General features: G+C 33.5%; 4 protein-coding genes across 5 annotated transcripts; 1 reads left to right on the plus strand and 3 right to left on the minus strand.

Annotated features, from left to right (window-relative positions):
- Positions 1-869: 869 nt before the first annotated feature.
- On the minus strand, positions 870-10,123 carry LOC133194170 (programmed cell death protein 10-like). 2 transcript variants are annotated; one of them, XM_061330181.1, is made up of 8 exons: positions 10,079-10,123; positions 8,690-8,833; positions 8,487-8,540; positions 8,105-8,231; positions 7,541-7,667; positions 6,879-6,966; positions 2,257-2,342; positions 870-2,051 (listed from the first exon to the last, which is right to left on the minus strand). In XM_061330181.1, the coding sequence occupies exons 2-8, from the start codon at positions 8,765-8,767 to the stop codon at positions 1,967-1,969; spliced, it is 645 nt and encodes a 214-aa protein (XP_061186165.1). In that variant the 5' UTR covers positions 8,768-8,833; positions 10,079-10,123; the 3' UTR covers positions 870-1,966. The 2 variants fall into 2 exon arrangements, with proteins under 2 accessions (XP_061186165.1, XP_061186157.1); XM_061330173.1 differs by lacking the exon at positions 10,079-10,123 and adding an exon at positions 9,712-9,735.
- Positions 10,124-12,910: 2,787 nt separating this feature from the next.
- On the minus strand, positions 12,911-23,010 carry LOC133194184 (von Willebrand factor A domain-containing protein 8-like). The gene is made up of 5 exons (XM_061330189.1): positions 22,866-23,010; positions 19,094-19,346; positions 14,361-18,619; positions 14,144-14,270; positions 12,911-14,060 (listed from the first exon to the last, which is right to left on the minus strand). The coding sequence occupies exons 1-5, from the start codon at positions 22,914-22,916 to the stop codon at positions 13,081-13,083; spliced, it is 5,670 nt and encodes a 1,889-aa protein (XP_061186173.1). The 5' UTR covers positions 22,917-23,010; the 3' UTR covers positions 12,911-13,080.
- Positions 23,011-28,038: 5,028 nt separating this feature from the next.
- Positions 28,039-38,526, plus strand: LOC133194193 (monocarboxylate transporter 12-like). Its single transcript, XM_061330203.1, has 7 exons — positions 28,039-28,380; positions 28,797-28,991; positions 29,843-29,986; positions 35,476-35,622; positions 35,707-36,165; positions 36,235-36,756; positions 37,522-38,526. The coding sequence occupies exons 2-7, from the start codon at positions 28,835-28,837 to the stop codon at positions 37,629-37,631; spliced, it is 1,539 nt and encodes a 512-aa protein (XP_061186187.1). The 5' UTR covers positions 28,039-28,380; positions 28,797-28,834; the 3' UTR covers positions 37,632-38,526.
- Positions 38,527-55,392: 16,866 nt separating this feature from the next.
- Positions 55,393-57,674, minus strand: LOC133198336 (homeobox protein aristaless-like). The gene is made up of 3 exons (XM_061334444.1): positions 57,274-57,674; positions 57,031-57,076; positions 55,393-55,960 (listed from the first exon to the last, which is right to left on the minus strand). The coding sequence occupies exons 1-3, from the start codon at positions 57,672-57,674 to the stop codon at positions 55,448-55,450; spliced, it is 960 nt and encodes a 319-aa protein (XP_061190428.1). The 3' UTR covers positions 55,393-55,447.
- Between the last annotated feature and the right edge of the window lie 14,415 nt (positions 57,675-72,089).

The raw sequence follows: 72,089 nt of genomic DNA on the forward strand, positions 1-72,089 counted from the left end.
TGCAAATTGTAAACCTTTATATCAAACTCATTTCAAAAATAAAAGGCTGGTTTTAGTAACTATGTATTTTGACAGACATAAATTACAATTAAGAGACTTAGACAACAGAGATCTTTATTTCTTTCTGCCCAATTCCTCTGAGATATAGATAAGACCTGCTTGATCAGAGATGCCCTAACAGCTTCCCACACTGAACTCATTAATTAATCTTTAACTGGATGCATGTCCACTCATTACCCCCAAGGGACAAATGGATTTACACTATCTGCTGTGTAATGTAAAAACTGTTTTTAATACTTTGTGGTTTTTTTTAGTTCTATTAAATGAGTAGTTTTAAGCTGTAGTTCACATTTTTGTACAGATGTTCTAGATTCTATGTCTCATACCTTAGACATGAACCCGAAATGACTAAGTCAATAAATGAAATTAAAAAAAACACCTGTAAAATGCAGAAAAATTATCAAATAATGTTGAAAATACCAGGTGCACATCTTCACATGGTAAATAATAAGTGTACAAATTTTCATACAAATCTATGCAATAGTCTCTGGGAACAGATCCAGACAAAACCACATAATAAAAATGAAAAAAACACCTGTAAAATGCAAAATAATTATCCAATCATAATGAAAATACCAGGTGCACACCTTCATATGGTGAATAATAAGTGTACAAATTTTCAGACAAATCCTTCCAACCGTTTCCAAGAAATGGTCCGGACAAAATCTCGTCTACAGACAGACGGACATGCTGATTCCAATATACCCCCCCTAAACTTCGTTTGCGGGGGGTATAAAAAACATATTTTTAAAAATGTGACATTTTGTAGCAAATGACTGACAGTTGGCTGTTGATATTGAGTAAATCAGTAAAAACCTGAATAAAATATTTTTATTTGCTCCATGTATTTCCTACATGAATTAACCTTACAACATCTCCTTTCTCAAGATAATACAGGATTGGAATTAAGTACATGAATACTACAGGGTTACAAGAATAAACACAAAGAAAATCAGCAATTTAGAATCTCACAGCACGGGAACCAAGTATGATTGGAACAAATTTGGTTTAAGATTCCATCAATACACAATGTGAATAATTTTGCTACGTATTACATAATATATAGTGCATTTTTATATTACACAGTTTCATGAAAATCTTACAGTGTAGGATTTCACAATTCACAATCCAGAAACTGTTTTAACAACCTGTTCACTTAATCCTACTTCACTGCTGATTTTGTTGGGTAAAACTAAAGTACAGAGTAACAACAAACTGATTATAACTAAAGGAGAAAAGGCAAACAATGTCAAAGCTATTGGAATGTTCATAGTATATCGGAACTTAATGATATGTTCTGAGAGTTTGGATACAAATAATTATCAATAATAGACATTTTAAAAATATTTCATACCAGGTTAATGGCATTTCAATGAAATCACTGTAGCACCAAAAACACATTATTCATATTAATCACACCAAACCAAAATGTTAATTATCTATATGTATTTCTTTATAAAATCCTATATGAATTGTATTGAATATTCTTTGTGTTAGTTTTTGCAAATTTATAGTGTTAGTTTCTGCTCTGCAGAAATAAAACTTCATACATGATAACAACCTCAGTGTATGAAACTCTCAAATACTGTGAGACACGCAAAAACATAATTTCTTATAACAACATGGTGCATGATAATTAATAAATATTTGTTGTTTTTTTTAATGATTTCCACACTTAAAAAAATAATTTCTTTCACAAAGTAATCATATATAGTTTAGAGATACTTGCTTTGAAATGTTTTGAACTTTTTCTCTTAATTTCTTTAATATAATCTATATCATTATTTATTAATCTTAATATAAATGCATTCAAAAATGTCATTTCCTTTGTTTCACAACAAACTTTATTTTGGAGATAGTGGACAATGAAATAGAGAAGAGTTTCTGCCATTTTTTCCCATATGAACTAGCAGCATTCTTGTCGGACAGTTCTAAGAATCAAGTTGGTTTGGTAGATCAGGTAGTTCGCACTGATAAAGACACTCTGGTTCCTAAAACAAAAATGTATCGATTCTTAGACAGTTCAATCATACAATACATATGAATCCATAACAAGAGAAAGACTGCTTGCTTTTGTGCTTCACACACTGTATTTTGTAATTTACAAAAATTATAATAATTTACTGAATTTCTAGTAAAAAACTTTTTATACTGATACCTAATAATAAAATTATGTGGAAGAGAAATATGACTTACTGGTTTGTGTCTCGGAAAAATTCTTTCAACATGTTGCTGAATTTTTTGGAATAGCGAACAAATTCTTTTTTTCTGTCCTCAAGAATCTGAAACAAAGATAAAAATGACTCTGATAATGATTAACTTGGAAATGATAATAGACTTAATTCTCTGAAGAAAGGATAATAATGGGTGAAAAGTGTTTAGCTAAGCCTATTTTAAAACACTGGTAAATGTATTTAACAACAGGTTCAAGGTAACATTTTAAAATCAATACACTTTTATACATACTGTAAAAGTGATTATATTGAGGGGTGGAAAGTTTTGACAATTTTGAATTTATTTTAAAATATAGTGGGTGGAAACTTTAATGATCTACTAATATTTAACAGCACTCTTAAACAGGAATGTGAAAGTTGATGAGTGGAAACTTTCATGATTTTTAGAAATTACTTTCAATTTTATCGATGTTTCCACATCGTCAAAGATTCCACTTTCACACTTGTAAAGATATAGGTATATGAAGAGTGTTTTACTCATCTGATATATGCATTATCAGCCAGGCCCCCTTTTTATTATAAGTTGTTTTTCAAGACTTACTTCCAATAAGTCGTGCTGGTCGGTTGGTGAAACAAGAGGCCCATGGGCCACATCGCTCACCTTAGTAACTTTGGCCATGCTGTTCATTACCAGACTTCCCCCTTGTAATACCTATTGTGGCCCCGCCCTACCCCGGGGGCCATGATTTGAACAATTTAGAATCTACACTATCCCACGATGCTTCCACATAAGTTTCAGTTTTTCTGGTCCAGTGGTTCTTGAGAAGATTTTTAAAGATTTTTCCTAAATATTTCGATGTTTCCCTATTGTGACCCCGCCCTACCCCCGGGGTCATGATTTGAACAATTTAGAATCTACACTATCCCAGGATGCTTCCACATAAGTTTCAGCTTTTCTGGCTTAGTGGTTCTTGAGAAGAAGATTTTTAAAGATTTTTCCTATATATTTCAATGTAAAACTTGGATTCCCTATTGTGGCCCCGCCCTACCCCCGGGGGTCATGATTTTAACAATTTAGAATCTAAACTATCCCAGGATGCTTCCACATAAGTTTCAGCTTTTCTGGCTTAGTGGTTCTTGAGAAGAAGATTTTTAAAGATTTTTCCTATATATTTCAATGTAAAACTTGGATTCCCTATTGTGGCCCCGCCCTACCCCCGGGGGTCATGATTTGAACAATTTATAATCTAAACTACCACAGGATGCTTCCACATAAGTTTCAGCTTTTCTGGCTCAGTGGTTCTTGAGAAGAAGATTTTTAAAGATTTTTCCTATATATTTCAATGTAAAACTTGGATTCCCTATTGTGGCCCTGCCCTACCCCTGGGGGTCATGATTTTAACAATTTAGAATCTACACTATCCCAGGATGCTTCCACATAAGTTTCAGCTTTTCTGGCTCAGTGGTTCTTGAGAAGAAGATTTTTAAAGATTTTTCCTATATATTTCAATGTAAAACTTGGATTCCCTATTGTGGCCCCGCCCTACCCCTGGGGGTCATGATTTTAACAATTTAGAATCTACACTATCCCAGGATGCTTCCACATAAGTTTCAGCTTTTCTGGCTTAGTGGTTCTTGAGAAGAAGATTTTTAAAGATTTTTCCTACATATTTCAATGTAAAACTTGGATTCCCTATTGTGGCCCCGCCCTACCCCCGGGGGTCATGATTTTAACAATTTAGAATCTACACTATCCCAGGATGCTTCCACATAAGTTTCAGCTTTTCTGGCTTAGTGGTTCTTGAGAAGAAGATTTTTAAAGATTTTTCCTATATATTTCAATGTAAAACTTGGATTCCCTATTGTGGCCCCGCCCTACCCCCGGGGGTCATGATTTTAACAATTTAGAATCTACACTATCCCAGGATGCTTCCACATAAGTTTCAGCTTTTCTGGCCCAGTGGTTCTTGAGAAGAAGATTTTTTAATGACCCCACCCTATTTTTGTCTTTTCTTGATTATCTCCCCTTGTAAGGAGACTTGGTCCTTTATTTTAACAATTTAAACTCCCCTTCACCCAAGGGTACTTTGTACCAAGTTTGGTTAAATTTGGCCCAGTGGTTCTTGAGAAGAAGTTGAAAATGTGAAAAGTTTATAGACGGACGGACGGACAGACGGACGGACGACGGACAACGGACAACGGGTGATCAGAAAAGCTCACTTGAGCTTTCAGCTCAGGTGAGCTAAAAAATTGAAGAAGACCTTGAAAATGTCAGAATTTATAATCCCCCCCCAGTGAAAGGTCTTAAAAGCTACCATATAAATTAAATTGTTGCATTATTAGACAGACTAGTCATGTACTTAAAAAGTTTATCAAAGAAGTGTATTACAAAATTTGATATTGATTTAACACGTGTCCTGTGCAATGGAACATATCTAATCATATTGGTATTCTACTATGTACTATACGTGAAATTCAGAACCAAGCAGCATTGTGTATAGGAGCATTTACAGAGAATCCATGTTTTCTAGGGTTAAAAATTGAGAGGCGAGCCGAGGGCACTATTTTTGTCCCGAGGAGGCTAACATAATCAATATTACCTGAAAACACAGTCAATAATTGTTATATGAAAAACAAAACAAATTAATAAAACAGTATTTTGATTTCATTCATTGAAATTCAGCAATTCAATCACGTTGATTGTAGCACTAGCGAATCTTCATGTTGCCATGATTGTGTTACTTGCATGGTTTTTTTATTGTGACTTTATGTTTTTTGGAAGTCGCGATGGTATCATTACGTCACAATAACTCAGTCTACTAATGAGATTCAAAATCAATAATATTGTGGGAAAACTCTCTTTGCCAGTCGATAGTATAAATTAAATGACCGCAATATTTTTCAGAGGAGCTAATATCAATTATGTTGACTGTTTCTCTATATAGAGAATCTAGAGACTTTTCTTTACAGAATATAACAAAATATGGTAAAAGTTGTTCAGTGACATTTGAGTATTATTTATAGATTGTGTATCCAATACAGATTTCAAATCTTTGAGCCACATGTACATGTATGCAAAGAAATCTATTAAACCACATTATACATGTACATTGTACATTGTACTTATAATTAATAGAGCAAATTCAATGAAAAAAAACCCATACTTTTTTACACAATCCAATTCTAATTATTAAGATAAACTTGTATAGTAATCTGATCCAGCAGAAAAACTTTCCTGGCAATAATAGGCAGACATGTAAAGAGAATTATCTTGTAGAATATCAGAGAAAAGTCAATAGCTTACTGCTTTATAGAGAGAATAGGGCTCATTTAACATGCAGAGTACATGTATTCAAAACAATGTAAAGCACAGTGTTTTCCCCTTTATTTCAAAGTAAAGGGTTAGAGATCAATTACAACAGGCTTTGGGTTGAGGTTTATGACAAATCTCTGCAGATCTTACAACTATTTATTTTCTTATTTCAAAGCGGCATTTTTATCAATTGAAGCGGTCAATTTAGCCGTGAGTCGATTCTTAGGGAAAACACTGAAAGCATTAAAAGCAGTTTATAATACAATTAGTATACACTGTACCGACAAATGCATGTATCACAGCAAAAGTTACAAATTGTAATGTATATTTGATTTGATTGATGTAAAATATTTAAGATTTAATCCAATTTACTGTTACAAATACTCCAGTAAAATTAATTGTGATTCAAAAGTCCTGGACCATAGCAAACAATTTGAACCCATAAAAGAAAGATGGCAAACACAAGGCATCCCTTTCCATTTGATATCTTTTCCATTTCATGCACATTTGAAATGCTTCCCAAAACCAAATACAAGAGTTACATATATATTGTTTTGTTCATGTTAAAGTGTGGATAGTGTATCATGTTTTACTCAGGTTGACAACAAGCCTTTTCAAAATAACTATGTTTACCATCTGACTTACCCTTTAAAATATTTAAGTTAATTTGTAAAGTTAATTGTGTCTATCTTGTGAAAATGGAGGACTGACACAGGACATCTGATAAATTATTATTAAGGGGATTCTTATCTGTCTTATTATCCAGAATATTGTAGATATTTTCTCATAATCAACAGAATACTGTAGATATTCTAGATATGTTTGTACACATAAACATCATGTTGACCCTCTACAATATACGAGTAATTTCACATTTTATGTACAACATTTTGCTTGGGCCAATTCACACACAGTTCAGTAATAGTTTTCCTTTGTTAGGATTTACATGTTTTTTACATAAAAGAAATAATCAAGCAGCATACAGATCTGAACACATGAAGATATAAATAAAAAGTGCTTAGTCTGACAGAGGGAGGTGCATCGGATAATGGAAGAGCAACTTACCAGAAGTTTCTGTACAACAACCAAGTCAGTGGGGGGTAAGTTTAATGTAAACAACAGCTGTATTTTATCATTGTTAATCAAGCAAGATCAAATTAAAATAAGTAAATAGAGATGGTGCATTAAATAAATACATCAATCATAACTAAGACAAAAAGTACTGTGGAGTAATTTTTAAAAAGATGCCATTCAAATGTTAGCAATAAGTATAAGTACTGAATAAAACACCAATCTCACACAGTAATGATTAGCCTCGGTTAATCACTGACCTGTTTACTGCCATTGTCTGCAGCAGGGACTTCTGCTATCACTCGGTTTACAGCGTCCAGTAGGCGCTTTATAGCACTGGCTATTTCTCTAAAAAAAAATTTAAAAATTATGTTTTAGTTATTAACCTTAAAAACGTTCTTCAAGATTTTAAAGAAAAAGGTTATATACATGTACATGCACGAAACATTCTTCAATTACTTTATGTGATCTCACGAATGAAATATTTTAAATAAATGATAAAAAGAGTACTACAAACTAAAATTCATATCATATGTCATATCAACCCTTGGGCTGATATGAGGTCACTTGGGCGATACGACATGGATTGTAGTACATGTACATGTATGTAATATTGTCTATTTAATACACCAAAAATTTCTCACATTCTTAAATATCAAGGAAAAATTTTAGTTAACGAAAGTACAAGCATGTTATTGTATGTCAACTTAACATGCCATAAATTCATAGTTTTTAAAATTGTCAAGTAATAGAAGTTTTCCATCACGCTTTATAATATATATTGGTCAGAAACACTCTCATAACATGTGAGATATGGAATTTTATCAAAACTTTTGATGGATACAAACTTTTAAATTATGTCCATGCCCCATTAAACTTATTGAACATTTAAAGTTGCTCTGTAAGTTGTCATTATATTTACTTGATTGTCTCTAGAAACTGTTTCCTGTCATAAATCTGCTCTGGAATTCTACTGAGGATTTTTTTTAAAGCCATGGCGCACTTGTTAAGTTCTTGGAATGTGGGCTCTTGTCTGGAAATGCGTAATTCTGAAAAATAAATGACACAATTACAGGATTATTGTACCACAGGAATTATATAACACAATGAATCATGTAGAGTATTGTAACAAGTTGGTCTGACCAGTTGTAACTTGTTACAATCTTTTGGGGTCTCCAGTCCAGGTGAAAACACCATTTGGACACAGTTAGTAAGGATATTATACTGGGACATGTGGGACAAGATCAATCAAGTTCTTTTTTTTTTACTCTGTATTGTATCTCTATAAACTATCTCACTATTTCCAATCGATGAAAAAACTTATACATTAATATTAAATATATTCTGTGCCTAGTTAAAGTTTAAAATAGATGTAAAGAACCTAACTGAAAAACCTGAAACCAAAACAAAAATTTATTGAACCGACCAGACCTGGAAAACTTGAGAACCCTAACAGCCGTAGTGTTTGTGCTCTCTAATAACCCACCTTCACAATCCTGGGATCCACCCAGTCTTAATAAAGTCTCACAAAGATCAAACTTGTCATGAATTTCTGCCTTTTTTAGGACTCCCTTCACATAATCATACGCAAATCCAGGTAGTGTGTTGTCAACCTGAAAAGGTAAACAGATTTGTATCATATACTAAGTATCCTTACCAGTAGATATTGTATATGCCACTATAGCTGTAAAATCAAACAGAAACATTATTTCTCCCTCTATGAATTATCTTTCTACTATTTATAAAGAAATAAATATTGGTGACTGAAAATTTTGATATTTCAGGATATAAATAATGTATTAAAATAAATTAATATTTACATACTTTTGATCCTTAAGTAAACATGTATTAAAATAAAGTTTACATACTTTTGTAAAAGCTGCTCTTAGTGTCTGTGCTGCAGAAACATCTTTCTTTTCAAGCTATATGTAAAGTATTTTGACAAAAAGTACTTAAACAAATAAGTATTTTTGTATTAAAAGTATCTAAGAAAATCAATGATAAAAAAATCTGTTATAAAACATTCCTCACTTAATCATAATATTTGTACAATACTAGTAAAAACCCTTACCCTCTCCAGTACTGGACCTAGGACAACATCCACAATCATTTTGGCATAAAGGTTTTTATTACTATCCCCCATTGTCATGGTTTGTAGATCTCCAGCTGAATCAAGATACCAAGAGTCCTAATGTCACATCTGGGGATATATAAACTGTAAAACAAAAAACATATTTTATGGAAAAGGTATAAATATAATGAGCAGTGATCAATATCGCGATCCTAATATTAAAAAATTACAAAATGGACGATTAATAAACATACATAGATTCCCTAAATTTTGGATGAATACAAGATAAAATATATTTGCTCAGGGCAACTTGAAAATAATGTTTGTTTGCCCTCTCCTGACTCAGGATGAAAACTTTGGGTTGGTAGGTAGGTGGAAAAAATTTTTTTCATGGACAATTTTCAAATCAATGCTGAATTTTCAAATTCTTTTTTCCAATTGCATAAATTTTAAAAATAATTGCCTCCTGAAGGTTAAAAAAAAAAATTTGATTTGGGCCATTTTTAGTCAGTCAGTCGGGAGAGGGCAACCACATAATTTTTTTTAAAGATGGCCTCTTTGAACTTTTTTTAAATTTAGAACTTTGTTATGAAGATCATGCCAGCGATTTTGTACACAGGGTTTTGAAGATGACTCAAGACCCATGTAATCTGTTGACTGCACAATCTGAGGATATAAAACATATACATATATACACACATAACACTTCATCCTCACAAAGGCAGGGGTCCTGAGTCCACAAGTGGTCCGGGGACAATATGTGGAATCTCAACCCCTGACATGAGGATGATAACACTCATAAGTCGGTTAAAGAGCTATCATAGCTCATGTTATTATGTTAAACTGTATATACATGCCGACTATAAATAAAATTTACTTGACTTGACTTGTCTCATGCACATCAGATCTAATAAGAACCTTGTCATTAAGCATGCACAAATTGACTTTCAGGCAATTTAATTGTTATAAGCCATAAACCATGATATTGAAACACTACAACATTTAAAACTCAGTTCAACTACCTGAACACTGCTGAAAGTTTATCAGACGTAGTACTCCTCTGGGTACAACAATTCTGTTCTAACTTTTGAATAAAAAAATCAGATTTTTTTTACAAATACAATGATAATTAAATCTAAGTAAAGCAAATCATCATTTCTTCATCTAAATGTGAAAATTTGATGACCACACCTACCAAACTAGATCTACTTCAACTTTCAAGATCAAAGAAAAGCAAGCTCTCCTGTAACATAGTTTGCATGTGTTCAGTTTAACAATACAAGTGGTCAACTTGCATAGCTTAAAATGAAAGGTGACACAGAGATGTGCAAATGTACGAATTCTTCCCAATACGGAACTGAAAACCAAAAATAGGGTTAAATAAAATACCTGTCAACAAATATTAGATCCTCGTTTGTTTTTTCAAACCTCCGATATAAGAGAGTTCCAAAAGTGTTAATTGAATTACGCCCCTTTTCTCAAGCGACCATTTTAGTTCTTGGACTTAAAAAAGTTTGTTCAAAATGACATCAATTCTCATTTTCTAATATAAATAAATATTTAAATAGGTTCCTACTAATGAAAATACGAACCAAAATAATTTTTTTTTTGCATATTTTCAATCAAAATTTCATCCGAATTATGCTTCAACCTTCGTGAACAAAAACTCAGTTCACAAGGCTGGGGGGAGTGCGATTGCTACCCCCTTTTAACAGATTCATTATTCATCTGCTTACAGGCGCGGATCCAGGAAATTTCCCCAAGGGGTCTACCCCAGTCAAAAAATTTCCAACCCAGAAATTTCTTGTCAAGGAAAATAAACAACAACAACAACAAAAACAAAAAACAACAACAACAACAACAACAACAAAACAAAAAACAACGTATAATCTATTTCCCATACGTGAAAAAAAGCCATTTCGTGGTGGTGGTGGTGCATGGTAGGGTCCACATTTTCTAGGAGGGTCCAAAGTCATTTTTTATTTACATCAGTATATATACTTTTGATAAGTCTGCAAATTCTAGGGGAAAGGGGGGGAGGTCCGGACACCCCCTCCCCCCTGCTCTAGATCCGCGCATGGTTTAACTGTTAATCTGATAGATAATGAGTGTTACAGTACAAGAGGGATCTGTTTAAAGTTTGTTAGCTGCTATATCTTTACTTTGTTATATACTTTACTTTGCTGATAAGTAAAATGAAAAAAAAACTTCAAAAATGCATCCGAATCCAATAGGTCATCATTAAGAAAAATCTGGCTCAGAGGAGGGACCAGGATCCCCCCCCCCCCAAAAAAAAAAAACCCTACTCGCACCCTCTAAAAAAAATTAGATACTACATGTAAATATTAAACGGCAAATTTATTAACTCAGTAAAAATATAAGATTCACCACAATTTACAGAACTTCATTTACTTTTTATAAATTATCTATTTCTATTCATTAAAATTCATAGTAATTGTTACAGATGATGTGGATCTGCCCCTGTTTAATATGATCCATTATTTTCCTGCCAGGTTTTTTTTTAAATGTGGCATTTATTTTTATTTAAATCAATTGATCTTGAAAAATAACGATTTTCGGTATCAAATGGTTTCATTGTCCTGTTTTTCTTCTTGAAATGTATATGTATGATTTTAATTAAGATAGTTCATACAATTTAAAGCGAACAGCTGCTTCTTTAAACCTTACCTGTTTTTTTTTCCATTGGCGGATCCAGAGGTGGAGGGGTCCCGGGGTTGGACCCCCTTTACTTTTTGCCAAGTGGAGAGAGAGAGAGAGAGAGAGAGAGAGAGAGAGAGAGAGAGAGAGAGAGAGAGGATAAAACGTTTTTTGGAATTGATTTTTTTTACGTCTAATACATTATGAATATATAAACATGGTTCAAAAAAGCTCGATCGGCCCCAGTCTCAGCTCATATTCCACTTGCTCTAGATAGAGTCTCACATACAGTATTTCCTTTCCTCCATTTACATGGCCGTAGGAACGGGGGGGAGTGCACAGGGGGTGCCCCCCCCCCCCAATAATTTGCCGATATATAGAATACTATAGAACACATATCTACTACATGCTTGTGCCCCCTCAACAATAGAGTCTAATGACTTTTTTTGCTTGTCAAGGAATTTTGGTAGTCGATAGTGCCCCTCAACTAAAAATGTATGGCTGTGCCCCCTCAAAGTGAAATTGCTTCCTATGGGCCCGATTTACCTTCACTATCCCTCCCTGTGAGCATTTTTATTTATGAGTAAATGTAGAAAATATTCTACTTATTTCAATATAACAATATGATGAGTAACATGCAAGTCAGATTCTGGTTCATTACTTTCCCTATACGAATAATGTGGCAGCGATGATATGGAGTTGTATCGTAACGTAATATTGAGCTGTCTGGAGCTTGATTCTGTCTATCTTTGCATGGTTATATATCATTTTCAGACCTTTTTTTTTGAAGGAACTAAATTAAGTCATTAAACTAAAAGGGAGTATGCACAAGGCCACAGTAAATTAATTCTTTGTATTACGTTCCCCTGGCGATATAAAGATATTATTTACCACGACTAGGGTGATTTTCTCTGTGTGTGAATTTATGTTTGAGTGTTTGTGTGTGTGTGTGGGGGGGGGGGGGTGTAAGTAAATACATTTTTAAACTATATTTATTCAGAAAATCTTAATAGATTGGGCAACATGCAAAACCAATAAGTAACCTCCCCAAACAAAAAGTCAAGGCATGCATTCAAAATGAGCTAATTGAAATTCAGAATTAGAAAGACAAATCTAAAATCAGTAAAAATTCTTGCGGCTTTTACTTGAACACTTCTCTCTACAGTATTCTGATAAAAGACAGCATGAGAAAGCAAGGACTGGTGTGCATGACGGATTCAGAATGTAAAAGGGGCCGGTGATTTGTACTTCACTTACTGATAAACAAAGGGCAGCTGTTATATTAAAGTTCTGATATTCAGGGAATAATATTTTAAAAAATTCATAGAGTTCTTTGATGCAATACAACTAACACAAAAGGGGCAGCTACATGTAGCAGGTTATCTTCCTTTATAGTGACTCGTAACTCGTCACATCGCCCTCTCTTGAATAAACACAAAAGTTTCTATAAAAGAGACACCCCCCCCCCCCCTCCAAAGCAGTCAAATAAAGTGGTAAACATGCAACATAAACAAAAATAATGTATTAAAACATTCATTCATATATATACATTTCTATTACAGAATCACTCAGCAAACTGTGATAGCAATTGATATTTTCATATTCATGGATATACGTCTGTTTGTTACATCATCGTTAAAAGTGATCTATATAAAAGTGATCTTTATTAACTTTATATAGACACATTTCATTAGTAATTTATAGGTACGAATAAGATACTATGAACTCTCTCGTTATCTGCCTGACAACATTGTAGAGGTAAATATTTGTTGTAAAATTTGTGGTAAGTTTGTGGTGTCAAGGCAAATGAAGGCATGTCCTGTTGGAAGTTGTCTGATCAGCTGACTCGCCTGATCTTCCAGGGAACCAATAAACACCACATACGCATTCACTTTTTCGTTTTTCTTCAAAATTTCCCCAAATTTTCTAGGAGAAATTCCGTATCTGTCGAAATTGGCGTCGCTAAGGATGATCAGGAAATGTTCGTCTGCTTCTTCCTGTGCTAGTTCGTCTGAAGCATGCCTCGTGGCCATTAACGTTGTATCACCGCTCATGCAGAATTGGGAATGCGCGTGCATGGTTTTCAAAACAATAAGACGCTCTTTGTTATTGGTGGGCACTCTGTCCTTGTCTACCAATACTACTTTATGATCCTCGCCAGAATGCCCATAGATATCATATTTAAACTTGTCTTCGTACTTTTCCAAAGCTTCCATCATCATTAAAGTGGCCTCCATTTCGCGGTTGAGCCGACCGTCATACCCATTAAAGCGGTACATACTACCTGAGACATCCACCAACAAGCGGATCCTCTTCGGTTTCTCCTGAGGTGTTCCTAACTCAGGGTCTTTTTCTCCCCTTCGTTTGTAAATAGATTTCTCGCCTGTAATGCCCTCGATTAGTTTTGAATCATCTAAGTCGCCATATGCTTGATTTTTCAGCCATTGCCTTTCCTTTCCCTTAGCCTGAAGACTATCTAGAATAACCCGCAGTGACGAGACCTGATTTCTAACGTTCTTAGAGAATCCATCATACACATCAGCGTCGTATTCACTCATGTTTATTTCTCGAAGCCTCTCTTTGAATGCTTTTCGCGCCATATCCCGCGCAGCTTCTCTCACGTGATTAGGCACTGAGTCCTTTTCATGCTGAGGAACTTGGTAAACTTTGTGACCGGCGTCCAATCGATATGGTCCACCAAATCCACCTAGACCTGTTAATGAGAAACAACTGTGTGTAACATTTAGCAATCCTAAATATTAAAATCCATACGTTATACTTTTTAAACTTAATTACCTGCCGTGTTGCTACCGCCAGTACCACCCGCCCAAGTGTTTCCACCATGATGAGGAGCATTTTTTGGGTCAATTTTCCCGTGTTTGGGACCGTCTGCTTTCCGACCACTTTCTCGTCCTTTGGTTATCTAAGAAATGAAATTATCATATAATATCGCATACCAAAAATTTTCAGAAAAACTAAATGATATTCAGTAATAAGTAAATTATTATAATACCTGAAGCTGTTTTCCATCATCAAAACCCATCATGTTCTTCCATTCCCTTAACGACCGCTCCAGATTTACAAGAGCCGTCTCCCACGTTCGGATGCATCCACCAACATCCACTGTTACCAAGCCGTCTTCGCTCATGGGCGCAACAAATAAGCTCGAGTCAGCAATCGACGACATCCAGGAGAGGTAGGGCGACTGGCGGGTGGCAGGGGGGACTGGAATATAACGTAGGATGTGGTTTACTGGGTCTATCACCTCCAGATACCCGCTCACATCTCGAGATCTCTCCGAGCGTGACAGGGCAGACTCGGGAACTTTCCATGTAGGCATACCTTCCACTACTTGACCAGATTCCGGAAGACAAACAATATGAGAACGTTTAGTTGGATTAACTTCTGGCTTAGCAGAAGATGACCCGAAAAGACCAAAAGCAGGTGTGCTAATAATTTCTTTTGCTTGTGATTTAGATTCTGGTAATGGTTCTCTTGGAGAACTATAAACATCAACAGCTGTCGAGTCTGGAAATCCCTGCATAATAGACACGTAAGAATCACGTAACACAGACGTTCTGTTTGGCCCCACGTTATCGTTCTTTAGAGCAAGCTTTAAATGTGCGTCATTGAGTGGAACAGACGACAGTTCTCGAACCACTGCACTATCACCACTTTCACTAATAGGATACAGAGAGAATGAGTTATCTTCTGCCATTTTGACCAAAAATTTCTCGTCTTTATCACTGCTTAGTAACCACTGATCTGCGCCTGCTTGATGTGCCCTGCTGATTACTAGTGGGACGTCCACAGAATGAGCATATTTTCCCGTTACAGCCACAATATTATCTCCACCCTCTTTGTAAAACAAGATCGTTCCTTTTGCATCTGGGAGGGTGCTGGGGCACATCCGGTAAGGGTTAGGCGTCTGCGCAGTAGAGGGAAATCGCCTTTTTTCGATAGGCATCTCTGGAAGAGCATGTGACGATAGCCTACACACTTCACCCGTATTAAAGTTTACAACGAGGATAGAGTTAGTGACTTCTTCGTGAAGAAACACATTGGAATCGAGAGGTTCCGCCAGAGGGGCAATTCTGACTCGTGGACGGTAGGATCCTGTTGTTGATGGGAACATGTCGTAGAGATCAATAACGGAGCAAGTTGACAACTTTGGATTCACTGAAAATAATCCAATAGGGTTAGCTGTTACAATATGAACGATGTCAAATTTCCCTGTCGTTTGATTGGTGGCCTTAGTAACTGACACATCACTGATTACATTGGTCTCATGCATGGGGATTGTCCAGTACGATTCCTGCTCGGTAAAGAGCGATGCGCGCGCAGTATTTTTGTCCAAAGCAAGAGACTGTGGAAAAACTTCTACCGGGCCTTTAATGGTAATTTCGCTCGTCTCAACAGGCAAACTCATCATCGCTGTCCGCCGTTTTGCTTCTGGTCTTTGAATTGTCCAGGTTCCCACCTTAGTAAATGGAGGAAGGGGAAATTCTTTGGCAAGATTGACCTCTGCTCGGGATATTCCATATGGTACACCATGTTTATGCATGGTTTTAATTATCGTTTCTTGCAATTCCTTACTATATGCGTCAAAGTCAAAAACGTTTTTAACGACTGTTCTGAGGCCATCATTCGGGTATTTCTCCATGTGTCTTACAATGTTGACAACCTCTCTGGTTGAATAGGGGTACGAAATCAAGCCTTGATCAGCCATATTTCGGAGTTCTCCAAAAGCATTAACCAATTTCTCCAACGTGTCCTTGGATACATTAGGGCCATACTGTTGCAGCATAGACATTTCTGATTCCATATCAGGATTCAGAATTGCGTGACAACTAAAGATGTCTCCCATAGCTCCGAAGAAATCATTTCCAAGAAAAGGGAACCCAGGTCTGTTTGCTAGGACAATCATCCGAAAATTTGGATGGCCTACGATTGTGTTGTCTAATGAAACATGTCCAGATTTATGCGATACAATTCTTCTCCCGTCTGCTAAATGCATTTCACCGGACTCTATGAGGGTCTTCAGTATGCAGGTAACATGAGTAGGTGCTTTATCTGCCTCGTCTACTACGAGTACATGACCCATTTTGACTGCCCGCACAAGAGGCGAATCCTCAAACACAATAACGCCGTCCTTTACGGTTGGTTGTAAGGTCAAAGTTTGGACCGTTGTATCTCGGTGAAGCTGGATATACTCACGTGGTCTGTTCATTAAGTGAAGGAAACGATCAACTATCTTATTCTTCCCCACACCCTGATTACCCACTAACAACAGGTGCTCGCCCAGTACAAAATCCTTTAACATGTCCTCCATGACAGCTAAATGCTGGGGATTTTCATAGAAGAGCACATCGGGGACTTTGGTTTTATTTTCGGGATTAAACACTGAAACTGAGGTTTCTCCTATCGTTAATGTCCCATCCTTCACTGAACACGTGATGAGACGATCTGGGTTGTTGTTTGTGTCCACTTCCGGTTTTGGCATCGCCTTGATGTCGGCAGCTTCCATGGTCTGTTCTAGGCTATCGCGAGGTAATCTAGGAAGAAAACTTGACATACAAGCTTTCTGAATTATGCCGTGTAGATCTTTGGATGGAAAATTAGCTAAACGTCTGGCGATTCTTATCAACTGACGTGTAGACAGCGAAGCAGAAATCGACACTAAAGATGGGTCAGTAGATTTTCGAAGATGGTGCACAAAATTCAAAAGTTTACCCAAATCAGGACACTTTGGGACGACTTTTGTTACAACATCCTTTTCTTCCGTTAAGGACAATGGTCTCAAATGATGAAAGAGGAACATGGTCAACATTTCCGGTGTCATCCATTGCTGAGAAGCACTTCCAGGAACAGGAGGTTCAGATAAAGCAACTATTCGGAAGGAGGGGTGAATAGGGAAAACCTGGCGATCTTTCATATCCTGGTCAGTTAACCCATTGTCTATTTTTATTTGTTCATAGCGATCGTTTCGTAACAGTCGTGTTCCATCAAATAGCTGGAGCTCTCTATCATGAATGAGTCGGTGGAGAACTGCAAACGATCCTTGGTTTATACGATGAAGACCGTCCAGTACCGCCAGACGACCGTTTAAAGCCGCCTCTACCAGCGGAGACATTATCCAAGTGGTGTCACCATTTGGTTCTGTGATTCGTTTCTGAAGAAGATCTCGTGACGTCATATCCTGATACAACATAATGGGTTCCAATTCGTATCCCAAAAGCTGAGCAAACCTTTCTACCAAAATACTTTTTCCACAACCACGTGACCCAATGATACAGAAATCCTGAGCAGCATGCGCTTGAATCAACTCAACCAGAACGGAGTTATGATATGGAGTAGGAATGAATGATTCACTATTTCCATTAGTTTCCAAACGTCCTCTTATAACATCAATACTTTGTGACGTATTAGTTCCTATAGATACTAGATTATCATTCTTGTTTTCAACAGATGTAATTTGACCTTTATTAACATACTTATCATTGTGTTTCAAACTGAATTTTGTAAAGAGATTTTTCACTGAGGCTATCCCTTCCTTGTTTAGAATGACCGTAAATGGATAGAGTTTGTCTATTACTTCTGTCACATCTAAGTTTGGGTTTGTCTTTAACATTTTCACTGCACCTGATACGCTCGAGAGAGGAAAATCCGGCAAGCCCAGAGCTGACGATTCCTGGGAATTTACGGCAGCCCCAAACGACAGAATTTGTGAGATTTTTTCTGTTGCGATTCCTGAAAACTCCTCTTGAAGACATTCCAGTTGCTCTTTAAAAGGCAAAGCATTTATGTCGCGAGCCTGAAACCTGGATCGCAATGGAGGATCAAGTGCATTTCCACGATATCGTGGAACAGGGTGACCAAGGGCAATAACTCTGAAATTTTCATCAACTCGGACTAACTTTAATGTATCTAACTCCTCTTTCGAATGATCAGTCAACAATTTATCATATCTTTCGGCAGACATTAAAAACCTTCCATCATCTAACTGCATTTCTCGATTTTCCAAAAGATTATTTAATATAGGTAAAACATTTCTTTCAGCTTTTTCTATGCCCTCCAGCACCAGTACTCTCCCTTGAATGGCTGCTTTTACAGCAGGCTGATCGTGGTAGTAAGCGGTACCGGACACGATCTCACGTCGCTGCTTGATGTCGGTTTCTGTTGTGTCACGTGACAGAGAGACGTACTCCACTTCCCGTCTGGTCAGTTCCAGATACATCATGGCCACTTGTCTCCTCAAAGGACCAGGTCCGCCTGTTAGGATATTCAAAAGTAAAAAAATTAAAAAAGTTAATTAAAAAAAAAACTCTAAACTTAATTTTATGAACATTGAATTCCTTTACCACTTTTAGGGGGAGGGGGGGGGGGGGGGGGGAATGATTCCAATATTATTAATGAAATTAGGTTGTTTTTTTTTTTAAATTAAAATTCTCATTTCTGAAAAATTACATGTTAGATTAAATAGATAAAAATTTGATGGGAATTTTAACTTACTTAGATATATTCATGGTATTCAAAATACCAAAGTTCGAAATAATGTTCAACTTTAAATATTAATAAAATGAGCTAAAGAAGAAAAAAAGCTTTACTGTTCTGTTTCTATTTACCAGATAAATAGATAAAATTATCAAATCAATAACTTGATAATTGATAACATAGTGGCTGAGCCTGTATAGAACTAAGTAAATAGAGACAATTTCACCTACATGTCCTAGGAAAGACACCTACCAATCAGAAATACGTCCTGTTTAAGGCCATCCTTCTGCATGATCCATTTTAGGTGGTGCAAGACTGACTGTGGTGGCTTCTCTTGTAGATGCCGCACGGGTACCACCTCCACATTTCTTGGCTGTCTGGTTGCTATGGATATATCTCCTATAGATACCCGCTCTGTGCCACCTTCAGTCTGACTGGAACACCGCCGAATGGTGAGGAGACCATCTTTCTTCTGTGGACCATCTCTCAAAATATTCCTTAGGACCTGTAAAGGAAAATTTAAATATCTAAAACTAAGAACATTATGACCATTTTACCTTCTCAAGCATCTTTACTTACAATTTCTTAATCTATCAAATTTGCTCAGAAATAAGCAGATCACTTTTTTGTGTTACATAATGCCTAAAATTTACAAAATTTCTACTGGAGTCAAAAGTTTTTTTTTAGAGTATAACATGTACATGCATATACTACTAGTACATAGATATTAACTATGTCTCTTACCCTGATCAACATCAGAGTTAAGTACATGTATATATGAGGATTGTCCAAGAAAAACGCAACCTTTTTAAACATTTCATTTACTACCTGACCAAAAAATTATTCATTTAAATTACACATTGTTTGGAAATAATATTTTAATATTTTAGTCATTCTGACAAACATTAAGGGGTTGTATTAAGGCAAGATGTATCGTTCTTGAAGGGGGCAGCTAGATTAAAAAAAAATATTTGACTGATAAAAATTGAAAACCAAGCCAAAAAAAAAGAGAGAACAATTGTCTAAATCTCCAAAATCCTATTTCGAAGGGGGAGGGGGGTCCTTTATTTCACTACCAAAACCTATTAATCCATAACACATTACCTTTACTTAACTTTTAACTATTGCCTATACCGCAATAAAAAGTGGGGAAGGGGCAGGACATAATTATGTTTGAAAAAAGGGGGACAGCCCCTCCCCCTCTGATACCACGTGCCTGATAATGTCATTGGAAACGGTATCTAATGTGTGTTAAATATAGGAGATCGCGGCACACCGCATTAAATTGAAATATAATGTGACAAATTTAACATCGATAAAACGTATCGGTAAACCAATTTCTCATTCAGCAGTTGTGTTGACTCCTGTTAGTACAGGAAAATAGATCGATCACAAACGCATCTTTGTCACTGGTTTATAACGTGGCCCTACAAAAGAGGTTCAACAATGAATTGTCTGGTTATCTGATTCAGGGGGTGCTATGTAGACCAACAAAATTGACGATAAACTGAAAGTTCAGAAGCTGGGCGTCATACGTAGAGACCGTCGTGAAGTTGTATCCTGATCAGGTTTGGAAATTGTCTCTTCAAAGAATTTTGCAATTCTTCGATGACTGTCGTATGTGCAAGATGGGTATCGTGATAACAATTCTAAAGAAAAGACACAAGATTCCCGAATAATTTTACACACGCCACGAACTACGTTTTGACGTCGTAAGTGTGGCGCCGACAGCTACATGTATTATGTTAGATCCATTTAACTTATAGAAAAAAGTTATTTATTGAAATATTTTAATAAAATTTCCATGTAGTATTTTAACAGCATATGGTGCATGTCAATTTTTATCCTTATATTATTAATGAAACAAAAAATATTGGAAATGTTCGCGTTTTCCAGGGACAACCATTAGTATCTTAACCTACAGTGTATATAGTTTTTATCGCCATTTTCAGCAATTGTGCTAATTCTAATTCGATTTCCCGGTGTTCTAAGTTCTTAATTATACTGAAATGACACTCTGTGAATAGATTTTATGTTATTTCTGTAGTTCTAGTGAAAAATTAATTAAATGATATATAAAATACCTATATTTGTAATCTGTGTAATATCTGTGCTAAATACAGTAGGAAAAAAAATTTATGTTATACTGTTGCACCCTAAAAAAAAAAAAGCAAAAAATTGATTTAGTTGTCAAAAAAATATAAGAATTAATGTATCATCATGGTATTGAATTCAAGTTATTGCGTAGATCCTTCACCATATGCTTTTTACCAGATTAAAATGTGTCCAATAATATAAGAATTGGACTGGATTATGAAATCTATGTCTATACAGAATAATTCATAAATTGGTGAATTTAATAAAATCAGTCAATTCATTTAAATGTATCTTTGCCCTATCTTACAAAGATTTACTGTTAAAATATAATTTTTTGATATTTCAAATTTTGTGGCCACTACAATAAATGACGTTTTGACATATCATTAACATACACATCAAGTAATTTTAGGACTGAAGATGATTGTCAATATATACTGTCATGTAAATTACTACATGTACTGTACTGTAGATGCCTGACCTTGTTCATGCTGGGATGCTTCAGCTGTCTGAAGACTGAAGAAATTTTGTTCTATTTTTAAATTTTATTTTTCTAAAATTAGATGTAGTAGTGCCCATTACTGGCATTACACAATATAAATTTTTTTCACTGTATTATACAAAATTAAAATTAATACTACAAGAATTATATCTGAACTTTATTTGCATAACAAGGAAAAAATATTATTAGCAAAGTAAAATATATTATCATTACTATAAAAATAACTTGTTAATAAAAAGAAACCAACTGTTATTTTAACAATTGTTAATATTACAATAATGGTTCTGTAAAATCACTTCTTTGCACAGGGTCAGATTTTTGTGGTTTGAGAAAAAATTACTGGTTCAAGGGAATTTCATTTTGTGGTTAAAGGAGAAACACTATACTATAGTGTGTAGTTTTCACATTTTGTGGGAGTCTCTTCATAGTATGAAGTCTAAATACTTCTAATTCACAATAAAATATTAAATAATTTTTGCAACAAGTCAATAAATATGGAGGTTCAGAAAGGAATAATTAATTCCTTTACATATTTTATTGTAGGAACCATGTCTCCACTTTCCATGGTAGAGAATCCCTCATTTGGGCATTTAGTGAGAATGTTAGGTCTAAAATTACACCAAAATAAAACCTTAAAAGAATCTGCCCTGAAACTGCAGGAACACATTCAAACTTCAGTGGATATCATCAGCATTAATACTATTTAACATTTAAATATTGCCTTGATATTTGAGGGGATAAAAACTTGGAGGTAATCAATTATTAATCGATTACATCTTCCAAAGTCATCGATCACAATCGATTACAGGATAAAATGAGTGTAATCGATTACACAAAATTCCTCTAAGTAATTGATTATTAATCAATTACATTTTTCAGTAATCGTGCCCATGCCTGCTTCATACCATGACATAGGCGTCGGAAGCAAATTGAAAGGGGGGGGGGGCTAAACAAAAAAAAAGGTTTAGGGACTAAGCTGTAATCTAAGCCCCTCCCTACTTGAAACACATTAAAAAACATTTTAACGTTATTTTCCAGAAGAATTATCATGTATAACTGATAAATAAATATCTTAAAGAATAAAATCAATCACTTGTAAGCCTTAATTAACGATGCAAATTTTCTGCTTCAAATCAATGAATCAATCAATCATGTGAAATATCAGTCTTTAAGCTGTTAAGAATACAAATGTAAATTCAGAACACATTCTGATATTTAACAATCAGTGTATTGAATGCTAAAATGGAGCATATCAAAACATCAAGTTTCAAAGGGAACATGATAGGTTTTACCCTAACAATGATGTCAATCAAATGGAAGATTTTTGTGTATTCTGTGGCAAATTGTGTAACTTTCATAAAGTTCGAAATGCCTCTGATGTTATTTTTAATGTTGCAACAAAATAATACATTTTTAGAACCTCACCTGTAAGCGGGAATTGGAGCGATTGACGCTCATTTGTCTGAGCCAGGACATAGATCTGGATAATCCTATTTTATATCATTCTGAAGTCATAAACTGGGACGACAAATGTATACACTAATACAGGTTCAAAGTCCTTCGACTGTCATGGACGCAGACATGTTGGAATTGTTGAATGGAGTATCCCGAACCCGAAAATTAATCAAATATAAAAAGTACCACTGGACAGTTTCGTACATTAAAAGGAAATATGTTAAAGGATGACTACTTTTAAATTATGGTAGTATATTTTTGCAAAATATGCATGCTAATTTGCTACAGATCACATGTTTGTTAAAATGCAATTTCATTATGTAAACATATGCATCATATCTAATCAACATGCAAGGCTGAGACACTTATGTAAACATGATGCAACATTTAACTGTGGCATCTAGAACTTGAAAGATGCAACTTGTTTACGGCATACTAATATACAAGGTAATTTTCTCGATTTCACTCTTATGGTGGCATATTCCTGCCCTCTCAGGCTCTATATGCGAGTGATTTTTCTAAAGATTCTGTCGACATGCAAGATAAAAAATGTCAACATGGAGGATTAACATTTCAACTGACATGCAACATAATTATGTTAACATGAAAGAATATTTAATGTGATCTAATGTCATACATCTTTGTGAGTTAATTCGAAATACAACTTATTGATGTCAACACGCAGTTTCTTATTTATTTTAAATGCAGCTTACTTAAAATATCGATTAATCAGCAACTTTTTTTTTATGTCGACATGCAACTTATTACAAAGTCAGCTTAATTACCAGAATGTCTGTTGTTTGTAATGGAAAAGCAAAGTTCTGTACTTAAAAATAAGTGCATGTCAACAAAATTAAGTTTATTGTCGATACAAATAAGTCGCATACATGTCGACATAAATTATTCCTATATTGACATTGACCAAATTTGCATGAATGATTTTCTGAAAATGTTTTCCGAACGTCATAGTTTCCACTGATTATTTTTTGAAAACATACCAAAAAGGTATATACAATATATAGGATCTCCCATGAATAATAGTTGGATATGATTTTTATCCAACGAGTTGTGTGTTTTTTATCCCCGAGCCTTGGCGAGGGGATAAAAACACACAACGAGTTGGATAAAAGTCATATCTAACTACAAATCATGGGAGATTCTTTTTATCCCATGTTTAATACTTCACAACCAATGTTTTACACTGTTTTATATAGGACTCCACTTTATTTTACTTCATCGCGCTAACGCAAAAACCATTGTGACGTCACAACTGTGGATTATGAAAAATTTATCCAATGAGTCATATCCACGGGATAAAGGGGTAAACATGGGATAAAATGAAAATAATAAAAGAAGAAATTGAAAAAAAAATGTATATAAGCGACATTAAAATGTTTGTAGCATCGACAGTCTTGTGCTACTTACTATATGTAGCTGAGCCTTACGCCCACGCCTCAATGGTGGCCGCGGTGGGTAGTTCTGGTGCCAAAAAGGCTAATATAGACACTATTTCGAAGCACCAAACGCCAAGTAGACCACTATTTATGTTATACCAAAGGGGCCCAGCCAAAGCGGCTGGTGCTCAAGAGTAGGATTCGTGCAATATAGCTGAGCTGGGTACTTATGGCTCTATGGTGGCCAAATTGGGGGGTTTTGGTGTCAAAAGGGGCATTATAGGCATCATTTGCATGGGGCACCAGTATCTGTAACCCCCAATTTATGTGGTACTATAAAAGTCCAGAGATATTGTCCCTCGCCCAAAGTAGGACATACCCAAATAAGTCAGCTCGAATACACTATTCCTGTGTCTGTAGGCATTACATTCACCATTTCTGGGCATCGGAGTTCCAAGCAGACAATAATTTATGCAAATCTTTAAGGGTAACCCTGCGCAACTGGCGTCCATACTAGCACAAATGCTCTTTAATGTAAATGTGGCCATAGTGGGAGGTTCCATTACCAAAAGGGGCAATATAAGTACCGTTAGGGAGGCACCAGAACGCGAAGTAGACCCCTATTTTTGATTGATTGATGATTATTTAACATCGTGTCGCAGTATTACAGCAATATATCTGCTACCCCTATTTTTGTGATATTGTAAGGGTCTAGAAAGAGTTCCTGATCCCAAAAGTAGGACTTGTGTGCCACTTAAATGCGGCTGACACATTATGGCTCAGTGGTGCTACTAATGATTTCGATACCAAAAGGGGCACTATATAGACATCATTTCTGGGCATCATGATCAGTGGCGCCAAGAATATACCATTTTGAGCATAAACCGCCCCACGTTGTGTGATATCGATGTAAGAATTAGCTTCATTCTTAACAGACGAAATAGGTTCAATTCTTTATATAATTTTAAAAATACTATGCACTAATAAAACAGTTGAATAATGTTGGACTTGGGCAATCCCCTTGATTTACTCCTCTATCAAGTTTTGAATAATTTGAAATGTACATGTAAGACTGAATATGTGATCAATTAAATGAAATAAAATACTAGTTATCTGGTCGTTGGATGTCAAGGGGCGTGTCCCAATAACAAGAAAGGAACAACTATCTGTATAAGCCTATCAAATTGTGTGTTACAAGTAAAACAGGAGATGTTTGTAAAACATTTATGGGCATAATAATAATAAATAATTGGAATTTTTCCAAGTCCAAGGGGCATAATTATGTCAAAAATTGCTCGATCGTACCCAAAAGAGAACTTGGCCTAGATATTCTTATGATAAATTTGTGTACCAAATTTCATTTCAGGATGTTAGACCTCTGCGAAGAAAATGAAAGGAAACTGTTGGTTGACAGACAGACAGACCGACAGACCAACTGACAGCGGCAAAGCAATATGCCCTCCCTTCTTCGAAGGGGGGCATAATTAAACTATATACTGATACTTCTTACACATTCGATTTTAGATGCAAAAATTGAGTTTTATTTGTCACAATAAAGTTATGCCAATGCATGTCAGTCATCAAACACACTCAAGAAAGAAAGAAATCTTATTTCATTAACCTTCACATAGTTAAAATGAAAAATGCACGTAATTAAATAAAATTAGATAAATATGTGTATCATTATTATCATTTTCTATTAAATGGGTGTTAGTTTTCCGTTTGTTTACTTATACAGTCAATAACGTTGTGCTTTATCGGGTTCCTGCCTCTCTGTATATTAGTATTATACGTACAAATTCTGTTAAACTGTTAAAAAGAAATAATGTATTGCTTGAGTTGAATTGTGTTTAAGAAAACTAATCAAATAATCGAATACATGTATTTGTTTGCCAATTTAATTGTATGTTGTATAATTAAGATAAAATCTATGTACTGTCACGAATTTTGTACTGAAATGTCCATATAGTTCAAGGTTAAAAAAAAAGTTTAACTCTAGACAAGGAAATATAAATTTGTTTACTTCTAAATTTTCTCAACATTTCACCCTTCCACGTGCCATGGAAGCCTGGCTAACCGTCAGTTTTATCATCTGATTAATTGACATGTTGGAAAGGTTTTGTAACATTTCAGAATTTTTGTCCTTCAGCATGTACTCGTGTTCACTCTGTGGACTGAACAGAACGGACCGTAGTCACATGTCCATACGGTTAGTTTTGTCTTTCATATTAATCTTGAACGTTGATTTTAAAATATCCGAAAATTGTAAGATACTTATGTACATGTATGTTTAATGTATTTTACTGCCACATAAATATTGCATGTTAAAATCATTCTGTAAAAGCGATGTGATGGTTTCATTGCAAGTTTATAACACCCTATCTTTGCGAGAAATATCATATTCGTATATATATGCACGGGCACTTGAATTTAAGTTTTATGTATATCGATAATGAAAACATTTCTAAACCTGCTGTCGATGTGCATAACATTGAATTAAAGTGCACGCGCATCGACCAAGTCGAGATGAGTTTATGTTATACTCCTGGCATTGGCATCGGCGTTCGATTAAAGTTTTAGGAGCAAGTCCATTCCCAAGTAACTATAAGCCTTACCTGAACCGAACTTGCATGGGTAATGCATCTAGAGATATACACCACAGACTTGCTTCAGATGCTGGATCTGACCTACATTTTTCAGTTGAATGAACAGGTTAAAGTTTTTAGAGCAAGTCCATTTCCAAGTAACTGTAAGTCTTGCCTTGGCTCAACTTGCATGGATATTGATCCCGGGATGCACACTAAATGGAAAAAAAATGTTATGAGATTTGCCTTACTTATAGTTAATATTCATGGAGGTGAACTTGGTAATCTTTGATTACCTAAGTTTTGATATTGTGATTAGGGTTTGTATTCTGAACATTTCGCTTAGGATATACAGCTGTGGATGTGATTGTATGATATTATATTTACATCCACTGAATATTATCTCCTTTATTTCTTAAGAAAACCATTGCCGTCAAACTGTCCGTAAACACCTCTACAGTTTTCTGGAGCATTTGCTGTTCCATCAATGAAACCTACAATGACGTGCATATCAATAATACACTATTTCATTACTAAATCCTATTTTGAATGAATATTTGCACAGATATAAATATAAATAATAAAATGTCTTTCTTTCTTTGTTTGTACGGGAATTAACGTTGCAGCTATTGCAGAAAAAATTATTACATAATCCGCCTACGCGGGTTATGCATTTTTTCTGCAACAGCTGCAACATTAATTCCCGTACTAACAACCAAAGAAAGCATTTTATTGTTTAAATAGACTGCAAAGGGATATATATTTTACAAGTATTTCTGTACCCTGTATTAATCAGAGTTGCATGGATGATGCATCTAATGTGTTTCATTACCAGTTTGGTTTGAGATGCTGCACTTTCCATAGAGATGAACAGTTAATGTTTCTTTTTTTTTTTTTTTTTTTTTTTTTTTTGGAGTAGGTTTCATTTTCAAGTAACTTTATAAGTCCAACTAAGATCAAACTTGCATGGATAAATCATCTATGGATGCAGGTTTGCCCAGGATGTAGAATCTTACCTACATTTTCAAATTGCTGAACAGGTTTATGGGGCAGGTCTGTTAAGCAAACTCCAAGTCCTTCATTATCCAAACATGCATGGATTATTAATTAAGGGATAAAGTTTATCAAACATGTTTCATATTCTGGATCTGATCTACATTTTCTGGATGAATGAAAAAGTTAAAGTTTTAGAGCAGTCCATTCAAAATAAAAGTAAACTCTAACTAGACCAAAAGGACATGTGTGATGCAGCTAGAGATGCACACTAAGAGAGAAATTTGCTTCCTATGTTGGATTTGACCTTCATTTTCCGGATGAATGACCTGGTTGATGTTTTTGAAGCAGATTCATTCTAAAGTAACTATAAATAAGCGCTAGCTGGACCAAACTTACAGATGATTCTTCTGTGGACGGTTCCAAGCTAAGACTTGCTTCTAATTCAGGATCTGACCTACATTTTCCGGATGATTGACCAGAGGTTTATTCGCAGGTTACTGTAAGCAGCTGGTAAGTCCTATGCTGATAAACTTTATATATATGATGGATCTAGGGATGCACTCGACTTGCTTGTAAATGTACTCGACTTGCTTGTAATGCCGAATCGTATGAAATCTTAAACATGATGATTGAAAAAAAAATAAATTTCGAGGAAGTCTATTACTAAACCAAACAAAAAATCCTGTCCATACCACACTTGCTTAAATATTGCTCCTATTTGGTGTGAATTAAATTTTGCCTAACGTATAGATAACATTGGTTGTTGTGAGCTTTGTAATCTTTGATTATTCGTGTTTTGATTTTGGTTACCTAACACTTTCATGTAATGCTCAATTTCTGTTGCCCTAATTGTCAGACATACGAGTTAGTGGTGACCTTATGCTATCAAAGATTGTTCAAACATCATATTAATCATATTTTTATAGTAATTCATCACTAGTACAGATCACAATACGCATGAAAAATGGCTTATGAATGCGAAGGAAACAATGAAGAACTTTCACCAAGTAAGCGTGACCATGATCCAGTTAATGTTCCTGAGCAAGATGGCGCCACGGATGTTGATCCCGAGGTTAGACAAAACCCAACAGATCACGGTTATGCTTGGGTTATACTTGCAGGTAAGATTCCGAATTAACACATGATCCTAAATCATTCAGACAGATGCAGTTGCATCTTCTCGGGCCTGTCGGGCAAGTTCTAAAAAACATTTCGAATGAATGTACACCACCGGATGTTAAATTTTTTTATACAAAATGGAGTCGCATCCTATTTATTATTATATTGGATGACTTCTCTTCTGTAGTATATTTTAGATTTTATATCGTTACATTCATTCAATGAAGCTTAGCTCCATGTAAAGTGGTCTCACTACATTTATTTCAATGTTTTTAAAAGGAGGGGTTGTCATGGACGCCTTCGAAACACATTCGAGGTTGTTTAATCGCTTGTCGAAATGCCCGAGAAGTTGCAATTAAGGCAGATAGTAATTGAAGTTCTACCAAAGCCTAGTAGGGTAAAAAAGAAAGATGAAAAAAGTTTGTATTAAAAAAGTTGTGATAATGACCTAATTTCAAATTTCTAGAGACGTAACTATTAATGTGTAAAGCAGTTACTTCAACTTTTTTTATTAGTATCTCGACTTTTTCTCTCCTAATTACGACGTAAGTCTACCTCATAATTACGACTTTTTTTTCTTGTAATGCCAACTTATCATCACTTTATTATGACCTGTCATTTCATAATAATTCTTTTTTCCTCCATCTTCTTAATTTGAACCCATTAGTCTTTTATAAACTACAAATACTTACAAAATCAGGGACCCTTGAGGGCATAGTACAAAACAAAAAATAACCTACATGTGTACCATGCAGATATAATTGCATTTTTTTTTCAACAAGTAACTGGATTTTTTTCACATATTGAAATGTACATGAAAAAAATTATTGAATGTGAAATCGTTTTTTTTCAGCCTCGATGGTTGCGACCTTCATAATTACCGGAACATTCCGAGCGTTTGGGGTATTGTATGTTGAACTTATTCTTACGTTTAATAGCAACGCAACAATGGCATCCTTAGTGCAGGGGCTACTGATCTTCACCTCAAGTACTGGGTGTAAGTTTTTTGCTCGTTTGTTTGTTGTTTAACGTCCTTCTCGAGAATTTTTCACTCATATGGAGAAGCCACAACTTGCCGATGGAGGGCTGCACATTTTCGACCTATACTCGGCACTCAGGGCCATTGAGCAATGAGGGATCTTTTTTTCGTGGCAGCACCTACTGCGACACGGGACCTCGGTTTATACGGTCTCATCCGAAGGACCGGTCTCACGTCCCGCAGTGGATTCGAACACACGACGTAAGGATCAACTCCTTACACCAGAGTCGTACTCTAGAGCAAACGCTCCAACCATTGCCATGCAAGCGACTTTAGGTGTAATTAAGTAGTACAGGGGATACTGATTTTTCACCACAAACATTAGATGTAAGTAGAACAGGGAATACTGATCTTTATCAAGTACTAGATGTAAGTAGTGCAGGGAATACTGATTTTCTCAAGTACTGGGTGTAAGTAGCTCAGAATACTGATTTGCACTCAAGTACTGTGTCATGTTCTAAATTTTGAATTTACCGGGTGGGAGTAAATACAAAATTTAGAACATGACAACTGGATGAAATATGGAGATAACGAACAGTATTCAAGCTCAAAAGACATAAACCCAATACGCAAGTGATAAGGGTAAAATATGAAGATAACGAACAGTATTCAATCTCGAAAGTCCAATGAAACGATACGAATTTGGAGCAGAGCAAACACGGGCCTCAAAATTTAGAGGTTGGATCAGGTGCCATGGAGGAGTGAGCATCCCCTGCCGACCGGTCATACCCGCCGTGTGCTCCTTGTCATGATAGGGAAACAAAATCCGGATATACATGTATCCGTAGACATTTCAGTGTATAAATAATGGCCTAACAATCAGTATGAAAAACGTCAGTCAGCATTTGACTCAATGACAGGTTGTATTTGCCGACAAGGTCTTTGTATCAACCGAAAAACTTGCGAAAAGATGACTTAAAACGAGACTGTTGATATCCTAGTATCCTATATCAACTTGTTTGTCAATAGCTTGCCTCGTTTTAGAAATTGTTCATACGTAGAGCATGCTCTTGCGTATCGAATCAACTGAGGGACATAAACCCCATATGCATGTGATAAGGGTTTATTGCTACATAAGTAAGGGAAGTTGACGATTAAAAAATGAAGTCATCACGTTTATCATAAAGCATGGTCATTAGGTTACCATTAACGTCTTTTTATAGTAAAATATCCAAATATGAAACAGATGTGTCAGACTCTTTGGTATCTTTAATTTCAAGCTCACTGGGATATGTGGAATCGACATTTGAATTGAAGTAACTATTGTTCATTGATAATACGTCATCGATATATCTAAATGTCGAGTTGAAGGCTACAGCAAGTGTTTTTTCTTCTCATGTAGAAGATTTTGAATAACTTTTGCTTCATATGAATACAAATAGGTCTGCTTATAATGGGGCGCAATTGGTACCCATGGAAATTCCGACAGATTGTTGGAGGGATCAGTCTCCAAAAACTACATAGATATTGTCAATCAGAAACTCAAGCATCTTTGACTGTCAACTTCAGAGTACTTGTGTGTACAATCAGAATGTTTTTTAACAAAACAATGTCGCAAATGACCAGTGACGAGGTAAGTAAATTTACGAGTTCCATTTTTATTGAAAAAGCAGCGTCAATAATGTCAAAAAGCCTGGATTTACTTTATCGTGGGGAATGGTTGTATAAAGTGTTGAAAAGTCGTAAGTTTTGACGTTATTGATTTTGTTAAAATTTTGTGATTTCAAATTTTCTATAAGTTCCTTGGAATTTTTAATTATCCACACCTGTTTAAAACCACTTCTTGAATATATTGTTGAACAGTTCTCCTGAAGTTTCTCCTTTACTGCTGTTAATATTTTAGTGAAGAGTAAAAAAGGTTTGGCAGAACATTTACTGGAACTCGCTATGTATCTTTGTAAGGATTTTATGAAGTTTAGGAATCTAGTATAGGTATGGTAATTCAAATTCATTTTGATTGTTGGAAATATTAAAAATATTTAAAACTGACATGTGATTATGATGAATCTCCTCTTTAGAAAGGGAGCTATGGGTATAAGATGGATTACCACTTGCAGAATAAAATCCCGTTCCTCTAAAATACAATTAAAATAATGAGCCTTGCAGACAAAGAAAATGTTGTTACCCGCTTTGTCAGCTTGGGCCAGTACAAACTGATCGTATAATCTACCTAATTCATTTTTTCAAGTAGTGCAGGGATCGAAGACTGATTTTCATTTCATTTACTAGATGTAAGTAGTACAGGAAATACTGATCTTCACCTCAAGCACTGTATGTAAGTAGTGCAGGGAATACTGATTTTGACTGTGCAGGGACCCGGAGTACTGATTTTCATTTCATGTACTAGATGTAAGTTACCTTGGCCATAACTTTTGAACGGTTGGTTCTAGGGCTTTCATACTTCACATTTGTAATCCTTGTGAGAAGACCTTTCTTTGAATACCAATAACTTTGACCCTTTGACCTTGACTTTGGAGTTTGACCTACTTTTGGAAAACTTTTACCTTGGCCATAACTTTTGAACAATTGGTGCTTGGGCTTTCAGACTTCACCTGTGTAATCCTTGTGACAAGACCTTCCTTTGAATATCAACAACTTTGATCTTTTGACCTTGGAGTTTGACCTACTTTTGAAAAACTTTACCCTTGGCCACAATTTTTGAACGGTTGGTGCAAGAGCTTTCATATTTCACATATGTAATCCTTGTGACAAGACCTTTCTTTGGATACCAACAACTTTGACCCTTTGACCTTGGAGTTTTACCTCTTTTTGGAAAACTTTGACCTTGGTCATAACTTTTGGTGCTTTGGCTTTCATATTTCACCTGTGTATTTCTTGGGAGAAGGCCTTTCCTTGGGCACCATTTATTTAGACCAATTGACCTTGACCTTGATGTTTGACATACTTTTGAAAAAAAACGTTAACCTTTTCCATATCTATTCAATGGTTGCTGCTAGGGCTTTCATATTTCACATATTTCACCTCGTAACAAGACCTTACTTTGGGTACCAACATATTTGATTTGCATTTGAGAAAGTTTAACCTTTGCTATAAGTTGCCATACGGGGGCATCGATGTTTCACAAACACATCTTGTTTTCTTTCAGTTTAATTCTTAATTTTGTTAATTCAATTGTGTAATATCATACATGTTTGTATCATGTATATGAATTACCCCAGAGGCTTTTTGTGTCCCCGTAATCGAGGATTCGGGGGTATATACTTTTTGCCTTGTCCCTCCGTCTGTTTATCTGTTTGTCTGTTTGTCCGCCAAAACTTTAACATTGCCCATAACATTTGATTGGTTGAAGCTATTGTATTCATATTTAACATGTGTATTTCTTGTGACAAGACATTCCTCTAGGTACCAACATATGTGACCTCTTGACCTTGGAGTTTGACCCACTTTTGCAAAAAATTACTCAACTTTAACCTTGGTCATAACTTTTGAATGGTTGGTGCTAGGGCCTTCATATTTCACATGTATATTCATTTTGACAAAACCTTTCCATGAGTGTACTTTTGACCTTAGAGTTTGACCCACTTTTAAAAAAAATTAACTTGGCCATAATTTTTGAACAGTTAGCACTAGGGCTTTCAATTTTCACAGGTATATCTATTGTGACAAGACCTTCCTTTGGATACCATCAATTTTGACCTTTTGACCTTGGAGTTTGACCCACTTTTAGAAAACATTAATCTTGACCATAACTTTTGATTGGTTAAAGCTATGGCTTTCATATTTCACGTGTGTATTCCTTGTGAAAAGATCTTCCTGTGGGTACCAACATATTTGACCTCTTGACCTTGGAGTTTGACCCACTTTTGCAAAAAATCACCCAACTTTAACCTTGGCCATAACTTATGAACGTTTGGTTCTAGGGCTTTCATATTTCACATGTGTATTCATCGTGACAAGACCTTTCCATGGGTGTAAATATTTCTGACCTTTTGTCCTTGACCTTAGAGACTGACCCACTTTTAAAAAACTTTAACCTTGGCCATAACTTTTGAACAGTTAGTACTAGGGCTTTCAATTTTTACAGGTACATCCATTATATACATTGACACAAGTCCTTTCTTTGGGTAACAACATTTTTGATCTCTTGAACTTGACCTTGAAATTTAACGTGCATTTGAGAAACTTTAATTTTCGTCATAAGCTGCCATACGGGGGCATCAGTGTTTCACAAACACATCTTGTTTAAAGATATTAACATTTTTACCTAATCCTTGATTCAATAAAAAGAGATCCTTTTTTATTGAACAAAGGATAGATATTTACATTAATTTCATTCAGTATCTACAAGTGACACGAAGAATATTAATATGCAACATACAACATACCCGTACAACAAAGAGGCAGTTCCGTCCTGTTATCATGTTGTAGATTTTGAATTTACTAGGTAGAGGTAAGTGCAAAATTTACATGATAATTTTTTTTTTTTGTATTTACCTCCACCTAGTTAATTCAAAACCTACAACATGATAACGTGGTGAGCAAATGGATTTGTGGAGATATAAAGCGTTTTCTTTATTCATGGTTGTATCTCGTACAAAGACATTTGAAAATGTAAATACATGTAGATGGGGATAATACAGTCTTGTTTGTGTCAACCTATCGATACCATAGGAGGATAAACTTTTAGAAGTAGACATCAGTCTGCGAATTTGAAACCATTAAAATAGGGGTGAAAAAGTTCTCAGAATTATAAATAAATTAGACAGAAAAACATAGCATGTTACGCGTTTTGTATGGAGCGCCAAATGAACAATCTATTTGAGGATATTAATTTCAATTATTGCACGCAGTAGTGGAATTTAGGCGCAGCACAATGCAATTATTGTTCTCAACAGTTGAATTGATTTGCGCATGAATTGAATTGTTAAGCACAACTAATGCTTGCAAAAGCTATTTTAAACGAAGCTCTATATGAATGATTTGCTGTTTTTCTTTAAATTTATTATTGTTAGTGAATATCTTTACCATGAAAAAGAAATGTATTAAAAGAAATAATCACGCATTAATTCTTTTAAAGAGAGTAATAATTCAATAAAAGAGATCATCATTTAAATTATGGTTATGTTGAATAAAAGACATTCCGCATAGGACTTGCCATTTAAGATATTTCTGATTACACATGTAAATAGGTCCTCTCTCTCGCTCTCTCTCATATAATGCGCATTATAATTGAATCACTAAAATCTTCAACTATATGAAGAGATCTTTAATTGATCGTTGCGCGCATCAATTCAATTGATGATATATCCAAATAATGAAATTGGTGTTGTCCCATCATGAGTGAAATATTCTCGATGGGACGTTAAGCAAAGAAACAAACTATTCCTGGGCGTTTTATTTACGATTAGCTGTACTGGATCTCTTTGATTTTACATGAAATCTTGAGACATGACCTTAGTTTGATAGAAGTCCTGTTTGATTTTCAGCGGTTCTGGTTCTTGTCTTCGGTCTGCGCCGGTTCTCTCCACGGTTTTGGGTTGTATTAGGAGGTTTCTTCTATTTCTTTGGCTTTCTGACCAGTAGCTATGCAGTGTCGATAGAGTTTCTTCTCTTCAGCTATAGTTGTTTGACTGGTAAGTTAAGGTATTTTATGGAAAATTACTTTAGCAAAGATGTGAGTTATTTATAAGAATGATGGTTTGTGTCTATTCTTTTAGGATTTGGAATGGCGTTTTCGTTTTCGTCCATAGTTGTCACTGTAGGAAATTATTTCGATAAGAAACGAGGGTTTGCGAATGGCTTAATGATGGCAAGTGGAAGCCTTGGAAGTTTGGTGTTTGCGCCATTTTTACGTCTGCTGCTGGATGAATACTCCGTAAGAGGTTCTCTTTTGATTGTGGCAGCCATATCTACCCACATCATTGCTTGTGGAGCCTTACTGCGCCCGCCATCGTTTGCTACCAGAATTAACGACAAATGCCGTGCAATGATAGCCCAGAATGCACACAAAGAAGAAAAAGGCAAGTTAATACTTAATAGAGACAATGTTTGCAGAACAAATAAACCTCTCTTTTCATCAGATCCAAGTTTATTTCTTCAAAATGGAATGTTTAAACCATTCGAGCCCCAAACAAAAAGCATTAGTACCGAAATGATACATAAAACTAAACATTTTGGTAGTCATTTAACAACTTCTCTGAGAGATTACAATATTGAAAACTTTTGTATCAGTGTATCCGCTATAGATCTAAATTCTGAGATCAAAGACAAAAAAGTTGTGAAAATAAATAAAGAGCAGTTCTTCAATTTCAAGATATTGAAAAACGCCTCGTTCTTGCGACTTTTATTCGCTTACACAGTGGGATCCATTGGTACAAGCCTTCCACAGAATTATTTACCGGCGCTGGCTATGGAAGAGGGAACGGAAGCGACGAATGCCGCACTGCTGATCACCGTTAGTAGCTTTTTCGACCTACTCGGGCGCATTATGATTGGATATGTTTCGGACAAGAGACTGGTCAGACGTTCTTACTTAATAGCAGTCAGCATGGCTCTCAGTGGTGTTGTTCAGTGTTTGTCTCCCTTTTATAAAGACTACTGGAACCTTGTTTTATTCAGTGCGTTCTATGGATTCTTTTCTAACTTTATTTCTGCCTTGTATTCCGCCACGTTGCTAGATATCCTTGGACTTGATGACTTCCGGAGCGCCCTTAGTGTGATGTATTCTGGGTATGGTATTATGAGCGGTGCAGCAGCTCCATTCATTGGTAATTTTTATTATTCTCCTATTTATATTTCTCTTTTACTTGAATAAAACATTATTGTTGTTGATTTCTTCGACATAATTGTCATCTGTTGGTAAATGGGGGGGGGGGGGGGGGGTCCATAGAAAACAAAAATAATACGATAAACGATAACTGATGAAATCCAAAGCTTTCCATTTTTAAAAGTCCTTATTGGGCCTTTATGGTCATCTGATTTCCATGCAAAACTTTTCTAAAACGTTTCCTATCTAAATCTATTTAATAAGTTTTACTGAGCGATCCTCCCAAAATATGATGCTGGACCGCTCAACGAGACGTTGGACCGCCATGACATTTTTTGGGCAATCGTTAATCTTCAGTTAAGGGGGGGGGGCTCATCCGCATTGCAGGTAAATAAATTACACTAAACTTCTGTCATCCACATCGCAAACTTACGCTAGCGCAAGATTTGTATTAGAAACATTTTTAAGGTTTAAGAAAACAATAATAATGACCTGGTTTTCGTGAAAAATGCGATCGACCGAACCCTCAAACCACACAGTTGTCTTCGACCTAACGATTTGGTTCTCGTTTCCCTCGAACCCAGCCAATAAATTTAAATCAATCAGCGTTTCCTTTGAAATTTTTGGACAGAAATGCAGTTCCACGCAAAATTTGAGCATCAAAATTATTTTTGGATGGTTTTCCCTTTGGGTTTGAAAAATTTGGAATATAAAAATTACTTTTTCTAAATTTTATAAAGATTGATTATTTGCTTTTTTTTTGTAGGTGACCTAAGGGACAAGACGGGGACCTATGTGACCTGTTTCTATTTATTCGGGGCCGCTCACATCCTCTCCTCTATTGTGTTATTTACTGAGTGTGTTTCCTGTTCATGATGTACTGTTATGTTACAATATTTAGTTTTTAATTCTACTGATCACAGACCATAAGAGACTTGTGCATTTGTAAATCCAGTGTCTTCTTGACACTTGTTCGAAATCTTACTACTCCTACATGTTATTTTTGCTGACTTGGCATATGTAGACAATGGCACACACTATCCCTTTTAGTTTGACATGGTCGTTATCAGAGTGAAATGAAACATGAAGCTAACAAACAGTAATAATGTCCAAAAGTCAAATTAAGCAATACAAACGGTAAGCAGAGCAAGCACGGACCTCTGAAAACAGAAGTAGGATCAGGTGCCCCGGAGGAATGAGCATCCCCTGTCGACTGGTCATACCCAGGATCCTATTTAAGCCGAGACCAGGGCCTGGAGACACCTTGTGTCCCCCAAGCAATAATCCACACACATATATTTGTGATATTTAAAGGAAGAAAGGCTCTTTTGGAGCAATGTAAAATGAATAACTAAATTTTAGTCAGTACACATGTACTTAGTATTTACTTGCCACATACTTCATGGTATGAGAAGACCCACGAATTCATATTCTCCACAAAATATAAAATTTCAAATACTAGTGCATAAAATTTTTTAACCACGAATTCAAATCCCCAAGAACTAGTTTTTTTTCCTCTTACCACGAAAATTTGACCCCACGAAAACTTGTGATTTTACAGTAATCTACCAACATTTATGTCTATTCTTATCTTTTCTGACCCCTTCACATGACAAAGATGACCAACAACATAATTTCTGTGGATGTGTAGCATAACCAGAATTTGTTCTGCGTCTTTATGTTTCAATTCACCATTTTCCCACCAAAGATTGGTAGCCCAAGATGAATCCTGGGTTCAGCACTTCAACCCTGAATAAAAAATTCAAAGCAAGCAGTGCAAACACTTCAATTCTCCACTCCCAAAGACGTTCAGGCAGAAAACATAATCAGGGGGGTGGCTTCTGTTTATTTTCTTGTAAAGTGCCTTGTTTTTAAAATTAGAAGACAGAAGCTTTTACCCTTCCAATACATGTATTAGTTTAGGTATAAGAAGTCAGGAAAATAAGAAGAAATGGGTTGTTCAGCTGCATTTGTCAAAGAAAGAACTTTTGGTAAGGTCAGCAGCATTAAGCGGAATTTGTCCAACAGGGTAACTCAGTCGATATAGAGCGCTCGCTCCGTGATCGGGATGCTGTTGGTTCGAGTATCCCCGCGACAAACCTTTGTCGATAAAAAAAAAAAAGCAACTGTTCCCTCGCTAGGCACTCGGCACCTTGAAGTGAAAGTTGCCGCGGTCTTTCAGATGAGACTTTAGAAATCGAGGCCCCTGTCATATCATGTGCTGGCACGCTAAAGATTCCTCACTGCTCAATGGCTCTGAGTGCCGAGTAAAGGTAAAAATTTGAAGCCCTTCGCTGGCATATGGTGACGTCTCGTTTGAGTGAAATAATCTTGCAAGGGAAGTAAAACTACAATACATCAATCCATCAAAGTGATTATAGTAAAGTCAACTGAATTAAGCGGTATATTTGTCCAACAAAGTGATTCATTGAGATAATGCCGCTAAATTCACCATGCAGAAACACTTGGTAGAACAAATGCTGCTCAATGCATGATGACATCATCAGACGCTACTCAATGCCGCTGGCTTCACCAGAATCACTGTGATGGACGCTAACTTTACCTAAAGCACTGTGTTTGATAGATGCCGCAGACTTCACCAAAAGCACTTTGTTGAACAAATGTCTCTTAATGCCGCTGACCTCACTAGGAAATCTGTGATGGACAAATACCGTTCAATACCGGTGACTTTACCAGAAGTCCATGTTTTGACAAATGCCGATGACCTTATAAAACGGATCCCTGCTTTCAATCCCATTCCTGGAGAAAATGCCAAGTCCTGTAAAGGAAGAAAAATCTAGCATAGTGTCAAAGTGTATACCGTGTTGGACAAATGCCACTCAATGCCGCTGATTTGATTAACATTTTTCTAGACAAATGCAATGTGTAGAAAAATTCTCAAGAAATTTTCAAGAAGGACTTTTATGTATTATTACTCGGGTATTTTAAAGAATTTTTCTAAAAACAGAATAAACTTTCGTAATTTCTCACATGAAGGAATAGCCTCCAAACAGAGCACATTGAAGTAGAAATTAAAAAATTAAATTTCTAACCCCCAGCTTATACTTTCACGTAAATAAAGACGAATTATAAATACTACTGGGATTATCTCTCTTTGCAAATTAAAACGTATTGTAGTATTTTATATCTGAGACAAAAATTCAATAAAAACTATAATTATTACAGAGCTAATAAATACAATAAAAACTATAATTATTACAGAGCTAATAGATACAATAAAAACTATAATTATTACAGAGCTAATAAATACAATAAAAACTATAATTATTACAGAGCTAATTAATACAATAAAAACTATAATTATTACAGAGCTAATAGATACAATAAAAAGTATAATTATTACAGAGCTAATAGATACAATAAAAACTATAATTATTACAGAGCTAATAGATACAATAAAAACTATAATTATTACAGAGCTAATAAATACAATAAAAACTATAATTATTACAGAGCTAATAAATGCAATAAAAACTATAATTATTACAGAGCTAATAGATACAATAAAAACTATAATTATTACAGAGCTAATAAATACAATAAAAACTATAATTATTACAGAGCTAATAAATACAATAAAAACTATAATTATTACAGAGCTAATAAATGCAATAAAAACTATAATTATTACAGAGCTCATAGATACAATAAAAACTATAATTATTACAGAGCTAATAAATACAATAAAAACTATAATTATTACAGAGCTAATAAATACAATAAAAACTATACTTATTACAGAGCTAATAGATACAATAAAAACTATAATTATTACAGAGCTAATAAATACAATAAAAACTATAATTATTACAGAGCTAATAAATGCAATAAAAACTATACTTATTACAGAGCTAATAGATACAATAAAAACTATAATTATTACAGAGCTAATAAATTCAATAAAAACTATAATTATTACAGAGCTAATAGATACAATAAAAACTATAATTATTACAGAGCTAATAAATACAATAAAAACTATAATTATTACAGAGCTAATAAATACAATAAAAACTATAATTATTACAGAGCTAATAAATACAATAAAAACTATACTTATTACAGAGCTAATAGATACAATAAAAACTATAATTATTACAGAGCTAATAAATACAATAAAAACTATAATTATTACAGAGCTAATAGATACAATAAAAACTATAATTATTACAGAGCTAATAAATACAATAAAAACTATAATTATTACAGAGCTAATAAATACAATAAAAACTATAATTATTACAGAGCTAATAGATACAATAAAAACTATAATTATTACAGAGCTAATAGATACAATAAAAACTATACTTATTACAGAGCTAATAGATACAATAAAAACTATAATTATTACAGAGCTAATAGATACAATAAAAACTATAATTATTACAGAGCTAATAGATACAATAAAAACTATAATTATTACAGAGCTAATAAATACAATAAAAACTATAATTATTACAGAGCTAATAAATACAATAAAAACTATAATTATTACAGAGCTAATAGATACAATAAAAACTATAATTATTACAGAGCTAATAGATACAATAAAAACTATAATTATTACAGAGCTAATAGATACAATAAAAACTATAATTATTACAGAGCTAATAAATACAATAAAAACTATAATTATTACAGAGCTAATAGATACAATAAAAACTATAATTATTACAGAGCTAATAGATACAATAAAAACTATAATTATTACAGAGCTAATAAATACAATAAAAACTATAATTATTACAGAGCTAATAAGTACAATAAAAACTATAATTATTACAGAGCTAATAAATACAATAAAAACTATAATTATTACAGAGCTAATAAGTACAATAAAAACTATAATTATTACAGAGCTAATAAATACAATAAAAACTATAATTATTACAGAGCTAATAGATACAATAAAAACTATAATTATTACAGAGCTAATAAATACAATAAAAACTATGATTATTACAGAGCTAATAAATACAATAAAAACTATAATTATTACAGAGCTCATAGATACAATAAAAACTATAATTATTACAGAGCTAATTAATACAATAAAAACTATAATTATTACAGAGCTAATAGATACAATAAAAACTATAATTATTACAGAGCTAATAAATACAATAAAAACTATAATTATTACAGAGCTAATAGATACAATAAAAACTATAATTATCACAGAGCTAATAAATACAATAAAAACTATAATTATTACAGAGCTCATAGATACAATAAAAACTATCATTATTACAGAGCTAATAAATACAATAAAAACTATCATTATTACAGAGCTAATAGATACAATAAAAACTATAATTATTACAGAGCTAATAGATACAATAAAAACTATAATTATTACAGAGCTCATAGATACAATAAAAACTATAATTATTACAGAGCTAATAGATACAATAAAAACTATAATTATTACAGAGCTAATAAATACAATAAAAACTATAATTATTACAGAGCTAATAAATACAATAAAAACTATCATTATTACAGAGCTAATAGATACAATAAAAACTATAATTATTACAGAGCTAATAAATACAATAAAAACTATAATTATTACAGAGCTCATAGATACAATAAAAACTATCATTATTACAGAGCTCATAAATACAATAAAAACTATCATTATTACAGAGCTAATAAATACAATAAAAACTATCATTATTACAGAGCTAATAAATACAATAAAAACTATAATTATTACAGAGCTAATAAATACAATAAAAACTATAATTATTACAGAGCTAATAAATACAATAAAAACTATAATTATTACAGAGCTAATAAATACAATAAAAACTATAATTATTACAGAGCTAATAAATACAATAAAAACTATAATTATAACAGAGCTAATAAATACAATAAAAACTATAATTATTACAGAGCTAATAAATACAATAAAAACTATAATTATTACAGAGCTAATAAATACAATAAAAACTATAATTATTACAGAGCTAATAAGTACAATAAAAACTATAATTATTACAGAGCTAATAAATACAATAAAAACTATAATTATTACAGAGCTAATAGATACAATAAAAACTATAATTATTACAGAGCTAATAAATACAATAAAAACTATAATTATTACAGAGCTAATTAATACAATAAAAACTATAATTATTACAGAGCTAATAGATACAATAAAAACTATAATTATTACAGAGCTAATAAATACAATAAAAACTATAATTATTACAGAGCTAATAAATACAATAAAAACTATAATTATTACAGAGCTCATAAATACAATAAAAACTATAATTATTACAGAGCTAATAAGTACAATAAAAACTATAATTATTACAGAGCTAATAAATACAATAAAAACTATAATTATTACAGAGCTAATAGATACAATAAAAACTATAATTATTACAGAGCTAATAAATACAATAAAAACTATAATTATTACAGAGCTAATTAATACAATAAAAACTATAATTATTACAGAGCTAATAAATACAATAAAAACTATAATTATTACAGAGCTAATAGATACAATAAAAACTATAATTATTACAGAGCTAATAAATACAATAAAAACTATAATTATTACGGAGCTAATAAGTACAATAAAAACTATAATTATTACAGAGCTAATAAATACAATAAAAACTATAATTATTACAGAGCTAATAAGTACAATAAAAACTATAATTATTACAGAGCTAATAAGTACAATAAAAACTATAATTATTACAGAGCTAATAAGTACAATAAAAACTATAATTATTACAGAGCTAATAAGTACAATAAAAACTATAATTATTACAGAGCTAATAAGTACAATAAAAACTATAATTATTACAGAGCTAATAAATACAATAAAAACTATAATTATTACAGAGCTAATAAATACAATAAAAACTATAATTATTACAGAGCTAATAAATACAATAAAAACTATAATTATTACAGAGCTAATAAGTACAATAAAAACTATAATTATTACAGAGCTAATAAATACAATAAAAACTATAATTATTACAGAGCTAATAAATACAATAAAAACTATAATTATTACGGAGCTAATAAGTACAATAAAAACTATAATTATTACGGAGCTAATAAATACAATAAAAACTATAATTATTACAGAGCTAATAAATACAATAAAAACTATAATTATTACAGAGCTAATAAATACAATAAAAACTATAATTATAACAGAGCTAATAAATACAATAAAAACTATAATTATTACAGAGCTAATAAATACAATAAAAACTATAATTATTACAGAGCTAATAAATACAATAAAAACTATAATTATTACAGAGCTAATAAATAGTTTACAATAAAAAAAAAAGTACTAAAAGTAAAGAGAATTTTAGCGTTCAATATCTTGGCATTTTACTGAACACTCATCGTATTACATATTCGAGTACGCCCCGAAACATTCCAAAGCGAGCGTTCAAAAGCGAAAGCCCCGTAATAAATAAAAAAAAATGTCTTGCTATTCATTTAAAAAAAATCTGATGAGTGATGACACTGTAGCTTAACTGATTTGTATGAAAGGAAGAGAAAAGTATAAAGTGGACTAGAAACAATTATTTTTCATCTTTATATTGAATATGCAGAATCATGTATCTTGAATGTTTTTCTAAACTTGCTCCAAGTTTTGTTGAAATCAAATCAAGACTACGAGAGGAAGCATTTTGAAGGATTTTCACATTTTATTGTTATTATTTTGTAGTTTTGGCTCTTGATATTAATATTATTAATTAATATAGGATTACTAGTTTATTTCTTTTTTAAATCGAACCAAAACTGTAGGAGTACTAGTATTACACAGAAACTTCCATTTTTAGTAAATATGTTCATCGAAATCAAAAGCCAATAAATAGAATGATGCATCTAAGAGATGTTTCATTTTGAAAAAAAAGAGTAACCATGTGACATTGTTCATCAACATAAATAGCTGGTACAGAAAATATGTATTTTGTGAAGCAGGTTTTACTAAGATCGGAACAAAAAATGTAGGGGCGCTGGGGTGTCTTTTGGCAAGAACTTAATAAATAAATTTCATGTTTTAGTAACCATGGCAGCATATTCCTTGTTTAGGTAGAAAGAAGAAAAAAAACCCCATAAATATGCTTAATACAAATTATATATACGCATTAATGACTGTCATATTACAACTCCATATCTTAAGTACAGTTGTATTTTAATTCTTTACCAAGCATTTTTCGATTGTTTTCGTTCGGACTTTGAAATGACGTGTGTGTTTGCTTACTCTCATATAATATTTAATTTATGATACATATGCAATTATTTGTAAATGTACATGCAAGTACAGGTGATACGTTAATTAACATGGGTAATCAAAACAAGCTCATTCAGGGAATGTATGTCCCAAGCTTTAAAATAATATAAGTTGGAAGAAGATCTAAAACAGATGGAAAGAGATTGGAAAAATTGCATGACCTTTCACCCTTTGGCCTTGAAATCCTATTGGTCTTTCTCTGATAGAGTCAGCACCTTACATTTCATTGGAAAAGCTCAAAGAAAACTAACTTTATCATCTTAATACTAATTTATGTAAATATGAATATCTAACCTTGGCCTTTGACCTCAAATCAGTAGGGGTCTTTCTTAAGACATATGGAGTTATGTAGACAATTTCATCGCAAAAGTCCAAGGAGAATTAAAGTTATCATTTGGAAACGATCTTTTGCAATATCTGAACGTCTGACAATTACCTTTGACTTCAAAGTCAATCGAATCTTCTTTACATCATAGTTAGGTAATAAATTAAATTTCATTAAATAAAAGGTAAAGGACTTATAGAGCTGTTATCCAGAAACTAAGTGTTACAGACAGAATGAGAGACAGACGGACAGACCCAATTTAACGTCCCCCGCTTTTAGCAAAACCCATGTTTGAAGGTTGGCCTCGTATTACGGGCAGCAATGAAAAAATCACGACTTCCTTCGTCTTAGGATGATTCATCTTTGTTTCTCTCACAATATTTATTAATAATTTAGTTGCAACTAGATGTCAACAACACGTTGTTGAAATTAAATGCTCTGTAAATGATTGTGCTAACTACTGTTTCCTGTGAACTGGAAATTTTCAGACTGTAAAGCAAAGAATTTCTCATACAAAACAAAGGTAATGGAATATTTAAAATGGAAATTCATTAAAATGCCACCATTGAACTAAAGGTGACGGTGCAAAATATTCATTTAATGATTTCAACTTTTCCAAAATGTGAAATTGTTACAAAAATACCTCTTGGTTATATGAAAAAATCCCTTAGTTACCAACATTTACTCGACATATGTTCTAAAATGATCAAATACCGCGATGTTAAACGATTATCTGGGAGAATTTAATGTTGATCTTTTGACAGAAACAAATATCTCTCCTCAATCTTAGCCCCTGACAATCATTGTATGAACTTCACAATATTATGTTGACCCTTAAGGTACATATACATATGACCTTGAGTCAACACCTTGACTCACCTTTGCCAGTAAAACATACTCCAGTTTGAATTCCTTCTAGTCGAGGGTTTCGAAGATAAGGCCTGGACATGATTTCAATCTCGGGGCTCAGTTATGTATCATATATTTTATGTTTCCACCAAAGTAAGGATACTGACACAGCTGTAATTCTTTCCGTTGTCCTGTCCCTCTGTCACAAAATCTTGTTTGGGCCATAACATTCGAGCTCTTGAATGGAATTGATTTAATCTATATCATCTTGTTTCAAAGGACTTAAAGATCATATGTCGATCTTAATTCAAGTTAATATCTCAAAGATTGGGAAAGGAATAGGGAATTTGGCTCAATTAAGTTCATATTCATGACTCAAGTTCATATTTCAGAGGTCGTTGCGCAGAGAATGAAATAGAGTTAAGGCTTTAACTCTTGATTGCAATGAATACTCAAACATGAAAATGGTGTTGCTGATGACGGAAGGTATGCAATGATTTTGATTATTGTTCATATCTCGAAGGCCAAGGTAAACATATTTCAGAATGCTTTGAATAACGAGAACATTTTCGGTCTTGTGATTCATAAGCATACCCTGTTGATCGTTTTGTGTCCCTTGTTATGATCGGGTAAACGGGGGAAAAAACCCAAGACAATTGGTTTGAACAGAATGTCTTAACACTTTGTATGAAAGACGTCAGTGAACACTCGATTTAACGACAAAATGTATTTGCAAACAAGGTCATTGAATCGACCATAAAATTTGCGAAATGTTTACTTTAACCGAGATTGTTGATATCCTTGTATCATGAACTTATCTGTCAGTAGCTTGTCCCGTTTAATAAATTGTTCGTAAGTAGAACATGCTCTTGCTTATAGAATCAAGTGCATGGGAGACATAAAACATAAACATCATATGCAGTATATAATGGTTTTTCGACGTAAATAAGGAAAGTGTTTAGGTATCCACATTTGATTTACACCACTTCTCGAATATATCGTTGTACTGTACTCCTGAAGTCAATATTTCAATGAGAAGTAAAGAAAGAAGTTTGGTAAAACATTTACTAGAATCTGTTATGTATCTTTGTATGAAATTTTGGAATCCAGTATAGTATGGTAATTCGAATTCAATTTGGTTGTTGGGAAAATTAAAAATATTTTAAACTGCATGTAATGGTTTTGAAAACTTTCATCCTTAGAAAGGGAACTGTGAGTATAAGTTGGATAATGGCTTGAAGATGAAAATCCAAGTTCCTCTAAAATGCCATTATAATTGAAAACCTTACAAACAATGTTGTTACTTGCTTTGTCAGATAGGACCGGTGCATATTGATCGTGTAATCTATTTAATTCTTTTTTAACTTCTGCATTATTGAAGACACAAGGATAGATGGTTTTCACATTGCCCCTAACCATTGAAGGACAGATGATACAAACAAAAAAAATGGATACCTGGATTGGTATATATTTTTGGCCCAATTTTGGTTGTAAATGATGCAAATAAAAAATTTCTAGATCATTAAGAAATTGTCGTTTCCAAGGTGTTTAAAACTCTAATTTTCTGCAACCATCCTTATTATTCTATACAAGTTCTTATCACTTTAAATCCTATTATTGTTAAGATGAGAATGAAAATTAAAATCTATTCGGTTAAAAGTATTAATTTTACTTATATTAACATGACTCAAGTTGTTATTTTCAAAATTTTTGATGAAAGCTTGTTTGTATCATCTGTCCTTAACACGAGATTTCAGTACCCACGTTATACTTTAAATCCATTCTAACAAAATGTCAAGGTCTTCTCTTTCATATTTGACCCCTTGTCTGCCATACTTTTCAACTTCATATTTATGAAATTTTGTCGCCAGTTTAAAGATCGGGTTTCCCTAAACTTTTGTCCTTTATAAAAAAAAGTTGAAGATAAATAGTGGTCAATTTAAAAAAAAAATCTACAAATGATACAAATCTGTGAACAAAGCATAAAACACGGCCCCCCAGAAATTTCAGAGGTGGGATCAGGTGTCCAGGAGGAGTAAGCATTCCCCGTCGAATGGTCACACCCTCCGTGGTCCATATGTATTGGTCAGGTAGACGGAATACTCCGTAGTCAAATTTAGTGTAAAACAAAGGTCTAATAACTTATATATCAGTAGCCTTCTTGGTCTAAAAATTGATCGTAATCAGAACATGCTTATGAGTATAACTTGAGAGACGTAAACATTGTGTGCAGATGATAGCTTAATATTACTACATAAATAAGGAAAGTTGGTCTGTCATACAGTTTAGTTGTTAGTTGGTCTTATCGTCTATAGCCAGTAAAACAACCTAACACGAAGCAGGTGTGGCAGACTCTGTGCCTGTGCATGGTGTCTTTTATTTCGAGTTTACTGGGATATATCGAGTAGGCATATGAATGGAAGTATATATTGTATTGATAAAATGTCGTCTACATATCTGAATGTCGATTTGAAGGCCAAAACAAGCATTTTCGTCTTCTCGTGTAGAAGTTTTTGAATGCATTTTGCTTCATAGTCCTGAATATAAAAGCAGATCGGCTAATAATGGAGCACAATTGGTGCCCATCGAAATTCCAACCTAGTCTCCAAAGACTACATTTGACATATGCATGTGGTGAAGAGTTACACCATTGTAATACTTGTAAGGAATGATTTGAAGATTTCCGGCCTGAAGCTTAAGAAAGCTAATCTGATTAAGGTTTGTACGCTTATGCATGCGTACACTTGTCACATTTTCATACTCCCCAATCCATAACCTTTTTCACGTTTTTATTTTCAGGTTCAGTCATACTGCCAAACAGATATTGCCAAGATATTCGAGCGATCTAGCACGCTGTCCCTGCATTGCTAACAGACAGGTTCCGCTGACCCGGGTCAGAGCGGATTGGTCTTCCCCAGAATATACATATAAAAATGTACCATTAAAGCTCACTAAATGTATAAAATTGAATAAAAAATAAACAAAAATTATCATGGATGGCTTCAGATTGCTCACCTGTAATAACTCCCCAGAATATACATATAAAAATGTACCATTAAAGCTCACTAAATGTATAAAATTGAATAAAAAATAAACAAAAATTATCATGGATGGCTTCAGATTGCTCACCTGTAATAATAGACGTTAGACTTGGGGACGGCAAACATTAAAATATTCCTACCGCTGAATCAGTCTTTGAAAAGTCCTAGAAAACATTACGTGAAATAAGAAACAAAACCTTTTTTTTACAAAAAAAGTGCCGACGAAATTAACCTACTTTCAGCACAAGACTAAAAGTATTTCCAGAATACAGTAAAACAAAAGAAATATACATGTAATGCAGAAGAACTCGGATTTTAGAATTGATAGGCCTCTGGAAACTGGACATACATTACTGATAGAGAGAGCTCAAAATTCAAGTTCAATGAACTTAATATGAAACCAAATCCATTAGACTTTTTATTTACTCAAGATGAAATGAAAACAAGGTATTTTGACGCTCAAAAATTACTAAAGTGCTGGGTTATGCGTAATATTAAATTAGGTGATCAAAGCAAATAGAGTTATCCTTTTACCAATTTTTACTTAATCTATTTCAAATCAGACAAACAAAATATCCAAAGAATGGAACATTTCAACCTTTCACTTATTATAAGATATAAATGCTGACCCAAGTCTCAGTTATTTATGTTTTTAAGAAAACTTTTATTGGTCGTTTGCAGAGCGTTTAGATAAAGTAATTGTTGAACTGCCAAATCAGTACTAATGGGGGGTTTTGGATAGGTCACATAACCATCAACAATATCTTTTAATCTTTTGTGGATCTATCTCAAGATTTTCACAGATTTGTAAAAAAAAAAAAAAATACAAATACAAACTATTCTTTTAAAAATTACAATAGGATGAGTCAAAAGTATTGAAACAGCAGCTGTCTACAAAAGGCATGAATTTTAAATTATCATGGGGAATGGTTGTATAAAGTGTTGAAAAGTCGTACGTTTTTGGTAAAATTTACTTATTTCAAATTTCCTTGGAGTTTATAAGTATCAACATCTGATTGACAATATCTTTGTAGTTTTTGGAGATAAAGCCTTTCAACAATCTGTCGGAATTCCCATGGGTACCAATTGCACCCCGTTATTAGCAGACCTATTTTTGTATTCATATGAAGCAGAATTTATTTCAAAAAACTTATACATTAGAAAAAGAAAATACTTGCTGTTGACTTCAACTCGACATTAAGATATATAGACGACGTATTATCAATTAACAATAGTCACTTCCATTTAAATGTCGACTCGATATATCCCAGTGAACTTGAAATAAAAGACACCACAGTGTCTGACAAATCTGTTTCATATTTGGATATTTTACTAAAAAAAAAAATTGGACGCTTATGGTAGCCTAACAACAAAACTTATGATAAACGTGGTGACTTCAACTTTTCTATCGTCAATATTCCTTATTCGTGTAGCAATAATATCTTTTCACCTGCAGATGGAGTTTATGTCTCCCAGTTGGTTTGATACGCAAGAGCATGCTCTACGTACGAACAATTTCTAAAACGAGACAAACAAGTTGATGAAACAATGATATCAACACTTTTATTTAATTAAAGTCAACATTTTGCAAGTTCTATGGTCGATACAATGACCTTGTCAGCAAATAAAATCTATCATTTAGTCAAATGCTGACTGACGTTTTTCATACTAATTGTTAGGCTGTTGTTTACACACTGAATTGTTTACGAAATGTTCCGTTTGCCCGATCATGATGAGGAGCACACGGCGGGTGTGACCGGTCGACAGGCATGCTTACTCCTCCATGGAACCTGATCCCACTTCTGATGTTTTAGAGGCCCGTGTTTGTTCTGCTCCCGATTTTTTTTTAAATTTCAATTGATTTTTGAGCTTGATTACTGTTCGTTATATCCATATTTCCTATAGAGAAAATTGCCTAGTAGCTATAGTATAGTTGATTATGAAAGATAAGTTATTATATCAGTCAAAATTGTTCATGTAAATGCTGGGGAAAAAAACAGTAAGGACAAGATGACTCAGGTGAGAATTGTGGCCCATGAGCCTCTTGCTATGTTACTATTTGCTGGTGACTTTTCTTCTTTCCACCCTCTTTTTTTCTTTACTTCCCCTCCCTTCCTTTGAAAATGGTGTGGAAGGACTTGCGTACAAGTACTTGCGAGCGCTTAGCTACGCCCCTGGCTAAGGCTTCATGCTTGTGAAGGATTAAGTTATGAAGATTTTACGATATAAAATATTTGAATTTTATAGCAAAAAATATTTGTTTAAAGTATATGATATCGATTCAAAAAGTATATTTTTGGGACCGGTTTGTTTTCAACACTTTCTTCAATGTTCCTAGCATACTCTAGTATTGATTTATTTATTAAAGTATATGAATTTCCAAACTTATGTAGTATATATTATATGCTGTCATTTAAATGTCATAAGTATAAAACTTTCAAGTGAATATAAATTTCAATATATTTTTTTTTGTAATGTGGTAATAAGGAAACCCGTATGTGACGGTACATATTGTCGTTTTGTACATATTGTCGTCGGCGACAATATGTACCTACCATCACTGCACATATTGTCGTCCTTCGATACATATTGTCGCCGACTGAAAAGTTACATCTGTACATATTGTCGCTGGCGACATTATGTGCCTCACCCTCACTGTACATATTGTCGCCCCTCAGATATTGCTGTTTAAAGATGTCTTTTGTTGTTTTTTGGTAGTTTTGTGAATGTAATTGGTGTGAGAATCACACTGACGTGTCTCGTATGCTATTTTATGCAGCATGATTGTGACGGTACATTTTGTCGTCCTGTTCATATTGTCGCCGGGGACAATGTGTACCTTCCCTCACTGCGCATATTGTCGTCCATCAGTGTTATTGTATATGTTAAGTTAATTATTTATTTATGAAATTTTACCTGTGGACTAAGTATATACAAGTTAAAGAAACAGAATTTACCAAAGCAAAAAAAAAAAAAAAAATCAAACTACCAAGCGATGGGGGGGGGGGGGGGGTGCTACATCTGTCTTTGGTGTTTGAGAAGATTTTTAAAGATTTTCTGTATATATTCCTATGTAGAACTTTGATCACCCATTATGGCCCCACATTACCCCTGGGGTCTTGACTTGAACAGAATTGATTTTGTTTTTGTTTGTTGTTAAAATGTCCCTCTCGAGAATTTTTTATTCATATTTAGAGGTCACCACTTTCCGGTGGAGGGCTGTAAATTTAGACCTATACTTGGCACTTAGGATCATTGAGCAGTGAGGGATCTTTTTTGTGCCAGCACCTCAAAATTGAACGTACGCTATGAAGCTTTCACATAAGTATCATCTCTTCTGACCCAGTAGTTCTTGAAAAGAAGATTTTGGAAGATTTTTTTCTAAATATTCTATGAAAAACTTAGACCATCTATTGTAGCCACACTTATCTCCCGAGGGACATGATCTGAATAAAACTGAATCTACATTTTTAATGAAGCTTTCACACAAGTTTAAACTTTTCTGACACAGTGGATGTTGAGAAGATTTTTAGAAGTCACTAACTTTTCACTTATTCTTCACTACAGTGTACTTCCCCTGAAAGAGGGCATGGCTCTTCATTTGAACAAACTTGAATCCCCTTTATCCACGGATGCAAGTGTGGCAAGTATGGTCGAAATTAACCCAGTAGTTCTTGAGAAGAAGCTAAAATTATGAATAGTTTACAGACAGATGGACGGTCAGGCAAAATATAATCAGTAAAGCTCACGAACTTCCAGTTCAGGTGATCTAAAAATGTTATTTTTTTGCGTTATTCTTATATTATTATTAACAATAAATTATATTTATAATATTATATAGGCACATGATCGTATATAAGAATAACGCAAAAAATAATTTCCAAATAATCATTACTATACTGAACAAAAAAAATATACCTGTATTCAATCTCCAAGTATATGTTACAAGAAAAAAAAAGAATAGCTGATTTATCAGATATGTCAAGAATTACGGTATCTATATATGTCATAGTGATGTACATAATTCCTGGACACAATTTTCTGACCAAAAAGTTTTCTCCCTACAGTATTGTGAGTCTTGCTGTCTGTCTCCCTCCGTGTGTATGTGTGTTTGTCAATCTCTCCTTCTTTTCTCAAGTAAATATTCAGCAAAACAATATATCGACGACAATATATGCCAACCTTGACTGTACATATTGTCGCCGACGACAATATGTGCTTGTGCTTGACTGTACATTTTGTCGTCCATTATGCAGGAGGAAAATAAGGCTCGTCTCGGTACATATTGTCGCCGGCGACAATATGTACCGATGGACGACAATATGTGCATTGAGGGTAGGTACATATTGTCGCCGACGACAATGTGTACCGTCACACCCGTATGAAGGAAACTCGGGTAGAACGGAAACCCCGTATAACCATGTTTTACTGTATCCTGGGTAAGATTTTATTTAATTTCTGTTTCAACCTCATCTCCCGGAGTATTTCTTTGCGTATTGGAATTGTTATCCTAGAGAGGATTCGGTGGATTTTTTTTTCAATGATCAAAATTTGCAATAAAACTTTCATTATAAAGGGGGAGGGAGAATCATATAAATTGTCGAAGTTTACCTGATAAAGAAGAAAGCTAGGAAGGATAAACTGATGTTTAAAATGTTTCAAGCACAAGTATACAAAATGTTTTTATAATTCGGTTAATTTTCCTCGGATTCTCGCCACTGATCCCAAAAGTCACGCATCACCCTGGGGTAAAACTGCAGTCTAATATCCGTTTTTTATTCAATATAATTTCTTAATTGAAGAGAATGTAGAAGATAGCGGAAATCGTGATGCCGGGACATTGGAAAATTTGTCTTCAATTATTTCTTAATAGCTCATTACGACATCAGGAAATTCCTCACTTTCTTGTAGCACCTGCCTCGTGCCTGTGTAGTCCTCCGGCAGTCGTAGAAATTCTCTGTTAATTTATCAATTAATGAGCAATTGTTTTCCGATACCATCCCAATGAATAACGCTGGTAAGTAGATATGAATTAGGGCATCTGTGTAATTGACTGCAAGGACACATGGTTTTATCCGACGACAGACTATTTTCATAGTATCGTTATTTCGATTTTATATACATTGTATATTTAAAAAGTCAAAACTGTTGACCATCATCCCTTTTTTTAATGAGGAACATGTGTATGTAATTTTTTTTAATCACGTAAGACTTTTATAACATGTGTTAAGTTGAAAGTAATTCGACAGGTAATGAAAAATCAATTTGATTAAAATTTCATACGAGAACAAAGTATATTGCGTCTATTTAATTACTTTGTGAACTGCGGGCAAAAGGCCGTGATAGCGTCAGTTTCACCTTAATTAGCTCGGACACGTGCCATTAATCGCGGCCAGTGTTTATCACTCAGCAGGGACAACGGAAGTTAACAGTTCAAGATACGGAGTGGCTCGGCATCAAATTTATTACAATCATTTCCATTAAAATCAATTTAATAAATTTGAATTTATGTGCTGAAATAAATAATAAATGCATTTTGACGCGTAAATTTGTCCGGTGGGAAAAATCAGTTGACTGACCACTCAGATTTCATATACATGTGATTTCATTGTGCTTTTCGCAGGGTTTCCACAACGATGCAACATAACTTTATTCTGAGTAAATTAAAAAATAAAATGATAATGGATTTTATTGGAATCTTTCCATTGATGATCGACCAGTCTAGTTACATGCCTTTAAAGATTGAACTTAACAGTGTATATAAAGGCCGTATCAACTTGAGCCTGTGGTTTCGACTTCTATAAAATCTGAAGAACCTTTACAAGTAATTGAGTAATCGATTAAGTACTCGCATTGTTATGAAAGGAAGAAGGATGAAATAAAAATAAAAATTTATATTTATCTTATAAAGAAAACAATATTTTTTAATTGATTTGCAGAAGACCTTTCTTCTAAGTTTTTATTCAAGATATGCACTTTCAGTTGCAGATATCATAAATACAAATAAAATAAGACTAAACATCAAATACAACACTTCCTTTGGAACACAACGTATAATAAGTAGAAAAAAAAGCACTAATGTTTTTCGTAATTAAAAATAGCCTTTATTAAAACGTATTGCACTGAACGTGGCGTTTGATATCGACTAATCATGCCTCTGACGTCACGGAGTCAAAGGTTGATTTATATCATCCGAACGTTCGTCGGTATCTCGAACACACTTTTGCCTCGAGTTTCCAAGTAAGGAGTTTCTCTCGTTCTCCAAAATCGGCGAAAATGACACCCGTTCTGAAGTGGACTTTGATTTGACACTGAGTTCTGCTAAAAGATTCTGGAATGATATGTCTGGTGTAGGGGGCGTTAGTTTCACAAAGTTCGGAGGATACATCAAACCGCGCATGGCGAGACTGTATATTTCTGGTGACATCAAATGTTGTGTCCCGTAAAAACTGGAAACAGATGGTGTCTGTCCAAAAGTGCGCGCATTTCTACCTTGAATCTGAGAGTGATAAGCTTTGAATAAAAGATCTGTGTAGCTTTGAGGGGACGGGACGATCGGTCGGGGTCCTAGTGCCATCCCTGGGGTCGGGTACCCCATATAAGGGCTGTAAGGGTGACACTGCGGTCCAACCTTTTCCTTCTTTCTCCATTTCGCTCTGCGGTTTTGGAACCAAACCTGAATGAGATAAAAAGCTATTGTATATTTGAGTACCTTACAAAAGTCAAGTACAAATTTTGTTAAATAGTAAATAAAGTTTGATTCAGTTCTATTTCCATTTTTCTTTTGATCTATGTGCACTTTACTTCTTTAATATTTTTACTGAGAATGATATAATTTATTCCAGTCTATAAAGGACGCCCTAATGAAAAAGATCCTATTAAATTCGAAGTTTTTTCCTAAACACCTAAGTGGTTGTTGATATCTTAAATGTAGAACTTACACCTTGTTTAAACAGATCTAATTAAATTCCGAAAATGTTTTTAATATCACCACTATTCCTTCTGCAAACAAATTAATAATTCGAAGCGTCACATTGACAATGACTTTGATTGTTCGTAAATGGCGGTGACATGTTTGATTTTAAGTATCAATGTCCCTACAAATTCAAAATCATCCTCCATTACCGGCGTTTTTGGTACTTGAATGGAGTGTGGTTTTGTTCGACAGAGGGCCCTTGATTAGTTGAAGAGATGAGTTTGGTATATTAGTCATGGACAAGAGCGAATTTCTTCTGAAAAACTCTGGACGAAGGGAGCGTTTGAAAAGCTGTTTCAACAAGAGCAGGCGATCAAGAGGTTCCTGAAATATTATCTGTTTTTCATGCGTAAACATTCCATTTCATTGGGTTACTTTCCATTTAAACTCGGTCCTTTTAAGTGTGATTTTTAAACACAATATAATTTTAATCTAATTGTGATGTTTTTTAAAGTAGTCACTTTTTATCCAATTTAAACAAAATGCCATTATCTAGAAAACGAAATGTGATTTCTATCGGCCTTGTATTACAGTGATAGTCTTCAGAGAAAGCTTTTCATCTACACCGTTTAATAAAGTTCTTAAAACTCCATGCGTTTGACATGGATTAAAAAAAAAAGAAGGACGTTCAATTCAAATCATCTGAATTAAATTTCTAATGACATAGTAATGAAAAAATGTTTGAAATTTAATTTTTGTGTTGCCTACCGGTATGTAAAATAAAGTTTATGATATGAAAAAAAACGAATAAAAAGTAAGCGTAAACGTACCTGTACTCTTGCCTCGGTTAGATCTATTCTCATTGCTAGCTCCTCTCTGTAAAACATAAAAAAATTTTTTTTTTTTTTTTTCAATGTTATAATTTTGCATGTTAAACTTTTAATATAACATAATGGCATTGATATAACTTAACTCATTCGTCATTATTAAATAAAATATTATAAATAGGATTGAGATTAAAATGGCAAATACCTCCACATAACAAATGCGTTTTGCAAAAAACAATTCCCTACCTCATAAAAACATCGGGATAGTGTGTTTTCTGAAAAGCTCTCTCTAATTCCTCCAGTTGAAAGCTAGTAAATGTCGTCCTATAGCGTCGCTGTTTTCGTTTCCCATAATCCTCAAGATCCCGGTCTCCGTACAGTTCCGGATTGGACCGGAAGTCAATCGGAGAACCGTCTATTTGTACTCTCCTAGTTATATCTTCACCATCATTAGATGTGTCTTCACCAACACTCGGCGGCATTTCATATTTACGGTCACTTACTCCTGTCTCGTCCTTTATTACATTTATTTTTACATCCGGGGACTGGGGAAACGTGTTCAGTTTGAAATTCTGCTGAGCTTCATTGTCCTCTCCTTTTTCGTCATTGTTAGAGGCGTTGTCTGCAAGGTAAGATTTGTTGGTCATGTAAGAACAGATACTTGTGATCAGGGTATGATTATTTTTTGTTTGTTTATATGAAGACTATCTTTAATAAACCTCACTTAGCCAATGAAATGCTGTATCCTCCTGTTTTGAACGCATTCTCTTTATGATTTCTATCGTTATGATTGGTGAATTAAGAAGAAAACATATCATGTCAATTTCGTATTTACATCCACCCATTAAATTCTAAATGTACAACGTGATAGATGGATGGGGTGGTCTGCGTTCTTAAAAAAATACGATTGTTCGGATAACCTTGTCCTTTTCTTAGTTACAAGTTTTTCCGCGTAAATAAAATTCTCGTACATATATGTACATAATTACTCGAAAAATTGATTTTTTTGACAAGGTTATGGTAATTAAATTGGCATATAATTGGCCATTTGCAGCATCAGTTAAAATTTAATCGTAATGAGCAAATAAAGAAGCCTCTTGGATAATTTCTCAATAATTCTGTAAACACTAGTAGCCTTGTTACTGTTAGAATGACGGGAATTTATTTACACATTTCATTATAGGAAACGATTAATGCCCAACACTTACAGTTTTTTTTATTTGGAATATCAAATTTGGCTAATTATGGATGCTAGTTTGAATGCTTTTTATTTACAAATGAATAATTCATTTAATATGACTCGAGGTTTTCTGTGTAACAAGGAAAAAATCTTAAACAAATAATTAGGTATGTACTGACACAAGCTGCTATAGTTGAACACTTCTTAATTGGAATTGTATTTAATGTCTGCGAGTCTGATTTTGTGCTACATATGGAAACTGTATTCTCTGGGTGTTCCTCTTATACCTTTTACAACTATATATATATATATATATATATATATATATATATATATATATATATATATATATATATATATATATATATATATATATATATATATATATAAAACCAATTCAGAATATTTCATTTTTACTTTCGATAGACACCCTAACATACCGGACAATAACTACAGTATAATCCATACTTAAAGATGATTATTCCAAGAAAAACAGAGAATCTTCCGAAATACTGTTTAAACTATTAAAGGAGAGAGAGAGAAAGAAAGCGAGAGAGAGAGAGAGAGAGAGAGATGCATGCTGAAACTACATTTACAATAATATTTCAATTTGAGTAAGAAAATATATATTAATCGCTGAAAAAGTTCAAACTATTTTTGATGATATTATAACAAAAGTTTTATATTTTCCTTTCACAAAATGAATTCAGCTTTGCTGTCATTCATGATAAATAAGAAATAAAACTGATTCAAGAAAATAATTTGGTATAAATTCGGATTCATAAAAGTTTTGGGTGATGAATTATGCACTAAATTTATAAATATTTACGGGTTTTGTTTTGTTTTGATATTATAATTATCACATCGGGCGCAGAATTCTGTTTGATTCATAAAGTAGCGCGAAGAGAGACAGCGGAAATTGGTCTTTTTTCTAATAAACATTTTATTTCATTGTAACATAATGGAAATAAAGGAAATATGAATTTTTAAACAAGAAATGATGATCAGAATTGTGAAATCAATCAATGATTCCAATAATAGACCTAATCGATAAAATACCCTCACGACTTCTCAATATATTTTTAAACAATTTGATCCAGCTTCACAATTTGTTAAATAATTTAGATTCGACAAATACATTTATCCGACATATATATTAATTATCTCAAAAATCAGCAATTATAACTATTATTGAGAGACTCTCCTCCTTCATTTATTAATTAAGCAGTCCATTGGGATAAAGAAATTTGACTGTTATAAAGATCATTCATGTTATTTTCATTCATTAGTGAAAAAAATCCTGCAATTATAAAAAAAAAAAAAAAGAGGAATTTGCTACGGTCATGTGGCAGATCCTATGCATACTGTAAGAGGATTTCTGCATCGTTTTTAATGTCATGCGTAAAATTGAAATAGTCATAACATCTGTACTTATCAAAAAGGGATTAAATAATACTAATGGTTTTGTCTTTAGAATTTGTAATAAATTTAAATGACTTAAAAAAGAATTATTTAATAGAAACTATTTTTATTAGACTAAATGCATGTACTTTTTTTTTCATATTAATATTTATTCTGAAAGCCCCCTCTCTCTCTAACACCCTACATTTTCTTTTCATTTATCCAAAAAAAAAAAAAAATAAAATAAAATAAAACAAAACAAAAAAACTGTTGGATTGTATGTTTCACTTGTCTTTATATACGTTTTTTTTCTTTGTGTTGGAGAAGACAATCTAAGTTGGTAACATGTTTAAATCATATCTATAAATAGACAAAAGTTACCAATAACGACGCAACTGTCTGATTCAGATGTCCATTTAATACCAATGATGGTTCTCGCAAAGTTTTTAAGTAAGGATGCGCGATTTTATCGGTATACCGGTATATTGCGATTTTTTATTGCATGATACGTATCGTGATACGGAGACTAAAATACCAGTATTTGGTACATAACTATAAATTCCGGAAATTATTCATTTATTTGTTCAAACTATTGAATGACAATTACAGGAAGTGTAAAAAATGTTGAAAACAGTTAAACAACGGCATTCAAACATGCTTTATATTAAATAAATAAAAATTGAAAAAAAGTAAAAATATGTTTTTATAACATTTTTAAAGAAATATTATGGAAATTCATTTGAAATTGTAGTAAAAATTGTGTGTAAAAATATTACGATTTATCGTGATATTTTTGGAAAAAATCCTGATATATCACGATAAGAAAGTTTTGCCGATACCCATCCCTATTTTTAAGTTGGGTGTTCCAGTTTGGCTGAGAATATCGCTTTCCATAATGTATTTTAATACCATTTTCTCAAAAGAATAGAAAAAAATTCAACGTTTAGTATTTATCAATCAATCATATTTTCAGGAGTGATTAATGTATTGAAGGAAACCGAAGAAAACTTTGATATAACTGTCCTCAACTGTTTAAACAAGATACTGATCCTGAATAAGGTTATGTTTAGTATTTTTTTGGTCGTATCCTTTCGTAATTTAGCAATGATACTCGAGAGACGGTGTTCTGTCATAAAACATAAAGATATTATCGTAACTTGTCTTGACAGATATTTTGTTCCGAAAGAAATAAAAACAATTGACGTCCGTAATACTAGTGATAATGACAACTCCATTGTTGATGATTTTAAAACACTTAAAAAATCACTTTTAACTTGAATGGGACACAATGTAAGTCTCCTTAAATCAGATCTATTTAAGAAAAGATTTTCATGCAAATATAACATCATTAAAGCTATGATAAATACATTAAAAAAATCGAAAAGATTTTAATAATCGAGGTAACTTTTCCCATCTTTTACAACCGTCTTCTCTCCCTTTTCTCTCTCTCTTTTCCCCTCTCGTTCTTTGTATTTTAAATTTGATGATTTGTACATTACCTATATATATTTTGTTGTTTGGTACAGCGCATATATTTTTTTGTTGGTTGGTACAGCACATATATTTTTTGTTGGTTTGTACATCACGTATATTTTTCGCTGGTTGGTACAGAACGTATATTTTTTGTTCATTTTTTTTTTTTTTGTATTGAAGAGCTAGGGCAATCTTAGGTTAAAAAAAACGGTGTCCAAATCCGATTAATTATGACTCAATAAAACAATTTTAAATTGATTTAAATCATATTTAAAACATCACAAGGAATTTGCTAGGAATCCTTACATGTTTTGTATGCCTTGTATGTATATTTATCTTTTCTCTCCTTAATATTATCTAAGGTTTAAACGTGATGGATAATTTGGAACAGAATGATAATTTAATTGAAACATAGATTATGACAAACTAAAAACATTCAAAAATTATATCATTTTGAATATTTATCACCCTACTTGTATACCGTATTCTTTGCTACATGTAAATTAACGTGATTTTTATTAATAAAGTATAATAAAATTTCAAAAGCAACTTTATTTTTAAAAAAGCAAATAAATGACAAGAATGTCAGGTTTCTTCCGTATTTTCAATAAAAAAAAAGCTGAACAATTGCTTAAGTCTTCAATTTTCCCGTATTTCCTTCAGGACCAGTTACTTTTGTCTCAATTGTATATATCATTATCAACTCGGTCGACTAAATATATTAAATTAAATTGTTTTTAATTCTTTAATATATATTTTTTCAATAACAACTCCATAGTTGATATTGATAAGTGCATATTTTGAAAAAGATTGAAATGACAAGCTTGATATCATTACCAGAAAATAAAAATTTAATTTTAATTTAGTGCACAATTAATAAAAACGATAAAATGAAATATTAGTAAATCAAGCCAGACACCGCACACACATTAAATAATTTACATTGTTTTTTACAGCTTTCGATGAAAATCTTAATAAATGTCGGTATGTCAGTACACTTTTAAAAACATGTAACTTCAATATAATGGAACAGTGGCACTCGTAAAGAGGAGAGAAAATGTTTATTAATCAGGTGAACAGCGTGAAAAGATCGATATTCTACATAAGTATATAATTTATATTATATAATAAACTCGTCGGCATGGCATCTTAATTATCTATACAACGTGCAAGATTCTCTACTCTACCTAACTTTACCATTGAGAAAATGAAAATAATTTTGAATTAAACACAGGAGACCCTAAAATTCTCCCTCCCCTCTATAGTTTAAAAGAAAAAAAATCTAATAGTTACATACAAAATCTATGAAAATTACTGCAAGAACATGGTTTTGTCACCCAGATCCCCCCCCCCCCCTCCCCCTTTGCAAGTCCTCTCCTTTCGAAATTGGTTGTGAAGGCCACGGAACATAGTACAATTAAATGACTGACTAAACCCTTGATACTGTTTTATTACATTGCATGATAATTACCTGAGGTAAATTATTTCATTAGATTTATTACACAAATTGAAAACAATTTCCATTCTGTATATGTAACACCAAATGAATGCAATAATAAATTACATATACAAGACGTGGAAAATAAAATTACATATGAATATTATACCATTCGTATTTATTTACGTAATTAAGATTACAAAACATGAATTCGAAGTTTTATTAAAAATAAAACCCATCGTATTATCATCAACTACCACTAATAAAGGACATCCTTATTTGGTTTCTGTGCACTATATTTGTAAGAGAGGCTTACTGTTTTTCTGTGTACATCGTTTACTCACATAATGTATATAAAAAAGTCAAATAGCTCAGGTAAAATGGAGAGTGTATTGCATTTAAAGATAAATTAAATATGAAAATTCTAAGAATAAAAAAAAGCTTTACATATAGATGTTAACGTTACCACAGTAGCCATACTGAGGATTTCATTTAATAAATGGAATATATCAGAAAGAACAATAATGTTACTATAGAAATTTGACCAATAATTGACCTCTACTACTCACCTGAGCACCCGCCACCTATAAGGCTGTCGATGTCATAGGATCTTCTCTTCATACACAGGTCCATCACGTGAGAAGGTTTTGTACAAAATAATAAATTTTCTTTAAAATTCGTCAAAAATGTATCGGTTTCCAAAAATAACCAAAATCTAATAGAATAATTAAAGCAGAAAAACCGTACTATCAAATTTGTCAGTTAGGAAATGAAGACGGTTGAGATCGCGGATAGAAGTCGACCGCCAACTAGATGGTTATTAATTGACATAACTTGATAATCACAACGAATCAATGCCTCTGTCAAGAAATTATCTGTTGTACGAAAACTGACATGTTTAATTCTCACTAACAGCCAATGAGATCAAACACTCAATGAAATTCGACCCCTTCAGATCGTTTGAATTTGTCGGCGGCACGTGGATAAGCGACGAGCTCCGCCCCCTTAATTCATTATCAGTAGTATAAATATTTAAACTTCAAATTCGTTCTGTGTTGATTTTAAACACATGTTATTAACTGAATTCTAACCTTGTAAACTGATCACATAGAGGAAGTAAAGACGAAATGCAGAAATTGGCTAATGGGAAAAATTGCTCTTTTAATGGGTCCTGAAAGGACTTTACTATGCGATTCCTGATGAATTAAACATTCTAATTATTCTTTCAAAAATGATCCTGTTTATTATTCCCAGTGTACTGGTTATTAGTATATCTATACGTAATATGTAGAGTAGCCTTAAATAACCAACTTCGTACCAGTCCTCTGACTTTTTGAAAAATGCTAATCGGGTCCCTTTAATTCCAATGCTTTACTTTGTAAAAGTGACAGTGTACAGAAATTAAAAAGTAAAAAAAGAAAAAAAAATTTAAAAAATCAATATTTAAATATTGAAACTCAAAAAAGTTTTTCTCAACTTCACTGTTAAGTTGTTAAATCTCATTTCTTTCTTTTTTTTTTTTTTTTTTTATTTTACGAGTATATCTCTAAAACATAATGTGTATTGCTGCGGTACGGGAGGGAGAAGACGGAAACACTGTTTTTATTTGCTGAATTGTCTTATTATTTGGGGGGCTGCTTTATCATATTTCTCCGGGATGATAAATTTTGATTAATTTTTTTTTTGGGGGGGGGGGGGTCACTTGATATAAAATTAGGTTTGACTAGAGATTCACTGTCTCAGCTCTTCAGCTCATCTTATGCGAGTTAAACTGGAAAATAATTTCACGTTAAAAAATTTAAGTTTTGTTTTTTTAATGCTGTATTTTTTTGTTCGAATTTACTTTATTTACTTTACTGGATGAAAAAAAAAAAACATTATTAACCCGTTATATTTTTCACGTCTACATGTATAAACAGGGGGAGAGGTGGAGGAGAGGTAAAACAGACAAACAAATTATAATGCAACCAAATTTGCAAAGAAATCTGTATCCTGCATGGATATAGATTGAGACTTGTTTGGGTTCCAGATTAAAAGAACAAGAGGTCCATGGGCTTGTCGGTCATCTATAACAAAAATGTCCATAGTGTCTGAAAGGCACTAGCTGTCAACTATAACAAAAATGTCCATAGAGTCTGTAAGGCACTAGCCGTCATCTATAACAAAAATGTCCATAGACTCTGCAAGGCATTAGTCGTCACCTATAACAAAAATGTCCATAGACTCTGTAAGGCACTAGCCGTCATCTATAACAAAAATGTCCATAGACTCTGTAAGGCACTAGCCGTCACCTATAACAAAAATGTCCATAGACTCTGTAAGGCACTTGTCGTCACCTATAACAAGATGTTCATAAACTCTGTAAAGCACTAGTCGTCATCTATAACAAAAATGTCCATAGACTCTGTAAGGCATTAGTCGTCATCTATAACAAAAATGTCCATAGATTCTGTAAAGCTCTAGTCGTCACCTATAAAAAAATGTTCATAAACTCTGTAAAGCACTAGTCGTCACCTATAACAAAAACGTCCATAGACTCTGTAAGGCACTAGTCGTCATCTATAACAAAAATGTCCATAGACTCTGTAAGGCACTAGTCGTCATCTATAACAAAAATGTCCATAGACTCTGTAAGGCATTAGTCGTCACCTATAACAAAAATGTCCATAGACTCCGTAATGCATTATAGCCGTCATCTATAACAAAAATGTCCATAGACTCTGTAAGGCACTAGTCGTCACCTATAACAAAAATGTCCATAGACTCTGTAATGCATTATAGCCGTCATCTATAACAAAAATGTCCATAGACTCTGTAAGGCACTAGCCGTCACCTATAACAAAAATGTCCATAGACTCTGTAAGGCACTAGCCGTCACCTATAACAAAAATGTCCATAGACTCTGTAAGGCATTATAGCCGTCATCTATAACAAAAATGTCCATAGACTCTGTAAGGCACTAGCCGTCACCTATAACAAAAATGTCCATAGACTCTGTAAGGCACTAGTCGTCATCTATAACAAAAATGTCCATAGACTCTGTAAGGCATTATAGCCGTCAACTATAACAAAAATGTCCATAGACTCTGTAAAGCACTAGTCATCACCTATAATGAAATATATGGAGATAACGAACAGTATTCAAGCCCAAAAGTCCATTAAACAATACAAAATAGGAGCAGAGCAAACACGGACCTCTAAACATCAGAGGTGGGATCAGGTGCCATGGAGGAGTGAGCATCCCCTGCCGACCGGTCACACCCGCCGTTTGCTCATTGTCATGATCGGGAAATAACGGAAAAATCCGTCGACAATTCAGTGTGTAAATAACAAAAATGTCCATAGACTCTGTATGCATTATAGCCGTCATCTATAACAAAAATGTTCATAGACTCTACAAGGCACTAGCCGTCAACTATAACAAAAATCCTAGCACCCAAACTTTGTAGCTAATGTCATGGATTTCAATCTTTTGGTAAGCTTTTTCCTATTTATAAAAATATGCAAAATATTTACCTGCCAGATACTCAAGAAAAAGAAGTATTTAAATAATGCATTTTCAATATACATGTATGAACAACTTTCTTAGTTTCCACGGGGCCCGAATCCTGCTTCCAGGGTTAATTATTTTCTTCTTTTAAGGTCATAGGGTGTCAAGAAACTGAGTAACGTTGTTTTCTTTATCATAGGTTCTATATTTTCTTGTTTTAGTTTCAAATGAATTTGTTCATGGTAAAAAAAAAAAGAGTTTTATATTTATTGCGGGTTGTTTTTCATGTTTTTGCATTGAGTTTCATTAAAGATTTGAAAATAATGAAAAAATAAGGCTGGTATGGTAGGAAAATTTTATTATTATTATACTTTTACATGTAGTACCAATAAAACCTGTTAAAGCTGTTTTACAAATTTCTATGACATTTGTGTGTGTGAGAAAGAGAGGGTGTGTGTGTGTGTATTTTACTAAAGTCCTGCAGTTTCCCTATTAATGTCCAGTAAAAGAAGAGATGGGTTTTAAAAACTGCAATGATTTCCCTGTCCTTAAAGACATCCAATTTGAGGAGAAGACTCTGGAGAGATTGAAATTTAACCACAATCTGTGTTCCCCTTCAAATAAATCTATATACAGTACCAAAACTGGTCAAGCTATTTCAGGGAGAAAAAATAAAAATGTTCGAAAGATTATGACCAAAGAACAAAGCATGAACAAAAAAAAAAAAAACAGCAACCTGAGTGATCCTATTCGGCTTATTCAATTTTTTAAAAAAAAAGGAAAAAAAATAATTTGAAGAAGGTCCAACGCAAACAATCAAATTCTGTAAGGGACTTTAACAAGGGACGGGGATGGGAATTCAATATTTTTTTCCTTAGACTCGTATCATGTGCATCTTTAATTTCAAACTTTTAATTTACAGTATATTACTTTAGCCCCCGGACCCGTTGGTTTCGCCAATGTTCAATGATTGTCTTTGCATCTTTTATATACAACAGTAGGTTGTTTTAAAAAAACATAATCTATAATACGCAACTGTATTCATTTTTATATTTTGAACAAACGTCTGATTATTGATTTTGATAGTATGAATTTGAACATTGGATTTTTGATTTCATACAATTTGAGATAGGTGATGATATATTTCTGTTTTCAAATTAAAACAAAGAGTTAAAGGGTCTGCTGTTACACACAATAAGAAGAATTTGATTATCATTAGAAAAACAGCGCACCTGGGAATTGACGGCGTTCCATTCTTCATCAGTCGGCCTAAGTCTTCGTCACCAAAGGCAGTCTACATCGCTCTATCAACTTATATATCTTTTCAATTCTTGTGTAAAATTGTCCTGCGGACTCGGCTTCTTACAGAGAGTGCTCTGTAAAATGCAATTAATTGTTTCTAACAGCCCAATCACTTGCAGCCCACCTTTTACATGCTCCCTATGTAATTATTTTTAATTGATGAAAGCACTTTGAGTGTAATGCATACATCTCGCAATAAATTTCTAATGAACATAGCTTGGGCCTCAATCATTTCATTTGCAACTTTTATGAAATACCGTCGAACCCGGGAGGGGTTTTCTTAATAAAGATTGGGATTAACGACTGCTTTAAAAGATGCAGTTAGTCCTGCCACGTGGGTGATTATCAATGCGTGCGCATCTTATGACATCCGACTCTATACTGTGTCTGCGGAGCTGAAGTGAGAAAGTATCTTCACCAATCATGTTTTTCTTGTTAAAGTATTCAAGTATTTGAATGCTTGAAATTACAGATATTAGAACTCAAATTTAAATATATATTTATAATGATCCTTGAGACACGCGCAATGATTGAATTTTTTTTAAAAAAGAAAAATCAATTCAATGTACAATGATTCTCAAGAAAAGACGAAGGATAATGTATTAGGTTTTCATATAAAAATATCAATATGATAAAATATTTACATTTCACAGGTGATAATCAATTAAAGGTTCCGGCTACGCGAACCCAGCATTACACTTTCATACAAAGTGATGGTTAACAATCAAGGTATTGATTAAATTACCAAGTTTATTCATAATTAGGTTTGATTTTAATAGCCTATGTTTGGTCAGTGCGCTCAAAACGTGCGTATTCGCATTAGATCGGCCCACAGTTTGTGTTCAGTGTTTGTTCCGATCTCTGGCGCTCTGCAAAGTGTTATCAAACAACAGAGATATAATTGAAAATATGATCATATTCAAATTTTCACATTAAATTTCCAATTTTCAAACTAACAGCATTTCCTTTAGTCCACATAAATAGAAACTTGAATGAGATTTTGGTAATTACAAGGATCGATGTAAATCTAGTTCCCGTGAGAGAGGGAAGCAAGGTTGCCCGCGCAAATGGATGGGCGTTTTTTAACAAAATCAAATTAAAAGACAAAACGAAGCTTTATTTTAGAAAAGTAAACAATTCACGTTGATCTATAGGGAAGTTATTGGATTCCTACCATTCTTTTTAGATCCAATGTACAAAAGCCATAGTGCATTCCCATCTGTTCAATGTAGAGTTCCCTTAACAAACATCCCTTTGTTTCATTGTTGCAATAAGTCTCCAAGGTAATCAGCAATTCTTTATCACTCGATTTGGTAATACAAATTTGTACCGTATTTTAATACTTTGATCAGGATTTGGTGCATAGAGAATTAAAAGCTTTTTCAACATAATACAATTTACAAAATTGATTTCCTTTTTGATGAAATATTTATGTTTTTTAATAAATGAGATTTTATATTTGTTACAGCTATTTAAAAGATGAGGTCATTTCAAAAAATATTGATTTCAGTATTTTTTCAATAACTCTAGAAATACAAATAGGTATTCATTATGTTAACGGCAATATACTCTATATTCAAGGCCTCCAACGAGCGCGTCCTAATTGAATTAGATCTGATACGCAACTCCAGGAAGGAGGACTATGAATTATAGGACAAGATAACAATGTGAATTCTGTAATTTAAATGGCATTGATATCGTTTGTCTTGATGTCATTGTAGTGTAATATTCATCAGGTGACGATAGGTGCTCTCTAGGGATTTCACCGTTTCCTATTTTATTATATATAAAATAATTGATTCTGATTGGATAAAAAAATCTTTCTTTTGATAACTGCATCAATCAAGCAGCCGGAACTACTCTAACTGACTTTACATATCTCCCCTTCCAGAGTACTTTGTGAAAGAAAAATGAAATATTTTTACTCTATTGTCCAAAATTTCAAAACTTGTCCGTTACGTTCCTGAGTTATTTCTTTTTGAATTAACCCCCCCCCCCTCGCTAAAATTTAAAAATTGCTAAAATGGGAAAGAAGGAAAGAAATCATCATACGTATGTTAAATGTTTGTTTTTAAGATAACTGGTATGAACAATAGAACTTTTTATGCTACCAAAGCGAGGAAATGACGTTAATCTGTTCATTCTTAGGAAATGAACATTAGAAAAATGTCACTGAACAAGGAAGGAATTTTCTTTCAATGTTAAACAGTCGGCTACAGATTCTTCCAGGATTTACTGCATGCTATGTGTTTTGCATGGACAGATTCAAAGAAAAATTTGGATGGAAAACTCTTTCATCAATGCGCAACGTTTTCCGTCCAAATTTTACTTTGATACAGTACTTCGGTCAAAGAAAAAAATATTAAATTCATTTCTTAAATTCCCAACAATCAAATGCAAGACATACGATCTCTAGACGGATATTTTAAAATACATTGTGAAGAATTCTTCTTCTTTTTTTTTTTTTTTTGGACGAGGTATTATTTTTAGAATGTACTTTTTTCAAAAGTCAAGTACCTCATCAACACAGTTGTGAGAAGTTAATGCTTGTACTCGCATTTGTCTGCTTGTCTGTCTGTTCACAAAGTTGTGAACAAAATGAATTTACTTCAAGAGGTATATAGCACACTTAGTATACGATATCTTATAGCCTTCAGAACAGCGCATTTATAAACATCAAACTTTCAATGTTTCATTATATTTAGTAAAAGCTATAAACAAATTCAAAATACACAAATATCTGTCAAAATCAGTCATAATGATCTCGGATGAAATCGATGAAATGTATCAATTTTTGTATTAATTTAATCAGCATTTTATTATTTTATTATGTAAAGTCAAATCACATATTAATTGGATTGGAAATCAGGCACAACCTATATAAGTCCTCTCCAATTTTGTATTTGTATTGTATGTAGAAAATTGTTGAGGGTGCATTGAAAAGACACGTATTTAATCCAACGTTAAGCAGAGATAATGAGAATGAGTTATATGTTCTTCAGAGAGCAAACCGTACTCTTACATTAAAATCTTTTTGGTTTACCTTGGTCTTCATTATTGAAAATTGATTTTAAATTTCGGTGAATTTAACTGTCATTTAAGTAATTCTGTGGTTTATTTCTGTCCCTTAATTGTCTTTCTCGTCTAATCTGACGACGACGTAGTATTAAAGGGGGAGAGAAGAGGGGGGGGGGGCTATGTCCAAAAACTCTTTGTGCGAAATTTTTGAAACTTTGATATTCTCTTAATGGTCACTTATAAATTTTCGGTACTAAAAAATATACCTTTACATGCTAATTTTCATGCCGCAGCACATGCAAGAACAGACAGTTCTATTGTAAAATGCAAAGAAAGTATTGATTTGTAGACAGCATCAATTTTACAAAAAGTGCATTTAAATTGAGTCGAAATGATAAAACAAATTTAAAACCAATATCTATTAAAATCAGTAGACTTATAGCTTTGAACTGATAGCAAATTTACTGGAATTTATACAACACAAATATTTTTTCTTGTGCACAACATGAGCATCCTTCCATTTTCCCTGCAGTATTTTTTTTTTCAATTTTTTCTTGTATTTTAGAGAATATTGAACTAAATCTACTATCTTTGTGTGAAACTTTTGTACTTAATATATTTCGCAGAAAAAACCCTGTCTTGTTATTTTGAGAAAGAAAAAAATACTTTTAAATGCAATTCAATGAGAAGTATTTAGTTTTCTTTTTTCTTGAAAGTTGACCTTTCTGCACTTAGACAACAGCAAGGTAACATTAATGAATACATAATTGTACAAAACAAAAAGAAAATATTATGAGGAAACAAGTTAGTCTTTTAATTTAAGGACTACCTACACTGATTTGTTTTATTGTATTTGCCCCCCCCCCCCCCGGTCAACCTCATACACGCATATGAAATTGATTGACGATTTTCAAATGTATTACGTGAGTGGAAATACCTATTTACTTGCCGTAAAGTTAATACTGACAGGAAAAAGTTCTTTCATAAGATTAGATAGACCTTACACGTAAGTTAGCTATGTGAAACAGGTCGGGTACAGTACCTTTTATGGAAGGCTTTTTTCAACACTTGGCGATGTTACGAAAACCCATTCTCCAATCAACTGAATGAATCGCAAAGCGTGACAGTCTACTATGTGTTCACGATTCAACAGCGATATGTGGATTTCGTCGGTGCTGCATAATAAAATTGATCACGGGAAAAAACTGTACAGCTTTTTTTTCACTTTATAAGGCTGAAATTGAAAGATTTTATTCCAAAGACACTGTTCCATGCTCACATTTAATACTGGAATTGTTTTAAATGATAAATAGTTGCTTCAAATACCGTACAAACGCTTTGACGTTTGTGTGTACATAAAAACATTTTGATGATACTGAGGAGTTAAATAATAAATGCGCACCTTGTACTGCTGTCTGAAACTATGTGCATATATATCAAGTGAAAAAAAAAACCCACACTCAATGCTTTATCGACACAATAGCACCTATACGTCTCTGAACAATAGTTTACCCCGATGTATTACAAGTTGATGCAAGCCTTCATAAAGCAAATTTTGTAAATGTAAGCATAGAAATGAAAGATTATACATCACTTTCAATATTTCTTTCATTAAGATCAAAAAAGGAATTGAAAATGAGTTTCCAAGGGACAATTGAAGTTGCTCTTTATTTTCAACACAACCGAGTTCGTCCATAATGCACTGCGACTCATTCATCTGATTGGTCAGTCGGTAAAGTAAACAGATAGCTAATTTAACA

The sequence above is a fragment of the Saccostrea echinata genome, unplaced genomic scaffold, assembly GCF_033153115.1.
Source record: "Saccostrea echinata isolate AGI-Se365-2 ecotype Australia unplaced genomic scaffold, CSIRO_AGI_Sech_v1 ptg000001l, whole genome shotgun sequence".
NCBI lineage: Eukaryota > Metazoa > Mollusca > Bivalvia > Ostreida > Ostreidae > Saccostrea > Saccostrea echinata.

Coding starts and splice junctions, on each gene's coding strand:
- LOC133194184 (XM_061330189.1), bottom strand. CDS start 22,916: ATGTCCTGGCTCAGACAAATGAGCGTCAATCGCTCCAATTCCCGCTTA. Junction 19,347..22,865: donor GCTCCAATTCCCGCTTACAG/GTGAGGTTCTAA, acceptor TTTCCTTTACAG/GTCCTAAGGAATATTTTGAG. Junction 18,620..19,093: donor ACAGGACGTATTTCTGATTG/GTAGGTGTCTTT, acceptor ATATCCTAACAG/GCGGACCTGGTCCTTTGAGG.
- LOC133194193 (XM_061330203.1), top strand. CDS start 28,835: ATGGCTTATGAATGCGAAGGAAACAATGAAGAACTTTCACCAAGTAAG. Junction 36,166..36,234: donor ACATAAAACTAAACATTTTG/GTAGTCATTTAA, acceptor TATCCGCTATAG/ATCTAAATTCTGAGATCAAA. Junction 36,757..37,521: donor TGCAGCAGCTCCATTCATTG/GTAATTTTTATT, acceptor TTTTTTTTGTAG/GTGACCTAAGGGACAAGACG.
- LOC133194170 (XM_061330181.1), bottom strand. CDS start 8,767: ATGACAATGGGGGATAGTAATAAAAACCTTTATGCCAAAATGATTGTG. Junction 8,232..8,486: donor TAAGAGCAGCTTTTACAAAA/GTATGTAAACTT, acceptor TTACCTTTTCAG/GTTGACAACACACTACCTGG. Junction 6,967..7,540: donor CAGTTTCTAGAGACAATCAA/GTAAATATAATG, acceptor ATTTTTTTTTAG/AGAAATAGCCAGTGCTATAA.
- LOC133198336 (XM_061334444.1), bottom strand. CDS start 57,674: ATGACCAACAAATCTTACCTTGCAGACAACGCCTCTAACAATGACGAA. Junction 57,077..57,273: donor TATCCCGATGTTTTTATGAG/GTAGGGAATTGT, acceptor TATGTTTTACAG/AGAGGAGCTAGCAATGAGAA. Junction 55,961..57,030: donor TAACCGAGGCAAGAGTACAG/GTACGTTTACGC, acceptor TATCTCATTCAG/GTTTGGTTCCAAAACCGCAG.